The following is a 72,089-nucleotide window of genomic DNA, read 5'->3' as shown; positions in this document are numbered from 1 at the left end:
ACTGCTCAGGAAGGCAGGGCTGGATAAGGTATACATGAGCCTGGGAGCAGGCTTCATCCACAGAGGCAGAAGGAAGTGGATTTGGTGCATTGCAGAAAGCAAGGACACTTTTAGCTAAAATGTGATGGGCGTCTACTGTGCTATATACATTATCTCATTAAAGACTCACCCTTTCATCTGGGATGAAAAGCATTATCCCATGTTTATGAAAGAGGAAACCAGTGTCAGCTCCACCTCCAGAATCCGTAAAGGCAATATTCGAAATAAGCCAGGGAAATAATTTCTGAAAATTAGTAATATTGAATCATATATACCAAGTAGCAGGTTGGAATAAATTTGGTGAAAAGATTTTTGTTGAACAGACTGCAAAAGGAGCACAGCAGAAGAAAAGAGCAGGAGCATAGTGGGAGCTGCAAAGCAGCTGCAGATGCAGGAGTGTTCACTGGCCCATGGGTGCCCCATCTGACTCCCATAAGCAGTCCATAAAAGCCACATTGGCACTCTCTCCCACATTGGTGCACTCCTCCACACTGATGCACTCTTCCACATGCTTTCAGTTATTTTTTCCTCTTCTTGCTCTTCTCTTTTCTTATTCTTTAATCCAGCAAATCTGAATTATAAAGGAAATATATTTTCTGTCTAGTCCCAAGCGACGATATTTATCAAAATTTTAGTTCCCATTACAAAAAAAAAAAAAAATTCATATGGCAACAATGGACATTGGGGACTGCTAGGAGGGGGAGGGGTAAGCATTGAAAAACTGTTAAGTACTATGCTCACTACTGGGGTGACAGGATCATCCATATCCCAAACCTCAGCATCATGTAATATACCCATATAACAAACCTGCACATGTACTCACTGAATCTAAAATAAAAGTTAAAATTATTTAAAATATCAGTAGATAACATGATTTATCCTATAGACCTAAAGTCTTTGTTTCCTTTAGGCTTTGTTTAACAAAGCCTAAAGCTATTGTATAAAGCCCGTAGCTAACTCTAAGCCATATTTAAATGAACTAATAAAATAAGCACAACATTTAGCTCTTATTTTATATCTATCACCTATCTATCAATCAATCATCTGTCAATCATCCACTAAGCTAGGGATTCATGAGGCTTCAGATGACCCCTTCCATCTGAAAGTGAATGTTTTCTATAAAATATTGGTTATCTAGGTCACCGTTTTTACACTGTGGAGTCATGCCTCATAACTCATTAGTGAGTGATAAAATCAATATAATGGGTAGCAAACAGCATGCACACACAAGTAGGGCAGAATATAAAATATTGTGCTTTCTCTTTTAACAACACATGTCAAAAGAGAAAATGCAATTTTATAAAACTCTTGCTTCAGTTTTTTATGTCTGCTAATGTAGTAAGTGCTAAACCAAAAATGTTTAAATGTCCCCATTCTACAGTAAGGATCATATATTTTCTGAGCTAATAAAATAACTTTTAAAAATGTGCATGCATGCATATGCCTTGTAACTGTAAGTAAATTATTTAACTTATCTCAAAATGTTTACTCATAAGTAAATATCAATGATACAAAGTCATCATAAAGGACTGTTATAGAGAATAAAATGAGAACATGTTGCAAAAGTCCCTCAAATGGCATCCAGCAAATAGCAGATAAATTGTACCTATTGTTCTTATTATAAAATTACACAGAGCATAAGATTAGAATCAAAAAGTTGTGACAAGATAAAAAAAAATATCCTTTAGTTATCTGCATTGGAGAGCACTCGTGTGCAAGCTTAAATTCTCTGGGCCTCACCTCTTCACTATTCTCTGCTGCAGGGATTTGCTTAGCACAGGTTTGTGTCAGCTGTACCATGGCCGCCCACTCCTGCCCCATGGTCTCTCACATGCTATAGTAGGAGATGTCTGTACAAACGGCAGGAAAATTAATCCCTATGTGTTCAACCTTGTCCACTGGGGTCTGGGAACTAATAAATAATTTGTGGGAGCTCAGAACATGATACCTCAAAACATGGCCCTTAGCAATTGAAAAAGCTACAGGAGCTAGAAGGTCACTCTGACCACCCCCACTTTTCTGTATAAAGCGTAGTTATAAAACATTATTTTGATCTCCCTTGCCTGAAAGTAAGTCATCAGACCCTCATTCCAGAGGAGTACTGCACCAAACCTGGAGAGAAGGAATGACACATGGAGAAGACAAGAAGAATCTGAACGTTTCAGGGCCTTTCTGGGTTCCCTCCCCACACCTTTGGTTTATTATCATGAAGTTACACCCTGTCTTTTATACACTGACATTTCTACGGGACTGTCCATTCTTCATTGAACCTAAGTATAAAAATGCAGTTTTTGGGGGGATCTTTGTGTCTTCATTTCCAAAGGCTCTCATGTCACATAAAACATTGTTAAATAAATTGGCTGTGCTTTTCTCTTATGAGTCTGTCTATTGTTATAGCATTGTAAGTAATGACTTATAGTGAGTGAGGAAAATATTTCCTTTTTCATTCCTACAAATTTATTCCCCCTTTGTCCCTTAGGTGGCCAGTTCTGAGATTCATGTCACCAGTTTCCTTAAAAGTTCTCTCTGAATCAAGCTTTTTTGCCCGTCACAGTAGACAGTGTGATCATATATCTTTGGATTGCCTTTCTCTCCTTCCTGCTTCTCTCCCCTCACCCCCTGTAAGGGCAATAAGGTAATAACTTTTTCTCATCTTTCATAAGGGTCACGGATGACAGTCCTGTAACAAAAGATAGATTAACAGGAAAAAAAAACATAACAAGTTTATTTAACCAGGGTTTTATGTGACCCCCAATACCCAGGGAAAACTGTGTGCTTTTATTCTAAGTCTGATGAAAAAAGTGAAGAGTTGTGGAGAAGCATGATTGGACAAAGAAAGTAGGATCTAATAGTAATCAACTGTGGGGAGACCAAGCAAGGCCTGTTTGTTCAGATGATTCTTGGGTTCTCTATGTGGCATTCTTTTCTCAGGATGTGGGGCAGGAACTCTCTAGAACAAGACCCTCATGACCTACTTTCAGGCAAGGTAGGTCAGAGAGTGATGTTTCTAGGTTTTATGGTTCACTTTGAGGGAGAGGAGTTCTAGTTTCTATAATCTGAGGTGGGGAGAGAAATTCTTGACCCATCTTGGGGGAGTGTGGGGAAAGGAAGAAGGGAGAGCATGAGAAGGTCAGAGTGACCTTTCTTCTAAGGCCTTCCAATCTCCTTCCGTTCAAAATACTCAGCATGCCATGACACCACATTTTGGAATATTGTGTTCTGATCGTTTCTCTTCGCTAGAATGACTTTCCAAATAAAGCACACGTGGTCCCAGACTTACAATGATTCAACTTATGATTTTTGACTTTATGATGGTTTGAAAGCCATATGCATTCTATAAAAACTGTACTTCAAATTTTGAATTTTGATCTCTTCCCAGGCTAGCAATATACTGTACTATACTCTTTCTCACTGGGAGCCACTGCCCCCAGTCAGTCATGCTATTATGAGGGCAAACAACCGGCACTCTACGGGGCTCTATGTTGTTAGATGATTTTGCCCAGCTGTAGGCCAATGTAAATGCTGTGAGCATATATAAGTAGTCTCGGCTAAGCTACAATGTCCTATAGGTTAGGTGTATAAGATGCATTTCTTAGTTACATATTTTCAACCTATGATGGGTTTATCTAGACATAACCCCAGTTAAGAAGCTTCTATACCTTCATGCAAGCCTCTGTCTCAGTCTCTGCTCCTAAGGAGGTCCAAGCTAAGAAAGTCTCCAACCTCCTTTTTTCATACCTATTTTCTTCTTCCCACTGCTAGTGTTGTTCTTAGTAATTAGAGGAAATGAACCCCAGGAAGCGAAGCTGTTAGAAATGTTATGATACACCTAAAATACTGTGGTCTCCATTTTCAGCTTCTAATGTCTTTTGTAAGGGAAGGAAGTAGACAGCAAGGAACCTAAAAATGTCTTTGACCTTACTAATTTGGAGATTTCAGGAAACATGTTTTTTCTAAAAGAGAAAACTTGACAAATAAGTATCACAAAGAATTTTTGATGTCAAGACAAATAGGACTAGCTCCAATAAGGAGCACTATTCTTGAACAGGACATACGTTTGCCTTGTTTGTAAACACATGGCTGCATTTCAGCTCCACCAGAGTAAGGGACATATGCAAATCCTGTTTAATACTCCCTTTTCAAGGAGGCTGCTTATTTGCTTTTTATGTTTGTTTCTGTAAATTGATTAGAGATGAATTTGTTTATACCCCAAATAAGACAATAGAGAATTGTAATTATATTTCACCACAGGCCTCCAATTTCTGCCCTAGAGAATATAATGAAATGATGGAAACACCTCCTCCTTCTTTGGAACTGAAAGCTGTGCTCTAGGCTGTTGGCTTAATTTCTGCCATGCACACCCCACCAATCATCAAATGGGCCCTAGGATTAAGATCCCTACCATCAGGCTGAGGGCCCATAGCTGCACAGTAATTGCAGAATGCTGCTTGCAGTTGTGTTTGATAAGGAATTAATGACATGTGAAACATTCCAACACATTTAGGATATCTCCTGCCTCATTGTAATTAAGGGAATCAAATTGCATTCTGATCTAGAATTGGAGGTAGCCTAAACCCTCCATCATTCTAAAACCCACACAGTAAGCTACGACTATTATCTTATGTAACTTCTACTTTAGAAAATAAGGACATTGAATCTCAAAGAAGAAATAATCTTCTCAAAGTCAAATACTAAGTAGGTATGAGAATGCATATTCATACTCATGTCTATCTGACTCTTCAAGACCACACTATTCCATCTCACATTAGCATTTGTGGAATACTTGCTATGTGCTGAGCATTGTACTATGTGTTTCTATGATGCTATTTTACTAGCATCAGAATACCAATAGCTCCTGAATTTGTCTAAGGTAGCTGGCCAGCCCGCTCATGGACACATTCTCCAGCCTCCCACTAGTTAGAGCCAAATACCCAGGTTCTCACCAAGGGAATATGAGCAGAAGTAATATGAGCAACTTTTGCATCACTTCTTTAAAATAAAATTACTTGTTTTCCTTTCTCTCTCTTTCTCTTTTCCCTCAGGCAAGAAGCTTGACATAGCATTGATGAGCCCAAGTCAACTATATGAACAAAATAATGTCTCAAGAGAGGGCAGAGTATCAAGTCAGAAAAATCCTGGGTCCTTAGATGACCTTGTAGAAAAGAGCCACAAACTTACTCTGGGCTACCTTTGTATCTCTGAACTACTATGCAGAGAGAAATAAATGTATTCAAATCTCTGTTTTTTGGGTTTCTTCATTCATGTAGCTTAGCCTATAACCTAAATAATAAAACTCCAGAGGATGCTATGCACATTACAAAAGAAAATCTAGAGTCAATTTGCCAAAGTTTACGTAGCCCATCAGTGTCAGAGCTAGGATATGAACCCAAATCTTGCCTCCATTTTCAGAGTTTTTAAATCAAACAGTGTAATTGACTTAGAAAAGTGCTTCTCAAAGTTTAGCAAGCATTAGAACCACCTGGAAAGCTTATTACAGTGCAGATTCCTGAGCCCCTTCCCTAGAGATTCTGATCAAGGAGTTCTTGGGCCAAACCTAAGAACTGGCAGTTCTAACAAGCCCCCATATGGTGCCGAGATTGCCTGTCTAGCGACCACATTTTGAGTATCACCGACAGTAACTCCTTACACAGAGATGGAAGACAAAAAAAAAAAAATGAGAGAAATATGACTTCATATTTCATAAAGGAGTGCCTGAAAGATATTCAAAGGACATTCAAAGGACAGAAGCATGACTGAAGCAAAGAAAGAACTGAATCATGACAATGCTGATAAAAATGATGATAAGAGCCAGCATTTATTGTGTGTCATGCACTGTTTAAAGTGTTCCATGCATTATCAAATTTGATCCCCACACTCTATGAGGTAAACATTGCTTCTCATCTGTGAGGAAACTGAGGTTTAAAGAGATTAGTTCCTGTTCTCATTCTCCTGGTTCCCTACTTTCTACTTAGTCCTTTACCTTTAGAAATGCAAATATAGCTTTTTTACCTCCCCTTCACTAGACACTGCCTACAGGGCAAGTACAAGTAAGTAAATGCTTAGGAGCTCCAGAAAGGGAGACTCACCCACCAGGAGGCTGCCTCAAGAGATAGCCAATTTCCTTAATCCAGTCTGTCACTGATGCACATTTGGGTTGATTCCAAGTCTTTGCTATTGTGAATAGTGCCGCAATGAACATACGTGTGCATGTGTCTTTATAGCAGCATGATTTATAATCCTTTGGGTATATCCCCAGTAATGGGATGGCTGGGTCATATGGTACATCTAGTTCTAGATCCTTGAGGAATCGCCATACTGTTTTCCATAATGGTTGAACTAGTTTACAATCCCACCAACAGTGTAAAAGTGTTCCTATTTCTCCACATCCTCTCCAGCACCTGTTGTTTCCTGACTTTTTAATGATTGCCATTCTAACTGGTGTGAGATGGTATCTCATTGTGGTTTTGATTTGCATTTCTCTGATGGCCAGTGATGCTGAGCATTTTTTCATGTGTCTGTTAGCTGTATGAATGTCTTCTTTGAGAAATGTCTGTTCATATCCTTTGCCCACTTTTTGATGGGGTTGTTTGTTTTTTTCTTGTAAATTTGTGTGAGTTCTTTGTAGGTTCTGGATATTAGCCCTTTGTCAGATGAGTAGATTACAAAAATTTTCTCTCATTCTGTAGGTTGCCTGTTCACTCTGATGGTAGTTTCTTTTGCTGTGCAGAAGCTTTTTAGTTTAATTAGATCCCATTTGTCAATTTTGGTTTTTGCTGCCATTGCTTTTGGTGTTTTAGACATGAAGTCTTTGCCCATGCCTATGTCCTGAATGGTACTACCTAGGTTTTCCTCTAGGGTTTTTATGGTATGAGGTCTAACATTTAAGTCTCTAATCCATCTTGAATTAATTTTCGTATAAGGAGTAAGGAAAGGATCCAGTTTCAGCTTTCTACTTATGGCTAGCCAATTTTCCCAGCACCATTTATTAAATAGGGAATCCTTTCCCCATTTCTTGTTTCTCTCAGGTTTGTCAAAGATCAGATGGCTGTAGATGTGTGGTATTATTTCTGAGGACTCTGTTCTGTTCCATTGGTCTATATCTCTGTTTTGGTACCAGTACCATGCTGTTTTGGTTACTGTAGCCTTGTAGTATAGTTTGAAGTCAGGTAGCGTGATGCCTCCAGCTTTGTTCTTTTGACTTAGGATTGTCCTGGAGATGCGGGCTCTTTTTTGGTTCCATATGAACTTTAAAGCAGTTTTTCCCAATTCTGTGAAGAAACTCATTGGTAGCTTGATGCGGATGGTATTGAATCTATAAATAACCTTGGGGAGTATGGCCATTTTCACGATATTGATTCTTCCTATCCATGAGCATGGTATGTTCTTCCATTTGTTTGTGTCCTCTTTTATTTCACTGAGCAGTGGTTTGTAGTTCTCCTTGAAGAGGTCCTTTACATCCCTTGTAAGTTGGATTCCTAGGTATTTTATTGTCTTTGAAGCAATTGTGAATGGAAGTTTAAGAAAATGTGGCACATATACACCATGGAATACTATGCAGCCATAAAAAAGGATGAGTTTGTGTCCTTTGTAGGGACATGGATGCAGCTGGAAACCATCATTCTTAGCAAACTATCACAAGAACAGAAAACCAAACACCGCATGTTCTCACTCATAGGTGGGAACTGAACAATGAGATCACTTGGACTCGGGAAGGGGGACATCACACACTGGGGCCTATTATGGGGAGGGGAGAGGGGGGAGGGATTGCATTGGGAGTTATACCTGATGTAAATGACGAGTAGTTGGGTGCTGACGAGTTGATGGTTGCAGCACAGCAACATGGCACAAGTATACATATGTTACAAACCTGCACATTATGCACATGTACCCTAGAACTTAAAGTATAATAATAATAAAAAAAAAAAGAAGAAGAAAAAAAAAAGAGATAGCCAATTTCTATGAAACCCTCTCCCGTCAGGAGACTGCATCCAGAGATACAAGACTTTCTCCTTCCTGAGGAGATTTTGGCCTAGCTTAGTCCTGCCCACGAAGGTGCCAGTGGTCACCAGCTTGACCGCCCAGTAGATAAGGCACCAGAGCCCTCTCCTTGCTCACCTCTTCCCCTGTCTTTTAAAAGCCCCTCTGTTCTGTTCCAAAAGCAAACTGGTACCCTTAAAGCAGGAAATCTATACTCTTTTCATTACCTAGCTTTGGAATAAATGACTTTCTTTATACCAGACTTCATTTTTGTTACTTGTACTCTGCACAAGGTGAGCGACTAACCTGCATTTCGGTTACATAACCTCAGAATAATAGCTCTTTGATACTTTCATAAAGTAAACACTCTTCATAAAGGAGTGCCTGAAAGATATTCACTAACTCCTTTCCCTAGATATGCTAAAATGTAACCTCCTATTGAGCTAGACCAGCCAAAATCTACCCAGACGTCTCTAAGCCTGTTTTACCCATTTGTAGCATAGTAACGCCTTCCAGACACATTGTAAAAACTAAAGATGTCGAGTGGAGATGGATTCAGTAAAAAGGAGAGATTACTCATGTTAAGAAAGAAAGGCCTAAGGAAGGGAATGAAGACAAATCATTCCTGAACAGAGAATTCACAGCATATTGAAGGGAAGTAAAAGGCAACTTTAAACCTAGCATTTTTAATTGTCTCTTTTCATGCTGTGCCTATTAGAATAAAATAAAATTTTCAAGTCTTTCTGGCCCCCTTCTGCCTGCTCCAAAACCTAATGGCACTTGTGGCATTGGACCTCCTTTCAGCTAGTATGCTGGGCTGAAGCAGTTGTGGAGAACACTTTGATCCCAGCCAGAGTAAAAGCTGAGGACATTCAATAATAATTTGTCTTAGCTAATAATTTGAAAGTGCCTAAGGACTAACCTCAGAACATCATGACCCCAATGAATGCTTAAAAATAACAAGTTTAAGGAGAGATTGTGTGATCCATGTAATGCTGCGATGAAGTATTGACATCAGTGTCCTGAGCTGGCTTGGGGGACATGTGGAGGTGCCAGAGTATTTTCTACAAAGTATCACAGCTGTGCAAGTGGCCAACCATGGCATTGTGCATGTTGGAACAACCCAATGTGCTGACAGTATTCATCTCCCAACATCAGGATCTCAATAAACCCATCTGAGGCCGAAATCTAAAAATCAAAGACAACTCCAACTAGACTTGATTTTCTCCCCGAAAGTCAATCCCTCCTTTTTACATTAAAGCTGATTCTGGCATATCCTGAAGAGAGGAATGGTTCTGTACCCAGGAACTAAAGTCCTGGAAACTAAGCCTGGATGCCAGCAGTAGCAGAGACATCATCCATGAGCTGAAGAATCACTGTCAGGTAGCCACAGACCAAATATTACACTCTTGGGAATTGTCTGTAGCTCTAAGAGAAAATGTGTCATGGGCTATCTAAACAGTGGGGCTGCAGTATTTATGTCAGATTTCTGCCTTGAATTTTTTCCAAGAAGACTTGAGGTTTACTAAAATATTGTGCAAAATGAGACACTGAGGATAAAAGAGTATCAAGGCTTTAGTGAGAAAGAACCAACTCCCCATTCAGAAAGCTTTCATATTGGTCCTAGTTGTTTGATCTTAGGACTGTTACCTGTGTCTATTTCCTTACCTATAAAAAAAGTTGCCTAATTACCAATTTTACGTTTGTTAGTAGGACTGCATTATAAAGTAAGAATGGAAGTTCTCTATAAATTGATTTATCCTCCCTTCCTCTCTCAGAAAACGAATGCCTTAAGATTTCCAGTCTTGTCCTTTTCCGAAAGAAGTCATCTTGGTATGAAGGAGTAGGAAAAAAAGCATCTTTCTAAAAAAAATCCCTGATTTGACCTATACTACCTGGAGCACTAACCCCAGTCTACATTTCCTTTTCTTCATCTGTACAATGGAATTCAAAGAGGGAAACTTTGTCATGTGTGACTGCATGAATGAACCTGCAGGACATTATGCTAAGTAAAATTAGCCAGGCACAAAAGGACAAATGCCACATGATCTCACTTATATGAAGTGGAATCTAAAAAAACTGAAGTGAACCTGACCTCAGGCAAGGAGTGGAGTGGTGGTTACCAGGGACTGGAAGCGGGGAAGAAGGCTATGCTGGTCAAAGGATATGAAGATGGAAGTTCACTATAAATTGATATATCATCAGTTTCTCTCTTAGAAAAAAAAATGCCTTAAGATTTCAACTAATATACAGTAATCCAAGTCAAGGAAACATATTGAAATACAAGTGAATTGGAACGCTGTTAATATATGGATAGCATTGAAACTTCCCTGAAAAATTCTTCAGATGGGGGAAATAAATGTTTTGAGATTTATTGCAAAGCGTGCTGACTATTGTACTGTATATTTCAAAATCTCTAAGAGAGTAAATTTTAGATGTTTTCACCACAGAAAATGGTAAGTATTTGAAGTGATGGACGTATTAAATAGCTTGATTTAAACATTCTACATTATATACATATAACATCACTTTGTTCCCCCAAAATGTGTACAATTATTTGTTGATTTACAATCAAATTTTTAAAAATTAAAAAATAGTACCTGTTTCTCAGGGGCTCCATGAGAACTAAAGATGAGACTATTGATATAAAAGTCCTAGATAAAATTCAGGGCTACTTATGAGCCACAGTGTTTATTATTTTAACTATTTATAATAATTCAATATAAGTTGCATTAAACATCCTGGGAATATATTAGTGTTATAAAAACTGTAACAGTATATTAATTCTCAGAATTTTCTATCAGCTCACACATTTAATACACACATACATACAAACACTCATATGTTGACACACACCTAAAACAGAAATAAACATATCCACAGTTCTCTCTGTTTAGGTACTTCTTTGATCCCCCAGAGTGGCCTGACCAATATTCCCAACCTTATGTCTTGATACACAAGTGATTCAGAATCAGTTGTGAGTAAGGCACAAATAATATGACTCTCAAAAAATGTGGGCATTTCTGTTGCCTATAATGCAACATATACATACAGTTCTAAGAAACCTTAAATTCTACAAAATCACAAATTAAAATAATAAGACTATAGAAAACCTAAGAGTGGGACAGACCGCTGAAAGACTATGCAACATTTTAACCACAGCACTAACAAAAGTAATAATGAAATATGTAATAAAAATACAAACAGAGTTAAAACATGATGTTAAATTCCTAATACGTAAACAGATAGTTAAATATGGCCATATTTTTTTTTTATCTTTCTTTCTTTCCTTTTTTTTTTTTTTTTTGAGATGGAGTCTCACTCTGTTGCCCAGGCTGGAGTGCAGTGGTGCGATCTCGGCTCACTGCAACCTCCACCTCCCAGGTTCAAGTGATTCTCCTGACTCAGCCTCCCAAGTAGCTGGGATTATAGGCACCTGTCACTAAGCCTGGCTAATTTTTTTGTATTTTTAGTAGAGACAGGGTTTTACCATGTTGGCCAGGCTGGTCTCAAACTCCTGACCTCGTGATCCACCCACATCAGCCTCCCAAAGCACTGGGATTACAGGCATAAGCCACCGCACACCAAAGGAGATCTGATGGAATAAAGTGGAAGTAATGACAGATTCTACTAAGTTTGGAGATAAGGGAAAAACATAAAAATCAAAGGTAACTGTGCAATAAGTCCTCCAAAAATGGAGCATGTGGCAAAAATAAGCCAAGAAGAAATTATGGCTTTTATAGCAGTTATCTATTGCTGCATATCAAACCTCCCCCAAAACACCACCATTTATTTAAGTAACTTAAAACACCACCATTTATTAGTGTGTCTGTAGGTCAGCTGACTGGTTTTTTTGACCTGGCTTGACTGATCTCAGCAGGAGATACAAGGACCCTTGCATCTGTGATTAGTTAGCAGGTCAGCAGTAGCCTGGCTAATCAAGAAAGAACTCAGGTGTGATATTCTCTGCTTGAAAGAATTTTAAAATCTTCAGCAGGTTAGTCTGGACTTATTCACGTAATGGTCATACAGTTGCAATTGAACAAATGAAGTTGTGGAAGGTCTCTTGAGGCCTGGGCTTGAAACCGGTGGGCCATTAATTCTGCCCCTGTTGATTGTCCAGAACAAGTCACAAAGCCATTTCATATTCAAGGGGTGTGGAAATAGACTTCATGATAGGAGCTACGAAGTCCAAAAACGACATTGTAAATAGGTATAAATAGAGCACGGGAGAAGAGAATTGAGCCCATTTAACAACCAATTAATCAATGAGAAATACATCTTGCATATGGTATTATCTTCTTCCTCCTTCTGGGTTCTGCTGTGGCCACTTGGTGGTATAAAACATTAACGGGCTAGGAAAAAAAAATATTTAAAAAAATTGCTTCCACATTTTCCTGGCATTATTCCTCTATTTACAATCACACATGGACTAATTCAGATTACAAAAACATATGTTGTAGCAGAACAGACCACCATAATTTATAAATTATTTATTTCACTAAAAATATTTTCAGGAGAGTTTCAATGTTATCTATATATTAACAGCTTTCTCGCTCACTTGCATCCCAATATGTTTCCTTGACTTGGAAACAAACAAGTGAAGTTATATCTACAGCAGAGTTTCTCAGCCTTAGTTAGCACTGTTAACATAATGCGGCCAGATAATTCTTTGTTGTATGGGATTGTTTTGTGCATTATAGGATGTTTAGCAGCATCTTTGCCCTCTACCTGCTAGCATGGCCCTCAGGTCGTAACAACCAAAAATGTCTCCAGATGCATCCAATGTCCTCTAGAAGGAGGCACAATCACCCTCAGTTGAGAACCACCATACTAGAGAATCAGCAGTGTGCATAACCTACAGCCTATTACAACTAAGTCACAACTATTAGTCAATTTCAAGATCTCAGGTAAACATCATCTGTTAATGTGTCTCAACAAAAAAAAAAAAAAAAAGAAAGAAAGAGGATTACTGCACTTGGGAAGGGCAGACTGTTTTTAGAGGAGAATGATGATTCTCCACTCTGGAGATTGCCTTTTATAAAAAGGAACATTTCTGACATCCTCGGCCTTTTTTCACGCTATCGCTCTTCTATGATGACAGAATTTGAGAGAGGAATCATGTACATGTTCCCAGTTCATGTTCATTTACTTTTCCCTCAGGAGAAAACTGCTCACACACTCCGCTCAACTCCTTCACTCTTTAGGGTTTATAGGGTCAGGCTTTATTCCTGTGAGGTATGGAGGGGTGAAAGAAAGTTTTTACAAAGAAGTATTATAATATGCTACATTGATCAGGACAATTGGGACACAGATGGTGAAATTTGGTTTGGGGCAAAACACATGTGAACTACCTAAGCATTTTGATATGCCCAAGGTAAAGATTTCAGTGGCCTGCAGGAAACAATGCAGCCAGTTTTTATAGGTATTAGTTTAACTTTTAACTGTTTTAACCATGGAGTTAGTCCTAAGGTAAATAGAAGTGGGAATTTGTACATTATGGGTTGAGACAGTTTAAGGAAGCTTTGACCTCAAGCAAGTGGTTTATGCTTTTATAGAGGGAACTAACTATGCTCTGCCTTAAGGAAACAATGTATCTATCTGCCTATTTTAAGGAAAAGCAAGTGCCCAGAGAAGGTGTGTGTTGTGGGCCTCAGTAACTCACGAAATGGATAGACCTCAAGTCCAGGAAAGGTACGGGCAAAGGACCCAAGAAAAAGCTTTAGGTCTCAGGTTCAGCAAAGACAGAAGATAAGGAAACTCAGACATCCACAAAGGCACCAGCCACAATTACCACAGATATAGGCCGGAGGAGCCTCAACCAGATGATAGTAGCCAGAGAAAATGTGGATCAGGATAGGTTAATTTCATATAAAGAACACCTCCCCTTCATAGGGGGAGGGCTTTTAAGCCTAAGAAATTCTGTGCCACAAGAACATTGGATCAAGTCTGAAAATATTATGTTTACAAATAGAGGAGTATTGGTGGTACATAACTAGACACAACCCATACCCATTTTGGCACTAGGAGATGGAAACACTGGGCTCCAAGGGAAGAGAGAAATGGCAATAAAGAGGTTTTCCAATATACTCAGATGGTAGGGAAAATGCATCTCCATTATGACAGGTGATATAAATATATATTTCTAAATTTGCAAGAAAGCAGCAATGTCTGAAACGCAACATGTAAGAGAGGAGAATATCTCGGTGATTTCCTCCTGCCCTATACAGTAAATCAATAATGCTAAAATTAACCTCATTTTTGAGTTTACAAAGCACAGGTCATAGATTTTGGACAAGGTACCAAATGACTGGCATCATCTCTAGCCCAAAACAAAAAACCTTTTCTCCATTTTTCCTCCTTTATATAGACGCCATCAAGTCCCTGCTGTAATTCTCGGCAACTTTAAGTACATAATTTTATGTGGGATAGTTTCTCTAGGGTCTGGGAATTGGATCATTTTCAAAATTTATTGGGTGTGAGCCAGTGCTGTGATGATCATGTATGTTCTGTTACCTCTTTGGATTTCTCAAAAGAGAGGCTTATAAGAGCTTTGCATTGAAGAAATAAAGCTTCTAAGGTCCCAAAGGACTCACAATCATTCCTGTGGAAGCCTGCCTGGCTTCAGCTACTGAAGGAATCCTAACTCCAGCCAGGCATGGATAATCCCTCTGGCTGAGATTAAGCTGAATATTAACTTGGAGAGGAAATAATGAAGGCAGTCAAATAATTTGATTTTCAAATTTAATTCCTTTGAACTTTAATGTCATTGGACTTCAACCTACAAAGAGATTTATATTTTCACCTTTATTTGTCACCCTATTTTGAGAAGCATTTGTATCTAAATTTGCAGCACTTCTATCTCGGCATTTTATTATTAAATTATTGTAATATTGTTATTTTATCTCTTTAAATAACCCATGAATTGACTATGCTAAGCAAAATAGCTGAATACATTTGAGTGGAAAATAATTGCTTTGAAATGAAATCAATTAATGTGTGGTTTGGACCAATTTCAGAGCCTTCTGGGGTCAATAGCTATAACTGCCCACTGGTGGGTCTAGGATAATACATTTTTTTTTAAATAGTGGTTAATAATTTTAAAATATCTTCATAACAATGAAAAAACAAGACTATCCTTAGAGATGGTGGATCTGCATGCATGAAGGAGATAGTGATCCCACAGATTGGTCATGAGCTTAATGGTTAAGCCCAGTGCAATACATTAAGAGAATGAAAAGTTGGGCAATGTGAAGGGTGAGGAATGCCTCTTCTCCACTTCCAGGGTCTCCTTCCAGGTGGAGGAAGTTGTTAATGTAACACTACTGACCTTTCTGCCTATCAAGCAATCCTCTCCAAAGAGGAAGTGACCAATTTCACTGGAAAACTGAGAAGGAATAAAATGAGTGAGCTCATCTCAGTTTCTTCTTTTCTCTTTCGAAAATAACGTTGTCTTCAGAGATCATGTGCTGAAGTCTGCTCAGTCTTTCAATAGGTATAACAGGAAATGCCCTGTGGTGGGTAGGAGGGTTGAGGATGGCATGGGGGATGTGTTGGATGTGTATGGGACACTACCTTTAGCAGCCCAACTACGCCTCTCACTGGATTGATATGTCTTCTTATTCTGAGGTTCTTCATTGAAAGTACATTTGCCTGCAAATAAAGCCACATTCTCCAATATATTCTTTTTCAGTAATAAAGTTGATATATGGTCTCTTGTTTGTATTATTTGGCATATTTTCAAATGGTTTATAACTTTAGAAAAATAAAGAGATGTTATTTATTGTACCTTCTTAATTTCCCCAAAACATACATTTTTTTCTATTGTACATTTTAATTTTACTTTTTATGTTATAAATTTGGTTTCCAGGTCCTTACTGGTTGCAGCCATTTCATGACCCAACAGTAGGGGTGTAAAACATGGTGTCTCAGAGGTTGTTAATTGTCCTCCCATCCATTTTTGTTTATTGCTTTTGGTATTAGGACTCAGGGTTTGGCTGGGCACATAGCACCTAGCTAGAGACTACATTTTCCAGCTTCCCTTGCTTCTAGGTGTTGCAGTGTGACTAAATTGCCGTCAAAGAGAAGTGATCAGAAGTAATATGGACACTTCTGGGGCTCTCAGAAGGAAGTTGTATGCCATAAACATCTTCTTTCCATAGACTGGAACACAGAAATAGCGGTGGTGAGTCAGCTTCAAGTGTACAGATCCAGACAACAATTCTAGAAGTATTACTTAAAGTTGCAGTACACAAGGAGCTTGCACCATGGTGCAGTTCAAAATACTGCTTTCTTCACTGAGAAAGTCTGGCTAAGAAAAATAACCATCTGGACAAAGCAGTGTGCTTAGAAATGTTATTGACTTACATACTAACACAAGTTTCTTATTTTATTGCAGACTTGTAACAAAGAGTTGATATTTTGAGCAGAATTGCTTAAGAAAATGGCATGGTAATTTAACCAAAAAATATGGGCCCCCTAAGCTAAATAATGTGTACACCTGGACAGAGTGTGGAGTAATAAGACATTGGAGATTCGGAACAGTAGGAGGGTGGGGGCAGGTGAGGAATGGGAAATTAATTAATGGGTACAATGCACATTATTTAGGTGATGGTTACACTAAAAGATTAGACTTCATCACTATGCAATATATCCTGTGTACCCTTGTCTTTAGGCTCTGATTAATCAGTATCTAAGGATATGTGTTAAACAGGCTCTTTGACTCACTCTTGATCTTTTTCCTATGGTCTTTGACATGAGTCTTTGGGGACAAGGGAGAAGACAAAAAGTTACATTACATCCAAATTACATTAACAATAAAAAATATGATGTAAAGGCCTTTTCCAACTTGATATTACTCAATTCCAATAGAAGATCCTCATCCTACACAACCATCATTATCCTTTGGCACAGTTGGCCAATCCTTCCCCAAATAACCACACACATCCCCCCACCGACAGAGTATGTGAATGAAAACTTCCATATCCAAACATATCCTTAATTCCTAAAGTAAATATTTGTTAACAACATAAATTATCACGATGAAGTTGGCAGTAGGTTGACCATTTAAAAAATGTTTTCTTCAAACGCTACATGGTATATTGCTGTATTACCTAAACGAATGTCAGATGTGAAGAATGAAGTCTAGGGCATTGAACAAAAATGATTTCAAAAGCTTCTTAATTTATAATTTAACTGCCATTATTCAATTGTCAAAATTTTGGAACATCCAAAGAGGCAAGTCAAAATAATGCAACTTGAAGATCAAGGATCCTGGAAATAAACCTCAGAGCTACAATGTATCACGTCTGTGTTGGGAAATTACATTTATCTAAAATAATCTAGAATTTAATATAGAACAGATGCATTTCTAACAGATATCTTACTTTCCATGTTTAGTTTTCTGTTTCTTTACCCCATTCCATTAATTAGCATAGCCTAGCAGAAAGGTAACAGCTTTTAGAATTGGCAATTTTGTTTTTCTTTCTGTGGTGACACAACAATGGATTCTGGAGATTTTAAGCTCCTATATATACAGCAGTGACCAGAGAAGCAGAAAGAGCCCCATATTTGAGGAGAGGTAGGGTTCAGTAAGCAGGTAGCCAAGCCATATAGAAACATGTATAACCCAGGTCCAAATAAACAGGTAAGTCCTGTTCAGTGGGAAGAGTAAAAGTTGTGAGACCAATGACCGCAGAGTCAAGAGATTCAAAGTGAGAAGACTGACACAGAAAAGTCAGGCAAAATGGGCCCAGAAGTAGAACTAGTTTGAGAATCAGAAACAGAGCTGGGGCTAACGTAAAGCAAGTAAGCACTCAACTGGGGAACAAAGTTGAAGGAGACACAATCTCAGTAATCTGGAAAATAGTATTTTAATGTGGTATTTTAAAAATTAAAATGCAAAATAAATCCATAAAGAACAAAATATCAAAATTTTAAGTAAAATCAGGGTCCAGTCCTAACCTGTACTTGTGCAGGCCTGCCTCACTCACCTCCCCCCAATCTTAGCCCTATTAGATTCTGTATTTATTTTATATTATAATATTTTGTTTTTCAAGGAGAGTTTTGTACTAATTTTGCTTTTAAAAAAATATTGCATTAAAATATTAGTTATCTTAATTTTTGGGTTCATTTGTTCTCTCTTACATTTTGTGCCCGAGTGCCTCACATACCTCACCCAAGTTCCTTCCCCAGACAGGGAGTGTATATTCCTACCTTAGCCAGAGCATAGATTTTCTCTGTTATCCTAGAAAAGTCATTTCTTGTGTTTTCTCTAATTCTTTAAAAGAATTAAAGAAAGGATCTCTGATAGCTGAGGATCTCCAATATCCGCTCCACCTCTGACATTCTCCAGGTAGTTGGAGAAGGGCGCTAGGGTGAAGGAGTGATGGTTGGGGCATTGTATAAATATGAAATTATAATTAAGCTGGGACTTGCAGAGGAAGCAGAGCTGATGGGTGAACAGTTAGGGAGCTTCAAGCTGACAGCTGACTTCAGATGTTACCACTGAGCCTTTCATTTGGGGCTTTTGTTACTCCTTTTCCTCTTGGATGTTGAGACAAACATTTACACAATGCTGGTGTGAGATGGCAAGGGACAAAAGGAGTCCCTGAGAAGTAGCTAAATGTCACTCTAGAGCCCTGGGATTTAAAAAACAAACAGAGCACCCGAGGATAGGAAGTCATGACTGCTCTCAGATGGGTACTGAAAAGGCTCATTTTACATCTCGGGCCATGTTCCAATGGGGCAGTCTTCAGCATTGCACAGTTCTTCAATAATTTCTCACTCCAGTGATGATTCCTGCCTGATTATCAGCTTGGTTTTTCAGCTGAGTAGATTTCAAGCTATTGAAAAGCAATACGGGAGCAAAGACTAGGCCTCAGAGCTGAGCTACAGTGGATTTAATTGGCTGTGAGACGTTCTGGCAGAGAAGGGTGAGGCAGGCAGCACAGTCCCAGAATGCTGAAGTGTTCATGTAGCTGTAATGAGGCAGGAAGAACATTGCTTCAAGGGTGTTTCCAGATGGGTTTATTTTGTTGAAATAAAGTCAGTAAAGACAAGAGAGAGCCCTGCAAATTGTGTTTTAATGTTTGGAAATGGCAAGGCTGCCACTAATATGTCTGCAAATTGGAGGGAGCCTGGACTAACGTGCAGCTCAGAATGTACAGGGAAAATGGCCTTGCTTCTCGTCACTTTTTCCTCTCTTTGCCGCTCCCACTGTTGCCTTTATAACCAGGTAACAGGGATACAAAGTGTTTGTTTAAGGCCATTGGAAGCTAATAGCTTTTTTCGCTATATTTCTATAGATACAGAGTGAAAGGCAAGAGATGCTGATGATAGACAGAGGCATAACCAGGTTCTAACATATGGAGGAGTGAGTGTGGGCACAAGATATCGTTGGAAAAATAAGTTTAAAAATTTTAGAGAACCACCTTTGATTACAACCTTCTATGTCTATGCCTCACAGTCTTACCTTCACTCTACTCTAAAACAATAATATTTTTGCTGAATGTGGTAGACAGAATGTCCATGTTCATTGCTATGCCCTCTTGAAATCTCACTAACATATACGTAAAAGGGTTTTTTTTTTTAAAGCTATTAAAAAGGAGGCAACAATCCACCTGAAATGACTCCACTATTCTGGTAGAGGGAGTGTAGACACATGAATAGTTGTTAATGTAGCTGTACACAGAAGACAGAAACTTTCCTTCAGAGAAAGTTCAGTAAGAAAGATGATTCACCGCTCTGCATTACAGAGTGCCATGGAAATAGGAAGAGCCAGTTATGTCTTAAGGCTTGAAAATAGTATGGAGCCAAAAATAAAAGAAATGATTGAAAATATTTATAAGGTGCCCCACACCTCAGGACACCTTCCTCAGCCCACATAGCAAGGTGATTACACCTCCTCTACCTTCGCCAAAAATAGAGTTTGTTATCTAAAAAATTTGAACACAAGACTATCTATCAGTTATAGCTAATTGCAGAAGTGAAACACAGTATTGAAGATGGGGAGAAATAAGTGAAATCTTTTAGTCAAACGGTGGGGAGAATCAGAATATACTCACTCACTTTACAGAGCACTGATATCCAAGCTTATAAACCCTGGTATTAGGTATGATAGAGACTATGCTGATTGAATAGAGATATAAAACATATGCTTGCTCCAATTGGATAGCAGTTCATGTTTTTTTCCACATTAACAGATTTAAAGGAATCCTCTCTGAGGTATGATAGACCCACACCTACTCACCTCTGGAAGTTCCTCAATAAGCAACTAATTCCCCTAGTCCATCACTTTATGGTGAGTTATATCACTGAACAACTCTCTCTTTGCAAAGAAGTTTCCAAACAGATTTTTGAATATTTTTTACCTATATATTTGAGGTAACCTCTTAAGTCAGAGACCAAAATAATATATTTTTTAAAGAAGTAAAAGAAAATACTAACATAATATGGTTTGGACTTGTGTCTCCACTCAAACCTCATGTCAAATTGTAGTCCCCAGTGTTGGAGAAGGGCCTGGTAGGCAGTGATTGGATCATGGGGTAAGGTTTCCCCTTGCTGTTATGATAATGAGTGAATTCTTATGAGATCTGGTTTTTCAAAAGTATGTAGCACCTCCGCCTTTACTCTTTTCCTCCTGCTCTGCCCATGTAAGACCTGTCTGTTTCCCTTCCATCATGACTGTAAGTTTCCTGAGGCCTCCCCCGCCATGCTTCCTGTACAGCCCGCAGAACCATGAGTCAATTAAACTTCTTTTCTTTATAAATTGCCCAGTCTCAGGTATTTCCTTATAGCAGTGTGAGAATGGACTAATACAAAAGGAAAGAAAGAAAATGTGGGGAGCTAAATAAACAAGCAAATGATCATTTATACCTCCACAGAAATAAGATAACATATTTTGTCAATTAAATAAAAGACTACTATAATAATTATCAGAGAAAAAAATAAGAATTTTAGTTCTCTCGATTCTTGCCATGAAGGAATAGCTGTGTAAGACTTGCCCACCTAAGGCAAATAACTCTGAAGTGGACACAACGCATGAAGCTGTTGTCTTCAGAAATCAGACCATAGGTGGCTCAGTATTGTGAGCTTTGAAATGAGCGAAGCACAGAGAGAGAGCGCATGTGCCAATGTTCTAGGCCTGGAGGTACACCCCTGTCTATGGTGCTGGAGACCAGGCAGAGTATGGCAATCTTGCTGAGCCAAAGAATCAGTTAGTGAAGAGAGCTTCTGAAATGGTTGAAATTTGGGGTACGTTACCAGACAGGACGAAACTGCAGTGTGGAGGGTACTCAGAAGCCTGTCTGTTTTCCCCATGAAACCTTATCAAAGACTGGCTACACACGTGAAAAATGAGAACCTGTGAATCCCAAAAGAGAGAAGCTGATGCAGGGCAGAAACCTAAATGAAAATGCCATAGGTCATTCAATGCCAGAATATATTGGAGGGCCAATCCAGGTTAGAGTGAAGAAGTCTTGGTGAACACCTTGCTCATTCATTTGAGATCTCAGAAGGCTCCACATTAAGAGTAACCCCATGCCCTATTTTGAGGGATTTTCCCTATGTCTAAAATTAAAACAGATTACCCAAACAAAGAATAAACCCAAGCCTGACATGATCAATAAAATCCATCATTATTTAACTGTATTTTAAAAGAAAATAAGTACTTTTTAAAAACATAACTCAATACCCCTACAATGTATCATCAACAATTGTCCAAAATAAAATAAAAATTTGTGAGATAGTCAAAGAAGTAGGCAAATGAGATCCATAATTAAGCAAAAGAAGTCAGTGGACACAGATATCAAAATGATCCAGTTATTAGAATTTGCAGAAAATGAAACAAGCTGACGTAAATATGTTCTCCAGTACTTAAGGAGGCTACAATGAGAGAACATATGACAAAGCTCCCCAGAAAAATAGAAACTAAAATAACAAAAGAACCAAATGAAAATTAAAACTATGAAAGAATTGAAAACCATAACCTTGAAAGGAAAAAAATCATAGGTTGGGCTTAACAGCAGATTTGATATTGAAAAATAAAGGATCATGAATTGGAAGTATCCAGTCTCAAGAAGAGGCAAAATAAGACTTTTTAGAAAACAAAAACCTCAGTGACTTGTGAGGTGTTAAAATAGTCTAATATATTGCAATAAAACCTCAGGAAAAATAAGACAGAATAGTTCAGGAGAAGAAGTATTTGAGAAATAATTTCTGAATTTTCTCTCAAATTTAGCAAAAATTGTAAACCTACACACCCAAGAAGCTCAGAAAATACCTAAAAATATAAACTCAAAAAATCATAGTAGGATTTTTTTTTAATCTGCTGAAAACTAAGCCTGCTGAAAAGCAGCCAACAGGAAATGATACTTTATATACAGAGGGATTATTATATAAATTACAGCTGTCTTTAAATAAGAAACAATGGTGATCATAAAAGAAAGGTTTAACCATTTAAAAGCACTCAGAGACAAAACAGACAAACAAACAAAACTCTTTAGAGCAACGAATTCATTTCCTAGGCTACCATAACAAACTACCACAAACTGGGTGGCTTAACACAACAGATGGCCACAGTTCTGGAAGCAGAAGTCTCAAACCAAGGTGTTGGCAGGGTTGACTCCTTTTGGAAGGAATGAAGGAAAAGCCGTTCTATGCCTCTCTCCTAGCTTCAGGTGATTGCCAGCAATCCTTGGCATTCCTTAGCTTATAGATACATCACTCCAATGTCTGCCTCCATCTTCACATGGTGTTCTCTGTGTATTTCTCTGTATCCCCTCCTCTTCTGATAAGGAAGTCATTCATGGGATTTGGGGTTCATCTTAAATCCAAATTGATTTTATCTGCAAATCCCCAGTTAGTTGCATCTGCAAAGAAACTATTCCCAAAGAAAGTCACATTCTGAGGTTCCAGGTCACGTGAATTTTGGGAGGATACAACTCAGCCCACTACAATCCAGAATTCTATATTCAGCCAAAATGTTTTTCAAAGATGAGACAAAATTAAAGACATTTTCAGGTAATGAAGCTGAAATAATTCTTTGCCAGCAAACTTGTACTATGAGAAATAAGGAAACTTTTCAGATAGAATGAAAATAATACCAGATACAAAATCAGAACTACAACAAGAAATGGAGATGACTAACATGGTAAATATGTGGGTAACTATGTAAGACTATGTATGTTTTTTTCTTCTCCTAATAATCTTTAATAGACAACTGACTGCTTAGTAGCATTTTATTGTGAAGTTAATAACATATGCAGAAATAAAATACATGACAAAAAGTGTGAATTAAATTATCAAGAGATTCTTTCATTTTCTATAAATCCTTAATTCTAAATATACTGTTAGAGTAGCCACTAAATATGTAATAAGAGGTATAACAAAAAAGCCAATAACTCCTCAAAAGAATAATAAATTGATACATCCATATCAAGACTGATCAAAGAAAAAAAGAGAAACAACACAAATTAGCAATGTCATAAATAAAATAGGGTATCTCAATAGAGATTAAAATGGCATTTAGACTCCAAGTAACCCCATTGCTGTGAAAGAAATAGAATTAACAAAATAATTTCCCCCCCAAAAGTCTGGTATATGTATATATTTACCTTCTCTTATGTATATATAAAATATATATGGAAAGTATATATATACCTTCTCAGAAAATAAAATCAGTTTTTTTACTAATTTTATGAAACCTTGTTTTATCAATTATTAAAATACTGATAAACTATTACTTATAGAACAATTGCCTCATAATTAGAGACACATATCCTTCATGAATACAGATGAAAAGACATACATTCTTCGTGAATACAGATTTTAAAAGTCTTTATTAAAATAGCAAATTGATTACAGCAATTTGCAAAAAGAATGATATATTTCGACCAAGTGAGATTTATCCTAGGAATGCAAGTTTGATATAATTTGAAGTTTGATGATTTAAAAATCAATCAATGTAATTTACCACAATAACAAAACCAAGAGCAACACGATCACCACACACACAAAAAAGCATTTTACAAATTCAGTACCAATTCATGAAAAAAAAAAAACTATCAAAAAACTAGAAATATAAGGAAAGTTCCTCAATATCATAAAGGACAACTGTGAAAGACCTACAAGAAATGTTACATTTATATCACACTTAATGGTGAAGGATCAAATGCTATCCATCTATGAGCTGGGCAAGCATTGTCGGTACTCACTCCTAGAAAACATGGTTGAAGGTCCTAGTTAGTCATTGCATAAAAGAAGAAGAAAAATATGTAAAAAGTACAGAGATTGAACACAAAGAAACAAAATTATCTTTATTTACATATGACATGATTATTCACATAAAAATTTTGAAGTAAACTCAAAGGAAATAAAACCACTAAAACTAGTAAGTGAATTTAGTCAGGTCTCAGGACAAGGGTTAATATATAAAAATCGATTTCATTTCTATATTCCTGTACCAAACAATTGGAAAAATAAATTTTATAAACTTTTGAGTATGATAAAAAATACTAAACCTACAGGGATAGATTGAATAAAAATGTTCAAGACCTTTGCAGACAAAACAAAATATTCCAGAGAAATTAAAGTATACCTTAATAAAAAGGGATTCATACAATTTTCATGAATTAGGAGGGATAATTTTATGAAATGTAAATTTTCCCCAAAGCAATTGACGAATCTAATGTAATCCTAAACAGGATTCAATAAGCTTTTTTTTTTTTTTTTTTTTTGGTACAAATTAACAACTTACTCATAACACTTCTATGGAAAAATCAAGAAAATAAAAACTCAGAATAACAAAACATTCTTGGAAAATAAGAATAAATTCAGAGAATTCACACTACCAGATTACATAGACTACTGTAAAGCCAATGAAGACAGTGGGAATTTGGTACAAGGTAGACATACAGATTAGTGGAAAGAAACAGAATAGACTCCAGAAATAAAGTCATATATATGTGATCAATAGTGTTTCAACAAAAGTTACAAGGCAATTCAATGAAGGAAATAAAAACCATTTAAAAAATGTTCCTACAACTGGAAACCCATTTTAAAAATAAATGAGCAATGATCCTCCCTCGTACGTCAAACTACATATAGAAATTGATTTTATTAATTAAAATTACATCATAATTTGTGCATATATTCACCTATTTTGTAGGTTGTCTCTTTGCTTTGTTCATTGCTATCTTTGCTGTGCAGAAGTTTTTTTTTTTAAATTTGATATGATACCGTTTGTCTGTATTTCCTTCACTTGCCCATGTTTTTGAGGTTTAATTTTTAAAATCCTTGCCCAGAGCAATGTCTTGGAGCTTTTCCCTGTTTTCTGCAAGTAGTTTTGTAGTTTGAAGTCTTACATTTAAGTCTTTAATACATTTTTAGTAGTTAATTTCTATATATGGTGAGATAAGGGTCTAGTTTTGTTCTTCTGTATGTGAATATCCAGTTTTCCTAGCACTGTTTATTGAGGAAACTGTCCTTTCCCCATCGCATGTACTTGACATCTTTGTTGTATATCAGTTGTCTATGGATGCTTGGGTTTATTTCTGGGTTTCATATTCTGTTCCATTGGCCTATGTTTCTGTTTTTATGACACAGCCATGTTCTTTTGGAGACAACTGACAGCATAGGAGAATATATTTGCAAACTATACATCTGATAAGAGGTTAACATCTAAAATATATAAAAAACTCAAACAGCTCAACAACAAAATATTCAACAAAAAATGTGCAAAGGACCTGAATAGACATTTTTCCAGAGAAGACATACAGATGACCAATAGAAATAAAAAAAATTCTTGACATTACTAATCTCCAGGAAAATGCAAATCAAAACTACAATGAAATGTCACCTCACTCCAGTCAGAATGACAATTATTTAAAAATCGAAAGATGACAAGTGTTAGCAAGAATGTGGTGAAAAGGGAATCCTTACACACTGATGGTGAAAATGTAAATTAGCACAGCCATTATGAAAAACACTATGCAGTTTCTTCAAAAAATTAAAAATGGAACCACCATATGATCCAGAAATCTCATTACATTTGGATATATATTCAAAGAAAATGAATATACATATTATATATAATGTATTCTTTATAAATTATATATATTTATACATTATAAATAATACATTATATATAATATATATACACACACACAATGGAATACTATTCAGCTATAAAAAATGAAATCCTGTCATTTGTGGCAACATGGATAAACCTGAATAACATTATGTTAAGTTAAACAAACCAGTTACAGAAAGACAAATATCACATGATCTCACTAATATGTGGAATCTAAAAAGTTGTTCTCACAGAAGTAGAGAGTAGAATAGTGGTTATTAGAGGATGGGGAGAGTTAGGGTGAGGGTGGGTGATGGTTAGATATTGGTCAATGGGTAAAAAGGTACAATTAGATAGGAAAAATAAGTTCTGTCAGTCTATTGCATAGTCTGATGTATCGTATATTTCAAAATACCTAAAGGAGAGGTTTTTTAATGGTCTCACAAATAAATAATAAATTTCTCACAAAGAAATAATAAATGTTTAATGTGCTGGATATGCTAATTACCCTGATGTGATGAGAACACAATTTATACATGTATCAAAACACTTCTATGGAAAAATCAAGAAAATAAAAACTCAGAATAACAAAACATTCTCGGTAAATAAGAATAAATTCAGAGAATTCACACTACCAGATTACATAGACTACTGTAAAGCCAATGAAGACAGTGGGAATATGTACAATTATTATGTAAAAATTATAAATATGTACAATTATTATGTAAATATGTACAATTAATTTTGTACAATTATTATGTAAAAATCATAAATAAAAAGATAAAATTACACTATAGAACTAAATATAAGGACTGAAATTATAAACCATCCAGATAAAAATTTAGGAGAATGTCTACAATTTGGGTGCAAAGATTTCTTAGTATACAAAAAGCAATACACATAAGAATTAATTTTTCTCATTCTGTCACAACTTAAAACTTTCATGAAAGACACTGTTAACAATTAAAAGACAATTCATAGTCTGAGAAAAAGTACATGCAATACTTATATTTGAAAGATAATTTGTATCCTAAATAGCTAAATAATTTCTACAAAGTAATAATAAGTTGCCACAAGTTTTGACAGATACTTCATCAAACAAGATATTTAAATGATCAAAAATTACATGAGAAAATCTTTAAATTATAAGTTATTAGTCAAATGCAAATTAGAACAATGCAATACCACTTCACAATAACTAGAAATACGAAAAATAAAAATAATGAAAACATCAAGTGTCAGATACATAACAACAAGAATTCCTATAGATTTCTGGTGAAAGCATAAGGTGATAAAACTATTTTAGGAAACTCTTTGGCAGTTTCTTATAAGTTTGATTATACTCCTAACTCCAAAAGCCTGAAATTCTACTCTAAGTAGAAATAAAAACATATGTCCACAACATATATGTACAATATTGCTTATAAAAGCCCTATTTACAATAGTCAAAAACTAGGGTTAGGGTAAGATCTCAAATGCATCAAGTGGAAAAATAGATAAGTTGTATTGTATTTAAATAATGGAATATTACTCAGCAATACAAAAGAATGAACCACTGTAAATGAAACAATATGGATGAACCTCAAAAATATGTTGAGTAAAGAAGTCAGACACAAAAGAGATCATAACGTATGTTTCCATGTATATGAAATTCACACACAAACTAGTCTATGGTTATGTAAATCAGGAGAGTTGTGACATGTGGGCATGAAGAATGACTGGAAGTGGGCACAGAAACTTTCAGGAGAAAGAAAAAAATTCTATGTTGTGATCAGCATGTTGGTTAGATGTATACAAATCATCAGATCTCATGAAATTATACATTTGAGATCTATATTTACTGTATGTAAATTGTACTTCTATTTTTTAAAATATTATATCCTTAACCATAAAACATACAAGAAAGAGCTTTAGAAAATTAAATATATGATAGGTTAAAATTAAAATCTGACCAAAAATTGAGACAATAATGAGTAGGTATTAATTCCAAGAGGGGAACAAAAAGAAAATGATGTGAAAAACAGAAGATACCAGAAGAAGAGAATTAGAACAGTGGTTCTCCAAGGATATCTAGCAGCAGTTAAGCCATAAACTTGTTAGAAAAGGAAATTCTCAACCATCATCCCAACTTAATCAGTGACTGGAAGTGAAGCCAGCAATCTGTGTATAAAGAAGCCTCCGGGAGATTTTAATGCATGATATAATTTGAAAAGCACTGAATTTGAGGTTCAATCTATGAAATCTATCATCTGACTAATACACTTTCCTGAAAGAAAAGAGAGAGATTATTGGGAAGGAAAGTGTCAAGGAATAACGTAACAGTTTCTTTTCTTTTTTTTTTTTTCTGAGACAGAGTCTCCCTCTATCCCCCAGGCTGGAGTGCAGTGGCGCGATCTCAGCCTACTGCAAGTTCCGCCTCCCGGGTTCACTCCATTCTCCTGCCTCAGCCTCCAGAGTAGCTGGGATTACAGGCGCCCGCCACCATGCCCAGCTAATTTTTGTATTTTTAGTAAAGACGGGGTTTCACCTTGTTGGCCAGGATGGTCTCAAACTCTTGACCTCGTGATCCGCCCGCCTGGGTCTCCCAAAGTGCTGGGATTATAGGCGTGAGCCACCATGCCTGGCCAAAATAACAGTTTCTGAGTAAACAAACATTGTCTCTAACAAAAATGCAAAACAATAAAAATATAAAAACAAAAACCCGAGTCAAGACATATCATCATGAAAATTTTGAATATCAAATATTAAGAAAATATGTACAACTTGCCAGAGAGAAAAATCAGCACTGAAACTGAAATTAGATAATTTTAAATGCTAAATATTAACACCAAAAGCTTGACAGAAATGGAACAATACTATGAAATTCTAAGGAAAAATAATTTCTTATCTATGATTCTATATCTCAACCCCTAAAAAATCAAGCACAAGGATGTAACAGAGGCATTGCCATTCAAGCAGTCTCAGAAGTGTCATTCCTTCATCTCTCTTTCTCAATACGTTATTAGAAGGTATGCTTCTCATGAAGGAAAACATAAGCTGGCAGAAAGGAAAATATTCCATCTATAAGCAAAAGATATAAAAAGAAAGGGACAGATAATCCTCAGGATGATTCTGGAGAGAAGTTTCAGGGTAAATCTTCCACTTATCCTGCATAGAAGCTGTGTGAAAGGCATAGATTGCAACCACTTAAGATTGTAATATGACGATAGAGGATTCCAGAAGGAGTGATGCAGTGAGTTTACCAATATGATAAATAGTACTGAGAGGTTTTGATGATTCTGTTGAAGTGCCTGGGAAAAATTAATAAAGGAGATCAAAATACTAAAGGAATAAATAGGCAATTGTCAACTCTAGGAAAATAATCAAAATTTGTAAGAGAAAGGAGATGAGAAGTGAATATAGAGCTATCTAATTCAGCCCCCACACTGATACATAAGACTAATGTCTTGAGAGGAGTAGCCACCTAAGGTTTTAAAGCAAGGTAGTTTCGGATCAGGACCAGAATTCAAATATCTTGTCTTTTTGTCTGGTTATTACACAACACTAGCTTTGCGGGTGCCACAGTGCCAGTGAGATCAGCTCTTTGGGGTTTCGTTGTGGCTGACACATTTTGGTAGAGCATTTTATCTGTGCTCTTTATACATATTCAGGTTGACTATCCCTTATTAGAAATGCATAGAACCAGTAGCTTGGATTTCAAATCTTTTTGGACTTTGGAATATTTACATATACATAAGTGAGATATCTTTGAAATGAGACCCAAATCTAAACATGGGATTCATTTATGTTTCAAATACACCTCATACAGACAGCCTGAAGGTAATTTTATATAATATTTTTGATAATTTTGTGTATGAAACAAGGTTCTGTGTTTTGACTGTAACTCATTGCATAAGGTTAGGTGTGAAATTATCCACTTGTGGCATTATGTCGCCATCAAAGAGTTTTGAATTTTGGTGCAGTATGGATTTTGAATTTTTAGACTAGGGATGCTTTATATGTAGTACACACTTCACTTATGCTGTATGTTATCTACCAAATAATTGGCAACATATTTCATTCTCAGTTCAAAATATTTATTTGTTCTTTCAACAGTCATTCAATGACGGTTTCTTAAAGCACTAGAATTCCAGCTCAAGTTCTGCAAGAGATGACAAGTAACAAATGTAATCAAGAGGAAAGAGAAGTTCAAGGTGATGTGGTTGCCAGATGTATGAAAAACTGACTGCCAGGGTGGTCAGGGAGGGTTTCAGAGAATTTAAAATGCATTTTGTTCAAAACAGATAAAATTAATATTTACTGTATTGATATGAATTCAATTTTTTCCCATAAAATCCAGAGAATACTAATGATATGATAAGATGGAAACCTAACTAGGTTTGGTCAACTTGGACTCAATCAGGATTTTGAGTTAAATAGAATCATGGAGTAAGCAAAGTTCCATCCTTGAGGGATAACTCCTTGTTTTGGTTTAGTATTTTACAAATTACTTTTATACCCACTCTCTCATTTAATGCTCATGATAATCCTGCAGAGTACTGTTATTCCTATTTTATAAATGGGGCAGTTGAGACCAAAACTATGTGATTTTTCCACGTTTCAAGGCAGGATTTAATGCCAGGTACTTATAATCTCAACCCTTTTACTTTCCTCATAGTCACCTGTTTTATGCAAGCTCCCATCCTTCAGTATCATCCCTTCCCGCCTACCCACCTAGCATTTCCAAATGTCAGAACTTATTCTGCCTGTCTGCAGGTCTCTACAAGAGAGCCCAGAATCAGCTTTTAACCCCTTCTGCCTCTACTTTCTCTCAAATTTGTCTCCCTGGCATTTATTTATTAAGAAAAAAGTAGTCAGAGTCATTTCCGGAGACATGTTGGTAGTCCGAGAGGCTATTCCAGATGGGTATCTACTGACAGAAATATTAAATGACCCTGCATTTCTGTTTCTCCCTCATATATTTTAACTGGTATAAGACAGATATAGTTCCCACTTAATATGTGCAAGACACTGTATTAAAAGCTTATATTCATGCATTATTAATTGTTTCCTTTAACAGCTATTTACTGAGCACTAATGATATGCAAGGCACATTGCCAGATGCAAGGAACACCATGTTGTACAAGATAGGGTCCTTGTTTTTATTAAAATTTATAGTCTCATTTAATCTAATTTAATCTTTTAACTAGGCCCATCTCTATCAAGATGTATGCATATTATTTCTATTTTACAAGTCCAAAAACTGAGCTGTGTAAAGGTAGATTGACCTGCATAGAGTAACATAAATAGTAAATAAATGTTGTAGTCCAAACGCAAATCTAGCTGCATCTGATACAAAGCCATGTGCTCTTAAGAGCCAATCCTTGATAAGCATCTCAAAAAGATGACTGAAATAGCAAGATTTCCAGAAAACTAAAAAGGGTAAATAAGGGTGAGAATGCAGCAGGGCTCATCTTGATAGTAATAATTACCATCTTCGCCTGTGCATATTAGATATTCACCTAAGTCTTTTACATACGTTATGTCATCTAGTTCTTCAAGACAACCTCATGGTGTAAGTATCAAAGATTTCATCCACAGGTTAGAAAATTAAGGTTCAGTGGGGTTAAACAATGTTTCCAAGTCAGACAGTTGGTAAGCAGCACATCTGGGACTTAGGTATAGGCCTCCGTAACTCCAAATCCTTTTGTTCTTAATTACTAAGGCACACTGTCTTTTGAGTAAGAGATTTTGCTTTGAGACTTTTGCTCCATTCGTGTTGTTATGCTTGGCCAGATTAAAGCTATCATGGGGCACACTCACTTTCTCTACTTCCCTTCCTTAAGTTGTCTCAAACAGTGTGACGTTCACCTGAGAGATGGGAGAGGAGATTCTCACCTCAATCCTGGCCTGCCATAAGTGGGGTCCCGTCACTGGTAGAGTCACTTTTGCTCTATGGGCCTCATCAGATTTTCATTCTGGTCACCAAGACTTATGGCACCGGTGAGGAGAAATGTTTAGACTGTGACCTACTGATTAATGAAGCTGACAATCACACAGCCACCAGAAGCTTCTCACTCTTCAATTGAAGCAGGTAAAGGCAGAGTCATCATACTGTTCAGATACTTGTAAGGACACTGGAGGAGGTAACTTTCAGCATTTGTGTCAGGAGATAAGGCCAGTACAGGAGAAAACACCACACTGAAAGGGAAGATACTGGGACCAGTGTGTCTGGAATTGGTGGGTTCTTGGTCTCACTGACTTCAAGAATGAAGCCGCCTACGCTCGCGGTGTTATAGTTGGTAAAGACAGTGTGTCCGGAGTTTGTTCCTTCAGACGTTCAGATGTGTCTGGAGCTTCTTCCTTCTGGTGGATTCGTGGTCTCACTGTCAGGAGTGAAGCTGCAGACCTTCGTGGTGAGTGTTACAGCTTCCCAGCGGGTTCGTGATCTCGCTGGCTTCAGGAGTGAAGCTGGAGACCTTCCTGGTCAGTGTTACAGTTCATAAAGGCAGGGTGGACCCAAAGAGTGAGCAGCAGCAAGATTTATTGCAAACAGCCAAAGGACAAACCCTCCACAGTGTGCAACGGGACCCCAGTTGGTTGCCACTGCTGGTTCCGGCAGCCTACTTTTATTCCCTTATCTGACCCCATCCACATCCTGATGACTGGTCCATTTTTCAGAGAGCTGACTAGTCTATTTTACAGAGAGCAGATTGGTCCATTCTACAGAGAGCTGATTGGTCTATTTTACAGAGAGTTGATTGGTCCGTTTTGACAGAGTGCTGATTGGTGTGTTTACAATCCTTGAGCTAGACACAGAGTGCTAAACAGAAAAGTTCTCCAAGTCCCCACTAGGTTAGCTAGATACAGAGTACCAATTGGTGTATTTACAAACCTTCACTAAGTTAGCTAGATACAGAGTACCAATTGGTATATTTACAAACCCTGAGCTAGACACAGAGTGCTGATTGGTGTATTTACAACCCCTTAGCTAGACATAAAGGTTCTCCAAGTCCCCACTAGGTTAGCTAGATACAGAGTACCGATTGGTGTATTTACAATCATTGAGCTGGACACAGAGTACTGATTAGTGTGTTTATTATCCTCTAGCTAGACATAAAAGTTCTCCAAGTCCCCACCAGATTAGCTAGATACAGAGTACTGATTGGTGCACATACAATCCTCCAGCTAGATATAAAAGTTCTCCAAGTCCCCATCCGGCTCAGCAGTCCAGCTGGCTTCACCTAGTGGATCCTGCACTAGGGCTGCAGGCGGAGCTGCCCGCCAGTCCCCAGCGGCGCCTGAACTCTTCAGCCCTTGGGCAGTTGATGGGACCTGGCGCCAGGGAGCAGGGGGCGGTGCTCCTCGGGAAGCCCACCATGGAGGGGGCGGGCTTGGACATGGTGGGCTGCCGGTCCCGAGCCCTGGCCCAGGGGAGGCAGCTAAGGCCCGGTGAGAATTCAAGCGTGGTACATGCAGACCGGCCCTGTCTGGGAGACCCGGCGCAACCTCCGCAGCTGCTGGCCCTGGTGTTAAGCCCCTCACCGCCCTGGGCCCGCGGCGGCGCCGGCCTGCCGGCCGCTCCAGGTGCAGGGCAGCCGGGCGGCGCCCGGAGCCCGCCGGAACTCGCACTCGCCCGTGAGCACCGCGCACAGCCCCGGTTCCGGTTCCCGCCCAGGCCTCGCCCTCCACACCTCGCCGCAAGCAGAGGGAGGCGGCTCCGGCCTCAGCAGCCCAGAGAGGGGCTCCCAGGGTGAAGTGGCGGGCTTGAAGGGCTCCTCAAGTGCCGCCAGAGTGGACGCCCAGGCCGAGGAGGCGCTGAGAGTGAGGGCTGCTAGCACATTGTCACCTCTCATCAGGATCGTTGGTAAGTAAAAGGGAGGAAGACGGTGGGAACCAAGCATGGAAGGAGTATATGGAACTTACCTGATTATTTTTCCTAGTAAAGTTTCTATTAAAAAATAGTTTTAAGCTTGAATAGCTAGCATATCTGGTAGCATATTTTTCTAGCTTCTGGGTGGGGACTACAGTGAAGAAGAATTATTAACAATTAACAAGGCTCCCAAAAGCAGTCTGTGCCCTTTGTCTTGTGAACAGCTCCTGACACAGAAATTACATGCCCAGCAAATTACAACCATCCAGGTAGGACAGCAATAAGGCTCTGAAAAGCTCCTTTGTACTGAGAAAAGAGGATTATTCCTCAATTATTTTTAGTCAAACTCCTCCACTTATACATCCTGTCCTTCCTCAATGTCCCAATGGGTGCTGGAACAAACAAGCCGAATTTGATAATAGTAGTGTTCCTTTACTACACTGGTGGAAAAAATTGATTTTTAAAAAAGCTCAAAGGGGACTTCTTACTCAGCATATACAATTTAAAAAGAATTTCAAAGGACTATGTGTCCAGAAGGTATTGTGTTACAAAGAGGGTCCCTTTTGAACTCCCAAAGCACACACATCTCAGGGTGCTCTGGGCCTGTTTTCTCAGGTGCAAAATGAGATGGTTGTCCCAGAAAAATCTCATCCTTATGGTTCTTTCCAGTTCTGACATTCTGTAGGAATAGTAATACATTAAAGTTTATTTACCTCAAAAGGCCTGTAGGTAATAAACTTTCATTAAATACCAAAAATAATCCAGAATGAAACTTTAATAGTTATCTAATCTCAGGTACCTTGGAGAATATCAATTAGGAACAGGGATAGAAAATTGGAAAAAAGAAATAACAGCCTTGATATTAATTGTCCTTGCTTATCTGTCTAAAGCAGGGCTGAGGAACATATTTTGTTTTATTTCATCAATTTCTTTTGTTTAGAGTAAGTACATGTTCAATAGAATAGAAGTGAATGTCGTTTTATTTTCTACAAATAACATCCAAAGATGTGACTTCATGATTGCTTTTTTGTTTCTGTTGTTTTTTGCCATTTAGAATGACTAGAACAAAGGGAAAAGAACCAATTGAGAATGACTAACAGCATAAAAAGCAATGCTGAGATTTTGTTCTAGCTGATTCAAAATTTGAAGATTTGGAGATTTATGCTTGCCTGAAAAATGCTGCAGTGAAACACTAAGAGCCCAGAACAGTTAGGATGACGAACTGTGAAATCACTCAAAGAGGGACTCATCAGCAGGTGCTAGGGCTAAGATGGATAAAAGGAAAAGATACATAGGCCAAGTCCTATTATTCACATCTTCTAGAGTTTATGGTTTACTAATGAAAGCTTATTGCATTAACCCTGGCCTGCAAAAACCCAGGACTGGAATGAAATGGCTATTTTTCAAGGCCATGCAATAAAACCCTGATTGAAAGCAGACAAACTGAGACTAAAATCAATAACACAGTGAAGAGTACATCACAGTACCTTTTACATATTGCTACATAGTTCGTGCTCAATAAATAATACCAGAATAGCAGCAGCAGCAGCAGCAGCAGCAGCAGTAGTGGTAAAAGCAGTCATATTAGAAGTGGTGACCATAGCAGTAGCTATTATTGTTATGTTATTAAGTGGGAGATAGAAGACAAGTGCACTACTGGGGACAATCTCCTCTTCCCCTCTTGCTCTCCAGTATCAAATAGTCAAGAATAATGGGAACTTTAGTAGGAGAAACAAAGGGATTTAGAATCTGCATGCCAGGTCTTACTGCATTTACTTATATATACTGTCTTATTTATATACTCCATATGGTAGGTAGTTTCAATTGCATGTTATGGATGAGGAAACAGGGTCAGGGAGTTGAAAATATTTCTGCAGATTCGCACAGTTGCTAAGTGGAGCAAATTAGGATGCAAAGCCTGATATGCCTGGTCTCAACCCATCATAGTGTCCCATATCTGTATATCCTAAAATTTCAAGGACAGAATGACCCCTGTCTGTTACTTGTTTTACAATACAACAAGGCTATTAGGTAGATATTATTATCCTAATGTAAGAGACCAGAAAAATGAAGTTCTGATTGGCAAAATGACTTTCTCAAAGTCACACAGTTCAAAAGTGGCAGAGTTGAGATTGGAAGACAGATCTATCCTCCATGATTGTTACAACAGCCACACTTTGGTTGTAACACGCCATATTAATGGTGGTGGTCATTGCCAATTTCTCCCATCGCCCATACCTACCCTGCTGGCAAGGCCTGCTTTGTACCCTGACAGCCATGTGTTTTAGGGAGGATCCTTCCTCAATCCTTTTTACTGATGGGCCTTATTACATGCATATTGATGGGGATAAGAATGAGTGGGGACAAATTTGAGCCTCTCTTGATGTGCAATAAGGCCAGGTGGCAGAGACCAGGGAAACGAGGTACAACCCTCAGAGCAACACTGGAAATGTTATTAGAAGTAGTACTGAGCAGTAAAGGACGGCAGGGCTTCTGTGGGAAACAAGACAGATGTGGATGTGGCAACCTCTGGAAAGTTGTGGAGATACAACATCCAGGAATTTCTGAAAGTGAAATTGACAAAGCAAATTAGTAATCAGTAATAGATCAACTTTAAAATCAAAGTACCAAACACACCCAGTTGCCTGTATTTTTTTTTTTTTTTTTTTACAATTTTTTTCAGTTATAAAATCTTTCTACAATGTTGAGTCTTGGTGATAATTTTAATTGCTATTATTTTTCTTAAGAAGTACATGGCTGGCTAGATCATGGGGTAGTACTCATCTATCTAACCAGCTTTACAGTGAGGGAAAGGAGAAGCTTTAGCTTTTCTGTTCTGTGGTTCTCAAATGTGCTGAGTAAACTAAGTGAGGAGTCTTATAGATAGAGACTTAGTTCCTCAGACACTCTTTTTTAGTTCACTAGGTAATGTAGTGTGGAGTCAGATTGCTTACTTTTAGTCTCAGATCCACTGACTACTCATTGTCACCTTGGGCAAGTTTTCTGAACCTGTCTTGGTCACTACAATATGGTTTGCTATAAGGATTGAATGAGATAATCATGAAGGTAAAGCACCTATCACATAATAAGTGATCGATAGTTGTCAGCTTACTATTTTGATCATTGCCCTGCAGAGGTTCTGGGTATGGAAATGTGTTAATCATGCTCTTGTGGTGATTTAGATGTTTGTTAGATCTACTAAGGGGGATGAGACTCTAGGAAAGGAAAGTGAGTTATGAAAACATTACAAATCAAAGCTAATATTTGCCTCTGCCAGTAAAGACAGCACCCAGTCATCCTAAAAGGTCCGTGTCGGCTGCTTCGTGTTCCTAAACTCTTGGCTTGGTTAAAAAAATGTCTTGAGTCTTAGAGAAGAAAAATGTTTCAGGCTGGGCTTTGGAGCCTTTGAGTGAGGACAATCTGAATGCTTTTCCTTTCTCCTCCAATCTCTGTTCCAAGTAAAATGTTAAGACTTTAACACTGGCCACTTGGGAGGTCTGGGCTTGCGCATCAGAGATAGAAATCCTTGTGCTTTCAGCCATCCTTCCACCGTATCCACCACCTCCCAATGGGGTAGTCCTTGTCTTCAGCTAATATTTTGACAACTTGCAATCTCCATACAGAAAAACGCAGCAGGGGAAAGGCAGCTTTGATTTCTGCACCTGAGCTGTCCAATGAAAACCAGCTTCCTTTGCCTACTTGGTAGCTAACAGAATTCTGGCAACAAGAATAGCTAGCTTGTTTTACAGCAATCTAAACTTTTATTGTCTGAACAGTCAGAGTATGGTAGAAAGTATGCTACATAGAAGACTTTAAAGACAAGTGTTCCAGGCTGTCCACCCTTGCAATGATTACTTTAACATCCTGAACCTCAGTTGTCTCACCTGGTAACATTAGAATGAGACAACCTATTTCAACAGGTTATACTGAGGACTTATATTCTCAATAATGTAAGTTAGAATATCTGCCTAAAGAACCTATTCAGATGCCTATGGAATCTAATGAAAATGATTGAAGACTTGAAATAAAGATAATTTTTCCTTGTGGTGAAAGGAAACATCTTCTGATTAACTTCTTCTTGGGGGAACACAGGCTGGGGCATAGATGGTCTCTCCCAGCTAAAGATCCATCTTGCTTCCTAACAGACCTTGATGAGTCCATGGTCACTTTCACCTCCACCTTCCTGAGATGCCACAAGGGGGAGCACTAATACTTATAGATGACCTCTCAATGTGCACTTTAGTCCATTTTTGCCCCACCAGCTATTTCCTGGTGTAAAAATGTTTTCTTCTTTAAGGAAGATGGAAGCAGGTAGATGGAAGAGGAATAAAAAGAAACTTAAACTGAGCGAGGAAAACATCATAGTTTTGGCTTTGTTCTGACACTGACTTGCATAAGTCCCCTAACCCCTTTTAGGACTCACTTTTCTTTATTTGCAAAATTTATTCAAAACTTGCCAGGCACTAATATAGGTAATAGCGATTCAGAAATGAAGAGATTTAGTTCTGCCTTCAAAGAATCCACAGCAGGATGGATTAAGCAGACTTGCAAACCAACAGTTACAAAGCAAAGTGATAAATGTTAATAGAGAATGATCAGACACTTGGAAGAAGGTGCCCCTAGGGTTTCTTAAGAATCATAAAAAGCTTCACAGACAAGGAAAAGCTTCAATTCAAACTTGAAGGAGGAGCAGCAGCTTGGTAGGTGAGAAAATGAAGATAAGTACTGCAAGCAGAGAGGATGAAATACACAACCATGGACATGAGAAAGGAAAGGTTAGTTGACTCAGAATACATTTAGGGGTAGGATCAGAATACTTATCCATTGGTCTGTAAATACTTCTTCCAATATGATATTGTACATATATGCATATATGCGCTTTTCAGTGGAGAAAATCCATTTAGTGGTCTCATCAGATTCTCAAATTTATAAGGGATAAATAATATATAGACACACACACACATACACACACACACAGAGAGAGAGAGAAAGAGGAGTTATATAATTTCTAATGTCATATAATCCAGTTCATCATTATATTTATTCACAATTTTTAAAATGTGCATATAAAGCTACTATTCATGTGTCTCAAGGACATCTGTCTCCAGTTCTTTTCTTATTATGCTATGATTCATATTTTGCTGATTAATTATTATGTACCCTAGTCTTACACTGGCTCCTTTATAAACTCCCTTGAAATCTGCATTTGTTTTAAGACCCCTGCTTTCAACAACCTTGGACAATTTCAGCTCTGTCTCTATATGTTACCCAGATCTTTGAAAAAATTTTAATATATATATATTTATACATATCTTTTTATATATATACACACACACTAAATTGTCCAGTGATTTAATAAATAGATCTAAACAGCAGAGAGGAAGGTCACCACAATTCCATGAGATTTCCTCTTTTTCAGACTGATATGGTTTGGCTATGTCCCCATCCAAATCTTATCTTGAATTGTAGCCCTCGTAATTCCCACTTGTGGGAGGGACCTGGTGGGAGGTAATTGAACCATGGGGGCATGTCTTTCCCATGCTATTCTTGTCATAGTGAATAAGCCTCATGAGATCTGATGGTTTTGTAAAGGGGAGTTTCCCTGCACAAGTTCTCTTCTCTTGTCTGCTGCCATATGAGACATGCCTTTCACCTTTCTCCATGATTGTGAGGCCTCCCCAGCCACATAAAACTGTGAGTCCATTACACCTCTTTCTTTTGTAAATTGCCCAGTCTTGGGTATATCTTTACCAGCAGCGTAAAAACGGACTAATGCACAGACTTTCACCTTCCCCTATCAACTTTTTTCTGCCAGCTAATAACCCTGCTTCTTATTTCACTGAGCCAGTCTGTACCTGTATACACTTACTCTGCTAGCCCTCCTGTTATTATCAAAAGTCAACTCTTAAATTTAGTACTGCAGCACCCACTTCTCATTTAAGGATATTTCTTTAGCATTGTCCACTCTTTTCCCACATCATCTTTTCTCTCTACTGAATTCCTCCCATTACCATTCAAACATAGTGAAATATCTCTGATTTTAAAAGAAAATCCTCCCTTTATCCTTCCATCTCTCTTCTAGAGTAACCCCATTTATCTATTTTCCTTTATGGCAAAACTCCTCAAAAGAGTTGTCTGTATCCATTGTCCCCATTTCTCATTTTGAATCTACTCCTGACATGTTTCTGTCTCTAGCAGAAACCAGGGACAATAGCAAATTCTCAGTTCTCATATTAGAGCCATCCCTTGGTATCCATGGGGGATTGGTTCCAGGACCCCTGCAGCTACCAAAATCTATCATGTTCAAGTTTCTTATATAAAGTGGTGTAATATTTGCACATAACCTCCCACATACATACTTTAAATCATCTCTAGATCACTTATAATATCTAATACAATGTACATGCTAAATAAATAGTTGTTACATCTTTAGAATTTGTATTTTGATTGTTAAATTGTTATTGTTTATTTAAATATTTCAATCAGAGATTGGTTGGTGGTTGAATCTGAGGATGAGGAACTCCCACAGATGAAGAACTGACTGCATTTCACTCAACAGCAACATTAATATACTCAATTATTCTCATTTTTAAAACAGTTTTTTATTTTTGGGAGGACATTTCATTTCTCCCATTTCCCTCCTACCTCACTGACCACTTCTTTTCTGTTTTCTTTGATGAATTATTTTTATCTTCACCTCTAAAAGATGAAGTACTCTGCAATTCATAATTTTTTCCTCTTCTGTTTTCGTAAGTGATTTCTATAAATTGGAAATACACTATACTCTTTTCCTAAGTGATTTCTATAAATTGGAAATATACCTTCACTTGGATAATTGACAGGTAACTCAGTTTTTAAAATTTTCCCACCTATACTACAAACCCACTCCATCCCTAGTTTCTCTTTGTAAATGGTACCATAGTTGACCAAGTTCCATAGATCAAATATCTTAGAGTCATCTATGACTTCTTTTTTTCTTTCATAAAAATACACATCCAATCTGTCAGCACATCCTCTCAGCTTTCTCTTTGAAATACACGTAGAGTCCAATTCATTCTCACCATTTCTGCTGCCACCACACTGCTCTAAGGCAAAATGGTCGCCAGGACCCCTGCAACTTGCAATAGCCTTCTAGCTGTTCTGTTTCCATCCTTTTCTCCTTAATCCCAAGCAATAAATGGAATCCATTAAAATGTAAATCATATAATATAATTCCCTGCTATCAACACTCAAAATGCCTCCCATCCCAAGTTCTTACAATGACTCACAGGGAAAGATACAGCCCCTATGTACTTCTCTGAACTCATATTCTATCAGCCTCCCTGTTTCTCCTATTCTTTGAATACCTCACAAATGCACTCCTACTTCAGTCTCTTTATGTTACAGCCTTCTCTACTAAGATGATTTTTAACAGAAAATTTATGACACTCACTTTCACTTCATTCAGTCTCTGACCAAATATAACCTTCCCTATGAGTCTTGTATGACCTATCTAAAATAGCACCTCAGTTTTCTCTTTTTTCAGTCCTATAATTATCCATATGATAGTACTTAATATAAATGTTTGTGGTCTATCTCCTCCAAACACACAGGTCTTTGAAGCATGAACTTCTCTCTAATTCAGCTCTGTAGACATACACATAGACCAGTGCCTGGTATATGGCTATCATTTAGTGAGTATATATGAAATGGGTTAGAGAGAGCAGAGGTGAATGAGTCTTTGAGACAACTTGGATTTAGGTCTTACCCTCAAAGGGTCTCTAACTGAAGATATTGACAAGTAACTTTGGCCATCTGTATCAGGGTATATAAAATGAAAAGACATAGAGGAGCTGAATAGATCAAAAAAATAAAACCCAATGATCTCTTGTCTACAAGAAATACACTTCACCAATAGAGACACACATAGACGGAAAATAAAGAGATAAAAAAGAGCCAATGAAAACCAAAAAAGAGCAGGAGTAGCTATACATATATCGGACAAAATAGATTTCAAGACAAAAACTGTAAGAAGAGACAAAGAAGGTCATTATATAATGATAAAGGTGTCAATTCAGCAAGATGATACAATAATTATAAACATATATGCTCCCAACACTGGAGCACCCAGATATGTAAAGCATTTATTATTAGAGCTAAAGAGAAATAGACTCGAATACAATAATACCTGGAGACTTCAGCACTCCAATTTCATCACCAGACAGGTCTCCCAGACAGAAACTCAAAAAAGAAACATCGGACTTAATCTGCACTATAGACCAGATGGACCTAGTAGATATTTTACAGAACATTTCATCCAATGGCCGCAGAACACACATTTTTCTCCTCAGCACATGGATTATTCCCTTGGACAGACCATATATTAGGTCACAAAATGCATTAAAACATTAAAGAATTGAAATAATGTAAAGCATCTTCTCTGAACATAATGGAATAAAACTAGAAATCAATAACAAGAGGACTTTTGGAAATGATAAAAACATAAGGAAATTAAACAACAAACTCCCAAACCACCAGTGGGCCAATGAAGAAATTAAGAAGGAAATTGACAAAAATTTATTGAAACAAATGATAATGAAAACAGAACATATGAAAACCTAAGAGATACAACAAAAGCTGTATTAACAAGGAAATTTATAGCAATAAGTGCCCACATCAAAAAAGAGGAAAAATTTCAAAGAAATAACCTAATGATGCGTCTTAAAGAACTAGAAACCCAAGAGCAAACCAAACCCAAAATTAGTAGAAGGAAATAAATAATAAAGATCGGAGTAGAAATAAATCATTTTGAAATGAAGAAAGTAATACAAAAGATCAACAAAACAAAAAGTTGGTTTGTTGAAAAGATAAAATTGACAAAACTTTAGCCACACTAAGAAGAAAGAGTGAAGACCCAAATAAGTAAAGTCAGATGAAAATGGAGACATTACAACTGTTACCACAGAAATTCAAAGGATCATTAGTGGCTGCTGTGAGCAACTATATGCCAATAAATTGAAAAGTCTAGAAAAAAATAGATAAATTCCTAGACACATACAGTCTACCACAATTGAACCATAAAGAAATTAAAAACAAAAACAGACCAATAATACGTAGTAAAATCTAGTCCATAATAAAAAGTCTTCCAGTAAAAAACTTCATTGCTGAATTTTACAAAACATTTAAAGAACTAACACTAATCCTACTCAAACTGTTCCTAAAAATAGAGAAAGATTATTTATTTATTTATTTAGAGACAGAGTTTTGCTCTGTCACTCAGGCTGAGGTGCAGTGGCACAATCTTGGCTCACTGCAACCTCTGCCTCTTGGGTTCAAGCGATTCTCGTTCCTCAGCCTTTCAAGAGCTGAGACTACAGACCTATGCTCAGCTAATTTTTGTATTTTTAGTAGAGGCAGAGTTTCACCATATTGGCTGAGGTTACAGCAAGCTGAGATCATGCCACTGCACTCCAGCCTGGGTGACAGAGCAAAACTCCATCTCAAAAAAAAAAAAAAAGTATTCTATGTTTTTCTATGTTTTTTTATTTTCAAATTCCTGACTTGAAGTGATCCACCCACCTCAGGCTCTCAAAGTACTGAGATTACAGGCATGAGCCACAGCCTGGCCAAGAAAGAGAGAATACTTTCAAACTCATTTTATAAAGCCATTATTAAATGGATATCAAAACCAGATAAAGACACATCAAAAAAGAAACTACAGGCCAATATCTCTGATGAATAATGGTGCAAAAATCGTTAACAAATACTAGCAAACTGAACTCAACAACACATTGAAAAGATCATTCGCCATGACCAAGTGATATCCCAGGGATGTAAGGATGGCTCAACATGCAAATCAATCATATCAACAGAATGAAGGATAAAAATCACATGATTGTTTCAATATATGCTGAAAAAGCATTTGAACTAATTTAACACCACTTTATGATAAAAACCCTCAAAACAAACAAACAAACAAACAAACAAAAAACCAGAGTCCAGAAGGAACATATCTGAATGTAATAAAAACTGTATATGACAGACCCACAGCTAGTATTGTACGGAATGGAGAAAAACTGAACATCTTTCCTCTTAGATCTGGAACACAAGATGCCCACTTTCACCACTGTTTTTCAATATAGTATTGGAAATTCTACCTAGAGCAATCACACAAGAAAAAGAAATAAAGGACATTCAAACTGGAAAGGAGGAAGCCAAACTATTCTTGTTTGCAGATCACATGATCCTATATTTGGAAAAGCCTAAAGACACCACAAAAAAACTATTAGAACTGATAACCAAATTCAGTAAAGTTTGGCCAAGGATAATGGCCTCCAGCTCCATTCATCTACCTGCCAAGAACATGATATCACTCTTTTTTTGTGGCCATATAGTATTCCATGGTGTATGTGTACCACATTTTCTTTTTATTATTATTATTATTATTATTATTATTATACTTTAAGTTCTAGGGCACATGTGCATAACGTGCAGGTTTGTTACATATGTATACTTGTGCCATGTTGCTGTGCTGCACCCATCAACTCGTCAGCACCCATCAATTCATCATTTACATCAGGTATAACTCCCAATGCAATCCCTCCCGCCTCCCCCCTCCCCCCTCCCCATGATAGGCCCCTGTGTGTGATGTTCCCCTTCCCGAGTCCAAGTGATCTCATTGCATGTAATAAAGAATTATTACACATAACCAGAATGAATGAGAAAATAATGGTGCCTGTTAATCTGGGAAAACTGAACAATAATTCAATGTAACTGAACAAATAAATATTGGTATTGCTCTTATCAAATAAATAAATAATATCCATCAATGGAGACAAAGATGTTTTACCATCAAATTCATATAAATTAAAATATTTTGTTACATACTTATATGTAAATAACTGTCTTTTTTAAACAATATAACGAAAACCGCCCCTTTGTTTAGGGGTCTTTTATATTTATGCATAATTTTGCTTTTATTAAAGATGACTGTTACAATCAGGTATATAACCACTTAGTTATATCTATGTTCTGCCTCTTAAAACATGTTCTTAGATAAACCATTTAATCATCTTATTCTTTTCTTCAATTTTCTCCGAACAGTGGTAGAAGTATTATTTGATGGACAGAATAAAGGAAACTGTTTTTGACCACACCAAGATCATACTGATGTCTACGGTATAGTCCTGCCTACAAGGAAGCCCAACTCTAACTTTGTGAGATGGGCCTAGTTTAGGAAGTAACAATGAGGTGGTAACTAAGGATAGTGCTAGTTGTTACCAAAAATTAACAACTTTAGGTATTTCTGTTTTGGGTTTCTGCAGTTTAGGTGCATCCAAAATTTCTTCATAGTCTGCACTCATTCCCTTTGCCCAGCAACTGACTGTGACCGTTCGATCTGAATTCTGACTTTAAGGGCAATCTTTCTTTAAATGTTTCACAGAGCCACAAAGTTTGCAACCACCACCCTCAGCATAGAGTCCTTTGGGATTATCAGGACAAGATCTAGACAGGCTCCCCATTTCTCCACAAACAAAACATGTTGCAAAAAGAAATTCACCAAGACCCGGGTGTACTTTAGCCTTACATTTGGTTGTTTCATGCTCTGTGGACCTACACCTGTAACATTCCAGTGCCCATATCTTGATTTTCAAGAGCAGCAGGGCAATCTGCAATTCCATGATGTGATTTTCTACAATGGAAACACACCATTGCGTTTTTCTTTGCCACTTGTCTTTTTAATCCTCTTCCTTCCCATCGACTGTCTTTTTTTTTTTTTTTTAAATTATACTTTAAGTTCTAGGGTACATGTGCACAATATGCAGGTTTGTTACGTATTTATACATGTGCCATGTTGGTGTACTGCACTCATTAACTCGTCATTTACATTAGGTATATCTCCTAATGCTATCCCTCCCGACCCCCCCGCCACAATAGGACCCGGTGTGTGATGATCCCCTTCCTGCGTCCAAGTGATCTCATTGTTCAATTCCCACCTATGAGTGAGAACATGTGGTGTTTGGTTTTCTGTTCTTGCGATAGTTTGCTGAGAATGATGGTTTCCAGCTGCATCCATGTCCCTACAAAGGACATTAACTCATCCTTTTCTATGGTTGCATAGTATTCCATGGTGTATATGTGCCACATTTTCTTAATCCAGTCTGTCACTGATGGACATTCGGGTTGATTCCAAGTCTTTGCTATTGTGAATAGTGCCACAATAAACATACGTGTGCATGTGTCTTTATAGCAGCATGATTTATAATCCTTTGGGTATATACCCAGTAATGGGATGGCTGGGTCATATGGTACATCTAGTTCTAGATCTTTGAGGAATCGCCATACTGTTTTCCATAATGGTTGAACTAGTTTACAGTCCCACCAACAGTGTAAAAGTGTTCCTATTTCTCCACATCCTCTCCAGCATCTGTTGTTTCCTGACTTTTTAATGATCGCCATTCTAACTGGTGTGAGATGGTATCTCATTGTGGTTTTGATTTGCATTTCTCTGATGGCCAGTGATGCTGAGCATTTTTTCATGTGTTTGTTGGCTGTATGAATGTCTTCTTTTAAGAAATGTCTGTTCATATCCTTTGCCCACTTTTTGATGGGGCTGTTTGTTTTTTTCTTGTAAATTTGTTTGAGTTCTTTGTAGGTTCTGGATATTAGCCCTTTGTCAGATAAGTAGATTGCAAAAATTTTCTCCCATTCTGTAGATTGCCTGTTCACTCTGATGGTAATTTCTTTGGCTGTGCAGAAGCTCTTTAGTTTAATGAGATCCCATTTGTCAATTTTGGCTTTTGCTGCCGTTGCTTTTGGTGTTTTAGACATGAAGTCTTTGTCCATGCCTATGTCCTGAATGGTACTACCTAGGTTTTCGTCTAGGGTTTTTATGGTATTAGGTCTAACATTTAAGTCTCTAATCCATCTTGAGTTAATTTTCGTATAAGGAGTAAGGAAAGGATCCAGTTTCAGCTTTCTACTTATGGCTAGCCAATTTTCCCAGCACCATTTATTAAATAGGGAATCCTTTCCCCATTTCTTGTTTCTCTCAGGTTTGTCAAAGATCAGATGGCTGTAGATGTGTGGTATTATTTCTGAGGACTCTGTTCTGTTCCATTGGTCTATATCTCTATTTTGGTACCAGTACCATGCTGTTTTGGTTACTGTAGCCTTGTAGTATAGTTTGAAGTCAGGTAGCGTGATGCCTCCAGCTTTGTTCTTTTGACTTAGGATTGTCTTGGAGATGCGGGCTCTTTTTTGGTTCCATATGAACTTTAAAGCAGTTTTTTCCAATTCTGTGAAGAAACTCATTGGTAGCTTGATGGGGATGGCATTGAATCTATAAATTACCTTGGGCAGTATGGCCATTTTCACGATATTGATTCTTCCTATCCATGAGCATGGTATGTTCTTCCATTTGTTTGTGTCCTCTTTTATTTCACTGAGCAGTGGTTTGTAGTTCTCCTTGAAGAGGTCCTTTACATCCCTTGTAAGTTGGATTCCTAGGTATTTTATTCTCTTTGAAGCAATTGTGAATGGAAGTTCATTCATGATTTGGCTCTGTGTTTGTCTGTTATTGGTGTATAAGAATGCTTGTGATTTTTGCACATTAATTTTGTATCCTGAGACTTTGCTGAAGTTGCTTATCAGCTTAAGGAGATTTTGGGCTGAGACAATGGGGTTTTCTAAATATACAATCATGTCATCTGCAAACAGGGACAATTTGACTTCTTCTTTTCCTAACTGAATACCCCTGATTTCTTTCTCTTGCCTAATTGCCCTAGCCAGAACTTCCAACACTATGTTGAATAGGAGTGGTGAGAGAGGGCATCCCTGTCTTGTGCCAGTTTTCAAAGGGAATTTTTCCAGTTTTTGCCCATTCAGTATGATATTGGCTGTGGGTTTGTCATAAATAGCTCTTATTATTTTGAGGTACGTTCCATCAATACCGAATTTATTGAGCGTTTTTAGCATGAAGGGCTGTTGAATTTTGTCAAAAGCCTTTTCTGCATCTATTGAGATAATCATGTGGTTCTTGTCTTTGGTTCTGTTTATATGCTGGATTATGTTTATTGATTTGCGAATGTTGAACTAGCCTTGCATCCCAGGGATGAAGCCCACTTGATCATGGTGGATAAGCTTTTTGATGTGCTGCTGAATCCGGTTTGCCAGAATTTTATTGAGGATTTTTGCATCGATGTTCATCAGGGATATTGGTCTAAAATTCTCTTTTTTTGTTGTATCTCTGCCAGGCTTTGGTATCAGGATGATGTTGGCCTCATAAAATGAGTTAGGGAGGATTCCCTCTTTTTCTATTGATTGGAATAGTTTCAGAAGGAATGGTACCAGCTCCTCCTTGTACCTCTGGTAGAATTCGGCTGTGAATCCATCTGGTCCTGGACTTTTTTTGGTTGGTAGGCTATTAATTATTGCCTCAATTTCAGAGCCTGCTGTTGGTCTATTCAGGGATTCAACTTCTTCCTGGTTTAGTCTTGGAAGAGTGTAAGTGTCCAGGAAATTATCCATTTCTTCTAGATTTTCCAGTTTATTTGCATAGAGGTGTTTGTAGTATTCTCTGATGGTAGTTTGTATTTCTGTGGGGTCGGTGGTGATATCCCCTTTATCATTTTATATTGCGTCAATTTGATTCTTCTCTCTTTTCTTCTTTATTAGTCTTGCTAGCGGTCTGTCAATTTTGTTGATCTTTTCAAAAAACCAACTCCTGGATTCATTGATTTTTTGGAGGGTTTTTTGTGTTTCTATCTCCTTGAGTTCTGCTCTGATCTTAGTTATTTCTTGCCTTCTGCTAGCTTTAGAATGTGTTTGCTCTTGCTTCTCTAGTTCTTTTAATTGCGATGTTAGAGTGTCAATTTTGGATCTTTCCTGCTTTCTCTTGTGGTTATTTAGTGCTGTAAATTTCCCTCTACACACTGCTTTAAATGTGTCCCAGAGATTCTGGTATGTTGTATCTTTGTTCTCATTGGTTTCAAAGAACATCTTTATTTCTGCCTTCATTTTGTTATGTACCCAGTAGTCATTCAGGAGCAGGTTGTTCAGTTTCCATGTAGTTGGGCGGTTTTGATTGAGTTTCTTAGTCCTGAGTTCTAGTTTGATTGCACTGTGGTCTGAGAGACAGTTTGTTATAATTTCTGTTCTTGTACATTTGCTGAGGAGTGCTTTACTTCCAATTATGTGGTCAATTTTGGAATAAGTGCGATGTGGTGCTGAGAAGAATGTATATTCTGTTGATTTGCGGTGGAGAGTTCTATTGATGTCTATTAGGTCTGCTTGCTGCAGAGATGAATTCAATTCCTGGATATCCTTGTTAACTTTCTGTCTCGTTGATCTGTCTAATGTTGACAGTGGAGTGTTGAAGTCCCCCATTGTTATTGTATGGGAGTCTAAGTCTCTTTGTAAGTCTCTAAGGACTTGCTTTATGACCACATTTTCTTTATCCAGGCTATAGTTGATGGGCATTTAGGTTGATTCTATATGTTTACTATTGTGAATAGTGCTGCAATGAACATATGCATGCATGTGTCTTTATAATACAATGATTTATATTTTGGGGGGAACAGAAAAATAATTCATGTCCTCACTTTTAAGTGGGAGTTAAATGATGAGAACACAGGGACACACAGAGGGGCACAACACACACTGGGCCTTTTGGAGGGTATAGAGTGGGAGGAGGAAGAGGATCAGGAAAAATAATTAATGGGTGTCAGGCTTAATAACTGAGTGATGAAATAATCTGTACAACAAACCCCATGACATAAGCCTACCTATGTAATAAACCATACCTTGTACCCTTAAACATAAAATAAAAGTTAAAAAAGAGAGAAAAATGTTAGTTAATATTTTAAAAAATTAAGTAAAGTTGTAAGGATACAAAATCAACATACAAAATCAGTAATATTTCTAAATCCCAATGGAAAAAATCTGAAAAGTAATAAAAAATATTTTTCCATTTATGGTAATGACAAATAAAATTAAATATCTAAGAATTAATGAAAGAAGTGAAAGATCTCTACAAAAAAAACAATAAAACACTGATAAAAATGGAAAAGAATACAAAAAAATGGAAAGATATTCCATGTTAATGGATTGGAAGAATCAATATTGTTAAACTGTCCATATTACCCGTAGCAATATACAGGTTCAATTAAATCCCTATCAAAATACTAATGACATTCTTCACAGAAATAGAAAAACAATCCTGAAATTTCCATAGAATCACAAAAGGCCCAGAATAGCCAAAACTATCCTAAGCAAACAGAACAAAACTGGAGGAATTATATTACCTGACTTCAAATTATGCTACAGAGCTATACCAAAACAGCATGATCCTGGCTTAAAAACAGACACATAGACCAAAGGAACAGAATAGAGAACCCAGAAACAAATCTACACACCTACAGTAAACTCATTTTTGACAAAGATGCCAAGAAAATACATCAGAGAAAATACAATCTCTTCAATAAATGATGCTGGGAAAACTGGATATCCCTATATAAAAGAAGGAAACTTGATCCATATCTCTCACCTTATACAAAAATCAAATTAAAATGAATGAAATACTGAAATCTAAGACCTCAAACTATGAAATTACTGTGAGAAAACATTAAGGAAACTCTCCAGGACATTGATCTGGGCAAAAATTTCTTGGGCAGCACCCCACAAGCACAGGCTACTAAAGCAAACATGAACAAATGGATCACATCAACCTAAAAACTTTTACATAGCGAAGGAAACACTCAAAAAAGTGAAGAGACAAACAACAGAATGAGAGAAAATATTTACCTACTACCCATCTGACAAGGGATTAATAACCAGAATATAAAGGAGCTCAAACCACTCTAATAATCTGATTAAAATAATGGTCAAAAGATTTGAGTAGACATTTCTCAAAAGAAGATATACAAATTGCAAACAGGCATATGAAAAGGTGCTCAACATCATTAATTATCAGAGAAATGGAAATCAAAACTATAATGAGCTGTCACCTCACCCCAGTTAAAATAGCTTTTATTCAAAAGTCAGGCAGTAACAAATGCTGGGGCAGATATGGAGACAAAGGAGCCCTCATATACTTCTGATGAAAATGTATATTAGTTCAACCACTATGGAGAACAATTTAGAGGTTCCTCATAAAACTGAAAATAGGGCTACCATGTGATCCAGCAATTCCATTGCTGGATATATACCCAAAAGGAAGGAAATCATTTTATAAAAGAGATACCTACATTTCCATGTTTGTTGTAGCTCTATTCACAGTAGCCAAGATTTGGCAGCAACCTAAGAGTCCATTAGCAGATGAATGGATAAAGAAAAAGTGGTACCTATACACAATGGAGTACTATTCAGCTATAAAAAAGAATGAAATCCTGTCATTTACAACAACATGGAAAGAACTGGAGGTCATTATGTAAAATGAAATAAACCATTATGTAAAATGAAATAAATGAAAGACAAACATCTCATGTTCTCACTTAACTTGTGGGACCTAAAAATTAAAAAGATTGAACTCATGGAGATATAGAATAGAAGGATGGTTGGCAGAGGCTGGGAAAGGTAGTGTGGGGTGGGGTGGAGGTGGAGATGGTTAATGGGCACAAAAAAATAGAATGAATAAAACCTAGTATTTGACAACACAATGGAGAGACTAGAATCAATAATGATTTAATCGTACATTTATAAATAACTAAAGGAGTATAAATGGATTGTTTATAACACAAAGTATAAATGCTTGAGGGGATGAATATCCAATTTTCCATGATGTGGTTATTACACATTGTATGCCTCAACAAAAATATCGCATATACCTCATAAATATTTACACCTACTGTGTAGGTGGCTGTGTAGTATTCCATCATATATGTGATATATGTGATATGAGATATATATTATATATACTTATGTATATAATTATACATATAATATGTAATCACTTTTTTAATCCAATCCACCATTGTTGGCCACTTAGCTTGATTGCATGTCTTCGCTACTGTGAATAGCACAGCGATGAACAAGTGAGTGCACGGGTTTTTTTGCTAGAATGATGTAGTTTCCTTTGGGTATATACCCAGTAACGGGATTGCTAGGTCAAATAGTAGCTCTGTTTTACGTTCTTTGAGAAATCTCTAACCTGCTTTCCACGGTGGCTGAACTCATTTATATTATATATATATACCAACAGTGCATGTGTTCTCTTTTCTCTGTAGCCTTGCCAACATCTGTGTTTTTTTTTTTTTTTTTTGACTTTTTCATAATAGCCATTCTGACTGGTGTGAGATACCTCATTGTGGTATTGATTTGGATTTTTCTGAAAATAAGTGTCGTGGAGCATTTTTTTTTCATATGTATGTTGGCTACTTATATGTCTTCTTTTGAAAAGTGTTCAGTCTGTTGCCCACTTTTTAATGGGGTTATGTGTTTTTTGCTTGTTCAGTTATTTAAATTCCTTACAGACTCTGGATATTAGACATTTGTCAGATGCCTAGTTTACTAATATTTTTTCCCATTCTCTAGGTTGTCTGTTTACTCTGTTGATAGTTTATTTTGCTGTGCGGAAGCTCTCTCATTTAATTGGGTCCCATCTGTCAATTTTTTTCTTGAAGGTGATTTTGAGGACTTAGCCATAAATGATTTCCAAAGGCCAATCTACAGAATGGTGTTTCCTATGTTTTCTTCTAAAGACGGAGTCTCGCTCTATCGCCCATGCTGGAGTGCAATGGTGCGATTTCTGCTCACTGCAGCCTCTGCCTCCTGGGTTCAAGCAATTCTCCTGCCTCAGCCTCTTGAGTAGCTGGGATTACAGGCGCGCACCACCATGTCCGGCTAATTTTTGTATTTTTAGTGGAGACGAGGTTTCACCATGTTGGTCAGGCTGGTCTTAAACTCCTGACCTCGGCCGGGTGCAGTGGCTAACGCCTGTAATCCCAGCACTTTGGGAGGCCGAGGTGGGCGGATCACGAGGTTAGGAGTTCAAGACCATCCTGGCTAACACGGTGAAACCCCATCTCCACTAAAAATACAAAAAAAAAAAAAAAAAAAAAAAAAAAATTAGGCATGGTGGTGGGCGCCTGTAGTTCCAGCTGCTAGGGAAGCTGAGGCAGGAGAATGACGTGAACCCGGGAGGCGGAGCTTGCAGTGAGCCGAGATCGCGCCACTGCACTCCAGCCTGGGCGACAGAGGGAGACTCCGTTTAAAAAACAAACAAACAAACAAAAAAACCACTGCGGCCCGCCGTTTTCTTCTAAAATTCTTATGGGAAAACCGTTCTTTACAGAAGAATAACTCGTAAATGTAGAAGTTTTCAAAAGCCATTTTACAACTACCACAATAATAAGTGAGTCGGAGAAATCATTAATTGGTACTAAAATCAGCAGGTGAAAGTTAATTGGGGAATAGGATATTCAGGTGATTGTTGAAAATACATAATGTGAATCAAATCTCGGGATAACAAATCTGGCAAATCTAAATTGGGAGACATTTTACATAATTGGCTTGGATACTCATTTTTCAGTTCAATGTTTATGTATAAAAATACAATTGATTTTTGTGCAATGACCTTACACTTTTTAATTTGACATTGAGTTTGCTAAATTCATGCATTGTTTCAAAAATATTTTTGATCAGAATCAGACAATTAAGTAAAATAAAATAGATGAAGATTTTATAGATATTCTTTACTAGTTTGAGAAAATTTGCCTTTTATTTCTAGTTTTCTGAGTTTTAAATCGTGGTGCATGTTAACTTTTGTCAATTTTTTTTCTGTATCCATTAAGAAGGTATTTGATTAACATGGTGAAACACATTGATGAACCTTTGATTCCTGGTATAAAACCCAATTTTTCATGATTCATTATCTATTTTATATATCATTGGCTTTGATTTGCACTTGTAAAAAGTAATACAGAGATAACCTGTGTACCTTTTACCGGGTTTCTCCATTGACATTGAAATAATCCACCAAGCTTGCTTAGCATTTCCAGTTGTGCTTGTATGTGTGTGTGTGTCTTTAGTTCTTGCAATTTTACTATGTCGAGTTTGTGTATCCATCATTATAGTGAAGAACATTTCTTTCACCTCAAGGATCTGTTGTGTTGCTGTTTTTATTTTTTCTTTTCTTTTCTTCTTTTTTTGAGATGGAGTCTTGCTGTGTCACCCAGGCTGGAGTGCAGTGGTGAGATCTCGGCTTGCTGCAAGCTCGGCCTTCCAGGTTCACCCTATTCTCTTGCCTCAGCCTCCCTAGTAGCTGGGACTACAGGTGGGCACCACCACGCCTGGCTAATTGTATTTTTAGTAGAGACAGGGTTTCACTGTGTCAGCCAGGATGGTCTTGATCTCCTGACCTCGTGATCCACCCACATCAGCCTCCCAAAGTGCTGGGATTACAGGCGTGAACCTCCGCACCTAGCCGTTGTGTTGCATTTTTATAGCCACATCTACCTTCCACATCCCCAACACCTGGCAACCACTAATCTGTTTTCCATATCTTAAATTTTGTCAGTTCAGTAATGTTACATAATGGAATTATACAGTATGTAACCATTTGGAATTGGCTTTTTGTCACTCAGTATATTTCCCTTTTAATTGCTGAGTAATATTCCATGCTAAGGATATATCACTGTCTGTTAACCATTTGCCCACTGACAATTTTCAGTTTGTTTACAGTTTTGGGTTATTACATGTAAGTGTTATGAATATTTATGTATAAGTTTTTGTGTGAGCATAAGCTTTTATTCTATGGCATAAATGCCCAAGAACACAAATGCTGGGTTTACAGTGGTTGCATGTTTAATTTTATAAGAAACTGCCTACTATTTTCAAGAGTGGCTGTAACAGTTTACATTCCCAACATCAATGTTTAGATTCCAGTTTTTCTGAATTCTTGTCAGTATCTGACAACATCATAAACAAATTTTAGCCATTATGACAGATATCTTACGACATCTTATTGTAGTTTAAATTTGCTTGTCACTAGTGGCTACTGATGTTGAACGTATTATCATGTGCTTATTTGCCATCTGTACATCCTCTTCGGTGGAATGCCTCTATTCATGCCTTCTGTTCATTTTCTAATTGGAATTTTTTTCTTTTACATTGAGTTTCAACAGTTCTTTGAACTTCCACCTTTTCTGTGATTGGATACCTATGATATTTCTGGTGTGAGGCAATATTGCCTTGTTCTTTTATGAACACTCTTATTCATGTCTTTGTTGTGTATAAATTTGCATTTATGTTAGTATACACATAAGAGTAGAATTGTGAGTCACAGATCTGCATGTGTTTAGCATTAGTAAATATTGACAAATAATTTCAAAGTGGTTGCACCGACTTTATACTTTCATCGGCTGTGTATGAGAGCTCCTTGGCAACATTTGTTAATGTCATTTTTTAACACGTTCTTTGGATGTGTAGTGGTATCTCATAGGTTTTAATTTTCATTTCTCTGCTGATTAACAATGTTGAGGACATTTCTCTTTTTTTTGTTCAGATGGATTGTCATCTTGTACTCTCTCAAAGACATTTGCTCATTTACTTTTTAAAAAAGTGATATCTTCTCTACTCTATCAATTTTTTCATCCTTTTAATAATGTCTTGAATAATGTTTTTAAATTTTAATGAAGTAACTTTTATTAATCTGTTTATATAGTTAATGCTTTTTCTTCACAGCCAGTCTTGTACTTGCTTCTTTGAAAGTAATGTGTTTTTATTCTCTAACAACATTTAAGATTTTTTCTCAGAATCATTGACTAATACCAAAATCTATATTAGTCAGAGTTCTCTAGAGGGACAGAACTAATAGGATAAATGTATACATAAAGGGGAGTTTATTAAGGAGTACTGACTCACACAATCACAAGGCGAGGTCCCACAATAGGCCATATGCAAGCTGAAGAGCAAGGAAGCCAATCTGAGTCTCAAAGCTGACAAACTTGGAATCCAATATTCGAGGGCAAGAAGAGTCCAGCATGGGAGAAAGATATAGGCCAGAAGTCTAAACCAGTCTAAATGACTTTAGACATTTTCTTGTGTTTTCTTTCTGCAATTTTCTTTATGCAAGGATCTGAATACCTCAAATTTGGTTGACAAAGTGTCTTGAACTCCAGTTTTTGGGGGCATCCCATTCGAGCAAGAGTACTGCAGTTTCTCCTCCTGCTTTATCCCCTGAAGCAAATTGACAAATTGCAGGCAGAAAAATAGCTGTTCTGATCTACGACTAACCTCAATGCCTTTTTTTTTTTCTTTTGGGATAATGGCTCCTTAAATCCTGTTTGCCTTGATTTCTCTCTAATGATTTCAAAACACTATTTTTAAAAATCCAGGTTTTATAGTTGTCAGTACCCATATGAACAAAAAATAGTAATAAAATAAAATAAAATTAAAATTAAAATCCAGGTTTTATAGTTGTTCTTAGTTGTAATACTAGTCAGATACAAACTACTCCTTCATAGCTAGAAGCAAGATTATGATTATTAATGTTAATAATCAAATCATCTCAAATTTTGATAATGGGAGTCCTTTGGATTCTGGATCATTTTGATATGTACCCTCAATTCGTGATACTCCTTTACTCTCTGTCACAACAAAATGTTTCAAGGTCACTTTGTACTTACTCTGCCAAAGACATAGATTCAGTTATATCTCTAAGGATTCCAGTTATTTGTAGTGAATAATGATGTTTAGAAGCCAAGATCTGGGGAAAAAGTATACTTATGGCTACCAGGGTAACATTGCTTCTGAATCTTTCCATGGCTTAATTGCATGTATTTAATCATTAATGCTAACAAAAATTCAAATACAATACCATAGCATTTGTCCTTGCCTTTTCCTATTCCATATTTACCCTTTCATCCTACAGTACATAAACCAGTGTTAAAATGTCTATACCAATGCCATCACTGATACAACTTAATAAAGCTCACAATTTCTGTTCATTTCTTTTTATTCTTAGCACATTTTATTAAGAGTGTACATTCAAAATATGATTTTCTTAGATTAATTTTTTCTATATAAATATGTTATCAATCAACATAGAGTTAGGGTCACTTGTTTCTCTTTTGTGTTGAATTTTGTTGAACATATCAATGGAATCAAATGATTATTTACTTGAGAACTATTAATATAAGGATTTATATTAATAGATTTACTAATATAAGGATTTATATTAATAGATTTACTAATATTGATATAAGGATTTATATTAATAGATTTCTTAATAGTGAGTCTTTCTTTAATCTCCAGAACAAATATGATTTGGTGATGATGTATTATTTTCTTGACACCTTGTTGGCGGGTTTCATTTGCAAATACTTAGGATTCTTGAATCAATATTCATAAGGAAACATGATTTCCTTGTTTTTTGTGTGTGTCTTTGTCAGGTTTAGTTATCAACATTACATTTGTTTCAAACTTTTTCTCATTCTATTTTATTTCTATGCTTTGGAACAATTTAAAAAAGAATGATTTTTAAAGAATTGGTCAAATTTCCCATATAATCATCTAGTTTGAGTGATTTTTGAGCAGGCAGTTCTTTGAATTCTTTATCATTTTTTATGTCAGTTTGTTGAAGCATTCTATTACAACCAGGGTCAATTATGACAAATAGTATTTTTGCATAGTATTTTCAATACATTTCCATAGATTTCCCTGTAACAGTCTCATAATTTTGTACATTTCATTGTTATTTTCCCTCTGCAGTATTTCATTTTGTAGATAATTCAATACTTTCACCTTTTATTCTTTGAATAATTACATAATAGTGGTTTGTTCATTTGGTAGCTTTACTCAAAGAGCCATAATTGCATTACCTTGACTTTTAATATATTTTATTAATTTATAATTTGAGTACAGTAAAGTGTACCCATTCTAAGCATATAGTTTGAGCACTCTTGGAAGTGCACTTTTGTAAACACATCATAATCAAGACATAGAACATTCTCACCTCCAGAAAAACTCGTTTAGGCACATTTGTAATAAATCTCCACTACCATTTCCGTCATTAATCTAAAGAAAACCACTAATCTGCTTTCTATCACAACAGGTTTGTTTTGCTATTCTAGAATGTCATATAAATAAAGTGATACAGTATGTGGTCTTTTGTGTCTGCCTTCTTTCACTTAATATAATGCTTTTGACATTCATCAAGTTGCTCTATCAGTTCATATCTTATTATTAATATTATTGTAGAGGTATAATAACTTGTATATACTTTTACTGTGTAGTTTATATATCTTCTTTGGGAAGTATCTGTTTCAATCTTCTGTTATTGCTATTTGGGGTATTTGCCTTCTTATTAATAAATTGTAAGAATACTCATTCCAAAAGGTATAAACAATCACAAAGATACATAAATATATGGTAACAGTGTAGATAAATTGTTTTATAGTTATATAATATACTATTGTGTGTGCATTGTATATGTATATAGAGAAAATATGAAATACTTTCTGCTAGTCTGTGAGTTGTCTTTTTATTATATTAGTGGCATTTTTTGAAGAGTCTTGCCTGATCCTCTACCTCTGCATCCCGTTATCTCTAGCCTTTTCAGTTACATGACCCAAGATATTTCCCTGTAAAATCTAGCATGAGCTGGGGTTTTGCCCAGCAGAAAGAATCCTGAGCAATGCCTAGTGAGCTTAAGGCAATTTTTCTACAGCTTTCCTAGTGTCCGGATGTTAAATCAACAAATGTATTAATTACCATTTCAGAACCCAAGCTCAGAGCAGTGGAGCAGTTGGTTCCAGACCACATAGCAATTGCAATGCTGATTTTTATTTTCCTCTGGGAGGTAGATGGTATATTTTTCTCCATAATGTTTGCTTCTCGTCATTTATCAATTTGATATTTTTCTAAGCCATTTAACAGTTTTATTTATCAATTTTGATGCATGCCTTCACTTCCAACTAGACTGAGTTCTTTAATAGCAATGTGTTTCCTCACAATTAGTAAGTACTAAAAGTAGTCTGAGCACACTAAACTTACTGGTTCTCTTATGTTCTATCAGAATAAAACAAACAACTTTACCTCAATTTTCTGTAAACTCATTTGGTGATCATTTTATCTTCTTCATACTACCTTTTACCCAGTCAAATACCACATACTAATTATGTATCTGCAAAATCTAATTCTTCATCTTCACTATTATTTCCTTAGTCCAGACACATCATTTCTTGCTTAAGTGGCTTATCATTTCTACTTTGATTCTCTGCTTTTTGGCAGGTAAAACTTTAAAGACACATCTAAGATATAATCCACATTGCAATCAGCAATGCTTTACAAATATCTATTCAATTTACTTATTTATTTGCTATGCGCCAGTACTCTGCTGTGCTTTGTGGTTGTTAAGATGAAAAAAGAAGAGCTCCTGGCCTTCCTTTTATAAGTAGAGTAGACAAACTTCAGAAAAATAATTAGGAATCAAAGAAGCAAGTATGAGTCAATTTATTTGGGAGCATATAAATGGCACTAAATACTTGAGCTGAACCTTGAAAGCGGAGTAGAAATTTGTTTGTTGTGTTCCTTTGTTTTTAGATGGAGTCAAGTTGAGAAATAATTTAGATTGTGTCCTGTAAGCAATGAAAAAGAAAATTGGTCATTATTTTTATTTTTAAAAGATAATGTTAGTGGCAATTTAGAGACTGCTTGGAATTCAGAAGTTTTGATCATGTGACTCTTTTTTGTATGACTATACTGAGTATTTGGAATTTAATCAAGAAAATTTGCCATTTTAAAAAAACTTCAGCCGCTGTTTTTTTTTTTTTTTTTTTTTTTTTTTAAATAATAGAGCAGCAAAGCACCATAAATCAGACCTATTTATGCTGCAGAGATTTGCTTAACAGGTTCCTTAGGCCAGTGTAAAGAAGCTAGGCACGTAATACCCTGGATAAGCAGAACTGTGGTATGGGGATAAATGCAGAAAACTTAGGAACCTATCGAGAGGGAGGGTCTCCTTTCTTCTTGATGTTCAGGTTTTACTCAAGAATTGATTCGTTTCCACAAAAGATCCACTGATCCAGCAAGGACTGAAAGGGAGTGTACCAAGAGGGGAAGGAGAGCCTGACTGGCGAGGTAGGCTCAACGGTAGGACCTAAATAGACATGAGAATGGACATGTGGCTGACATTATCAACTCCTCCTTAGCCTAGAGGAGAACTTTAGGCACAGTGACTGGGCCTTAAATGTAAACTAAAGAACCTTGACCTTTTAAGTCCAATCTAGAGCATCTTTAAATGAAGGGAATGCTCGTGGGAGTGGGATCCAGACCAGTAAAGGTGTCTTTGCTGCAACTGATCAGGAAATGTTCACTGGTGCAGCACCAGCCCTCAGCTGCACCACTGATAGTAAAAGAAACAAGGTAAACAAAACACTGGCATTTGCTTGTGGCCAGATCTGATTCTTAAGTTCTTGTTTAGCCTAGAAGCAGTTGCAGCTGTTTTCAACTGAATCATTCCCAGGGGTTCTTAGACAACTGCTGTGTATTGAGAAAGCCCCGAGAGACACTCTACAACCTTTGCTGTGTTAATTTTCTTGGGCTGCCATAACAAAGTACAACAGACTAGGTGGCTTAAACAATAGAAATTAAGTTCTCACAGTTCTGGGGGTTAGAAGTTAGAGATCTGAGTATCAGCTGGACTGGATCACTCTGCATTCTCTCTCCTTCACTTGTAGATGGCCATCCTCTCCCTGGGTCCTCACATGGCCTCTGCAGATATCTGTGTCCTCATATCCTCCTCTTATAAAGTCACCAGTCATATTGGATTACAGTTCACCCTACTGACCTCATTCTACCTTAATTACCCCTTTAAACAGCGTATCTCCAGGCCAGGTGAGGTGGCTCACACCTGTAATCCCAGCACTTTGGGAGGCCCAGGCAGGCAGATCACTTGAGCCCAGGAATTTGAGACCAGCCTGGGCAACATGGTGAAAACCCATCTCTATAGAAAATACAAAAATTAGCTGGGTATGGTGGCTCATGCCTATAGTCCCGCATAGTCTGAGCTACTTGGGAGGATCACCTGAACTCTGGGATGCTGAGGCTTCAGTGAGCCATGACCACACCACTGCACTCCAGCTTGGGCAACAGAGGGAAACCCTGTCTACAACAACAACAACAACAACAACAACAACAACAACGAGCCTGTCTCCAAATACAGTCACATTTTTAGGTACCAGGCATTAGGGCTTCAATACATGAATTTTGGCGAGATGATAAAACTCAGCCTATAACACTTACCATGTTGCACGAATGGAGACTCGAGTGAATTTGAATGTTAAAAGGATATAGCCCCTTAAAAATTATTTTCTTGTCAGATCTTTACTCATCACCATTTTAATCAAATCTAATGCTGTAGTAACTTACTTCAGAACTTTGTGTTAAACAACCAAATCACTATAGAAGACACAGCTGGGTTCCCTGTGTGTTCCTCTCCATTCCCATTCATGTCTGTCCCTCCAGAGAGGTTTCCAGTATGTATCCTAAAACATTGCTAGGATATTTTTATTCTTTTGTTGTAAGCTTATCTGTACTCCAAGATGGTGAAGTAGATCATACCAGTTACATCTGCTTACTATTCTTATATAAATGTTAACTTCAGAATAAATCCATACTCTGTAGCATGGCATGTTCCTTAAATATCTGTCCTCTGCGCGCCGGTCGAACGCGCTATGCCAGTGAACTTTGCTGTATCTCCGGTGCCGTGTCTCTTTTGACGGAAGATGTTTGGTGTGTAGACCGTGGCCTTTGTTGCCGTTACCATCGATTGCAATAGTTTGTTTTTGTTTTGTTTGCTGGCTGTTCTGTTCTTTGTTTTCGTGCCAGCAGGTTCGGTTGCCATGGTGGTTTGTTTACTTGCGTATTCGCAACATCAACCGATGGCACCCATCATTCATTCTTTACCATCGGTCATAACTCCCAGGCCGTCCTCACCGCCCTCACGATGGGCCGGTTATACATGAAAGTACGCTTCCGGTCCGGTAGATGGCTGGTTTCCCACTGCCGGTGGTATGCGTTGTTTGGTTTCCCATTCTTATTGATGATTTTACTTCAGGAATGATGGTTTCCAGCTGCATCCAGGTCCTACAAAGGACCTATTCAATGCTTTTTATGGCTGCTACCAATTATTCCATGGTGTATATGTGCCACATTTTTCTTAATCCAGTCTGTCACTGATGGACATTTGGTTGATTCCAAGTCTTTGCTATTGTGAATAGTGCATAATAAACATATGTGTGCATGTGTCTTTATAGCAGCATAGGTTATAATCGCTTGTGTATATACCCAGTAATGGGATGGCTGGGTCATATGGTACATCTAGTTCTAGATCCTTGAGAAATATGGCCATACTGTTTTCCATAATGGTTGAACTAGTTTACAATCCCATAACAGTGTAAAGTGTTCCCTCTTCTCCACATCCTCTCCAGCACCTGTTGTTTCCTGACTTTTAATGATTGCCATTCTAACTGGTGTGAGATGGTATCATAATTTAATGGTTTTGATTTGCATTTCCTCCTGAAGTGGCCAGTGATGAAGAGCATTTTTCATGTCTGTTGGCTGTATGAATGTCTTCTTTTGAGAAATGTCTGTTCATATCCTTTGCCCACTTTTGATGGGGTTGTTTTTTGTTTTCTTGCGAGATTTATTGTGAGTTCTTTGTAGGTTCTGGATATTAGCCCTTTGTCAGATGAGTAGATTGCAGGCACCTCTCCCATTCCATCCGTTGCCTGTTCACTCTGATGGTAGTTTCTTTGTGCAGAAGCTCTTTAGTTTAATGAGATCCCATTTGTCAATTTTGGCTTTTGCTGCCATTGCTTTTTGGTGTTTTAGACATGAAGTCTTTGCCCATGCACCCTATGTCCTGAATGGTACTACCTAGGTTTTTCCTCTAGGATTTTTTATGGTATTAGGTCTAACATTTAAGTCTCTAATCCATCTTGAATTAATTTTAGTATAAGGAGGAGTAAGGAAAGGATCCAGTTTCAGCTTTCTACTTATGGCTAGCCAATTTTCCCAGCACCATTTTATTAAAATAGAGAATCCTTTCCCCATTTCGCCCCATTTCCTCTCAGGTTTGTCAAAGATCAGATGGCTATAGATGTGTGGTATTATTTCTGAGACTCTGTTCTGTTCCATTGGTCTATATCTCTGTTTGGTACCAGTACCCAATACTGTTTTTGGGTTACTGTAGCCTTGTGAATAGTTGAAGTCGAGTGCGTGATGCCTCCAGCTTTGTTCTTTTGACTTAGGGTTGTCTTTAGGAGATCTTGAGGCTCTTTTTTGGGGTTCCATATAGAACTTTAAACGAAGTTTCCCAATTCTGTGAAAGAAGCATTGGTAGCTTGATGGGGATGGCATTGAATCTATAAATAACCTTGGGAATTATGGCGTTTCACGATATTGATTCTTCCTATCCATGAGCATGGTATGTTCTTCCATTTGTTTTGTGTCCTCTTTATTTCACTGAGCAGTGGTTTGTAGTTTTCCCTTGAGAAAGAGGTCAACTACATCCCCTTGTAAGTTGGATTCCTAGGTATTTATTGTCTTTGAAGCAATTGTGAATGGGATTTCATTCATGATTTGGCTCTGTGTTTGTCTGTTACTGGCATTATAAGAATGCTTGTGATTTTGCACATTAATTTGTATCTACAGACTTTGCTGAAGTTGCTTATCAACAAGGAGATTTTTGGGCTGAGACAATGGGATTTTCTAAATATACAATCATGTCATCTGCAAATAGGGACAATTTGACTTCTTCTTTTCCTAACTGGAATACCCTTGATTTCTTTCTCTTGCCCTGATTGCCCTAGCCAGAACTTCCAACACTATGTTGAATAGGAGTGGTGAGAGGGCATCCCTGTCTTGTGCCAGTTTTCAAGGAATTTTTGGTTTTGCCCTTCAGTATGATATTGTCTGTGGGTTTGTCATAAAATAGCTCTTATTATTTTGAAGTGCGTTCATAATACCCGGTTTATTGGCGTTTTAGCGAATGGCTGTTGAATTTTGTCAAAAGCCTTTTCTGCATCTAGTAAAGAGATAATCAATGGCCGAAGTTTTCTTTGTCTTTGAAGTTCTGTTTTATATGCTGGATTATGTTTATTGATTTCACGAATGTTAGACTAGCTGCCCATCCCAGGGATGAAGCCCCTTGATCATAGTGGATAAGCTTTTGATGTGCTGCTGAATCGGTTTAGCAGAATTTTATTGAGGATTTTGCATCGTGTTCATCAGGGATATTGGTGCAAAATTTCTCTTTTTCGATAATATCTCTGCCAGGCTTTGGTATCAGGATGATGTTGGCCTCATAAAATGAGTTGAGGAGGATTCCCTCTTTTTCTATTAAGTTGGAATAGTTTCAGAAGGAATGAGTACCAGCTCCTCCTTGTACCTCTGGTAGAATTAGGCTGTGAATCCATCTGGTCCTGGACTTTTTTGTGGTTGGTAAGGCTGTTATTAATTATTGCCTCAATTTCCAGAGCCTGCTGTTGGTCTATTCGGGATTCAACTTCTTCCTGGTTTAGTCTTGGAGAGTGTAAGTGTCAGGAAATTATCCATTTTCTTCTAAGATTTTCACCAGTTTATTTACATAGAGGTGTTTGTAGTATTCTCTGATGGTAGTTTGTAGCGTATTTCTGTGGGGTCGGTGTTGATATCCCTTTATCATTTTATATTCGTCAATTTGATTCTTCTCTCTTTTTCTTCTTACAGTAGGTCTTGCTGGCGGTCTGTCAATTTTGTTGATCTTAAAAACCAACTCCTGGTCAGTATTGATTTTTGGAGGGTTTTACATGTTTCTATCTCCTTGAGTTCTGCTCTGATCTTAGTTGTTTGCCTTGCCTTCTGCTAGCTTTAGATGTGTTTGCTCTGGCTGCCTAGTTCCTTTTTAATTGCGATGTTAGAGTGTCAATTTTGGATCTTTCCTGCTTTCTCTTGTGGTTATTTAGTGCTGTAAATTTCCCTCTACACACTGCTTTAAATGTGTCCCAGAGATTCTGTGGTATGTTGTATCTTTGTTCTCATTGGTTTCCAAAGAACATCTTTATTTCTGCCTTCATTTTGTTATGTACCCAGTAGTCATTCAGAACCCAGGTTGTTCCAGTTTCCATGTAGTTGGCGGTTTTGATTGAGTTTCTTGATTTTCAGGTTCTAGTTTGATTGCACTTTGGTGAGAGACGGTTGTTATAATTTCTGTTCTTGTACATTTGCTGAGAGTGCTTTACTTTGAATTATGTGGTCAATTTTGGAGTAAGTCGCGATGTGATTGTGAAGAATGTATATTCTGTTGATTTGGGATGGAAGTTAGATGTCTATTACGTCCGCTTTGCAGAGATGAGTTAAATTCCTGGATATGCCTTGTTAACTTTCTGTCGTTGATCTGTCACAATGTTGTTGACGGTGGGGGTGTTGAAGTCTCCCATTATTATTATTGTATGGAGTCTAAGTCTCTTGTAAGTCTCTAAGGACTTGCTATGAATCTAGGTGCTCCTGTATTGGGTGCATATGCTATTTAGGATAGTTAGCTCTTCCTGTTGAATTGATCCTTTACCATTATGTAATGGCCTTCTTTGTCTCTTTTTGATCTTTGATGGTTTTAAAGTCTGTTTTATCAGAGACTAGTATTGCAACCCCTGCTTTTTTGTTCTCCCTTTGCTTGATGGAAATCTTCCTCCATCCCTTTGTTTGAGCCTATGTAATGCTCTGGGTGTGAGATGGGTCTCCTACTGGCAGACTAATGGGTCTTGACTCTTTTATCCAGTTTGGCAGTCTGTGTCTTTTAATTGGAGCATTTAGTCCATTTACATTTAAGGTTAATATTGTTATGTGTAGACTTGATCTGCCATTTATGATATTAACTGGTTATTTTGCTTTCGTTCGTTGATGCAGTTTCTTCCTAGCCTTGATGGTCTTTACATTTTGGCATGTTTTGCAATGGCTGGTACGGTTGTTCTTTCCATGTTGAGTGCTTCCTTCAGGGTCTCATGAGGCAGGGCTTCATTAGTGACAAAATCTCTGCAGCATTTGCTTATCTGTAAAGGGATTGTATTTCTCCTTCACTGATGAAACTTAGTTTGGCTGGATATGAAATTCTGGGTTTAAAATTCTTTTCTTTAAGAGTATTTGGAATATTGGCCCCATTCTCTTCTGGCTTGGAGAGTTTCTGCCGAGAGATCTGCTGTGAGTCTGATGGGCTTCCCTTTGTGGGTAACCGACCTTTCTCTCTAGCTGTATAAGATTTTTTCCTTCATTTTACTCAACTTTGGTGAATCTGGCAATGTGTGTCTTGGAGTTGCTCTTCGAGGAGTATCTTTGTGGCGTTCTCTGTATTTCCTGGTTGAATGTTGGCCTGCCCTACTAGGTTGGAAGTTCTCCTGGATGATATCCCTGGTGTTTTCCAACTTGGTTCCATTTCCCCCTCACTTTCAGGCACCCAATCCACCGCGTAGATTTGGTCTTTTACATAATCCATACTTCTTGCAGGCTTTGTTCATTTCTTTTTCTTCTTTTTCTTTTTGGTTTCTCTTCTCACTTCATTTCATTCATTTGATCCTCAATCGCTGATACTCTTTCTTCCAGTTGATGAGTTGATTTACTGAAGCTTATTGCGTTTGTCAGTATTTCTCGTCATCATGTTTCATCTCTTTCATTTAGTTTATGATTCTCTGCATTAATTACTCTGGCCATCAGTTCTATTCCACTTTTTTCAAGATTTTTAGTTTCTTTCGCTAGATACGTAATTCCTCCTTTAGCTCTGAAGTTTGATGGACTGAAGCCTTCTTCTCTCATCTTCGTCAGAATGCATTCTCGATCCAGCTTTTGATCGTTGCTGGGCGATGAGCTAAGCTCCTTTGCCGGGGAGAATCGCTCTTATTTTAGAATTTCCAGCTTTTCTGCCCTGCTTTTTCCCCACCATCTTTGTGGGTTTTGTCTGCCTCTGGTCTTTGATGATGGTGATGTACTGATGGGGTTTTGGTATGGAGTAATCCTTCCTGTTTGATAGTTTTCCTTCTAACAGTCCCAGGACCCTCAGCTGTAGGTCATTGGAGATGGTGCTTGAGGTCCACTCCAGACCCTGTTTGCCTGAATTGTCAGCAGCAGAGGCTGCAGAAGATAGAATATTGCTGAACAGCGAGTGTACCTGTCTGTTGATTCTTGCTTTGGAAGCTTCCTCTCCAGGGGTACTCCACCCTGTGAGTGTGGGGTGTCAGACTGCCCTAGTGGGAGATGTCTCCCAGTTAGGCTACTCAGGGGTCAGGGACCCACTTGAGTGAACAGTCTGTCCTTCTCAGATCTCAACCTCCCGTGTTGGAAGTCCACTGCTCTCTTCAAAGCTGTCAGACAGAATGGTTTTGCGTCTGCAGGGTTTCTGCTGCGTTTGTTGTGTTTGCTGTGCCTGTCCCCAGAGGTGGGAGTGCAGAGACAGGCAGGTTTCCTTGAGCTGCTGTGAGCTCCACGGTTGGAGGCTTCCAGGGACTTTGTTTACCTGCTTAAGCCTCAGCAGTAGGCAGGCCCCTCCCCAGTCTGGCTGCTGCCCTTGCGGTAGATCACAGACTGCTGTACTTTGCTTAATGAGGGAGGCTCATTGGGCGTGGGACCCTCCTGACCAGGTGTGGGATATAATCTCCTGGTGTGCCCGTTTCTGTAAAGCAGTGGGGTGGGAGTTACCCGATTTTCCAAGTGTTGTGTGTCTCAGTTCCCTGGCTGGGAAATGGGATTCCCTTCCTCCTTGCGCTTCCCAGGTGAGCAATGCCACCGCCCTCACTTCAGCTCGCTGAACCGAGGGCTGCAACAGCTGACCAGCACCGATCGTCGGCCTCCCTGAGTGAGATGAACGAATTACCTCAGTTGAAAATGCAGAAATCACTGGTCTTCTGTGTAGAAACTGGCTGGTAGTTGGAGACTGGGCTACTGTTTCTATTAGAGCCCATCTTCTACAATAAGTTTTGTTATAGTATTGTTTTAAATGATTCGAGTATGGATATAGCAGTAAACTTTTTATAGGTCAATGTCTAGAGTTTGGCATATAGAATGTTATTAGCTCAGCTAGAGCTAGTGAAGAAAAATGATTAATGAATAGATCAGTTGGTTGCTGATGATGAGGCTTGGCAGCACATACCTATGCCATGAAATTGAAAAAAATTTTAATTATTTACTAAATCTGTAAATCATGTGTCTCTGAGTCTCTGCTTCAACAACAGAAGAAGCACCTAGATAAGGGGAAAATATAAATATATTTTCTAAAAGTTGTTTCTTCCACTGAGACTTGCATACCACTGCTGCCTTTGCTCTGTGATTGTGGTATGTATGACTGACAGGCTTCAGGATACCTAAGTGCAGCCCACATTTGAAACCCGGCAGCTCAGCCTCCCCTCATCCTGCTGGGAGCTGTTACAAGCTATGAGGTGCCAGTGGGTTTTATTCTTGCCTTATTAAAATGGAGAACGAGACCCCAAAAATTAAAGCTGCCAAAACCCACAACTCAGAAAAGGAAATTGGGGTTTAGAGAGGCATATAATAGATTTCTTCACACAAATTCTAAAATTTGAAGGCCGTTTTATTACAACCATATTCAAAATCTACTGTAAACTAAACTCCTTCCTCTGAATAAAAAAAAAAAATACCATTTCTAACAAATCATAGGTCATTGACTTCCCAGGAAAAGGCAGAAGTCTGCTTCTCTCCAGGTAACAATTCTCCCAAATACATCTATCTCTTCACAGGAGATAGCCCCCACCTCTCATTTGCTAAATTGGGCAGCCAGTTCCTGCACACAGCCTTGCTCCTCCACCACCTCCCAGTGCTAATTGCTTCTCTAGGATGTGTTGAGAAGCTGGAGTGGGAGGAGCTGGGTAGCATCCTGAAGTAATTCCTGAGGACTCTCTTCCTGTACTCATTATTCCTGTCTGACACTGTCAGCCTCCAGGTTTCCTCAGAGCACCTCAGGTCAGTCGTGCTAGAAGACGGCATCATGAGCCACCTCCTTTCTGAATGATATGGGAGGTTAATTCCCAAGCACAGTGCCTGGGGAAGCCAGGGAGTGTGCAAGGGAGACTGGTAATTCCCAGATAGATCTGTGTCAGCTATCTTGCCCTAATTACCGAAAGCAGACAGAAGCCCTCTAGGTGAGTAGACCCAGTGGTATGCAGGCTGCCTAGGAAGTTTCCACTAGGGATCAAGCCGGAGTAGAGTGCAGAGACCTCATGGGAAGCTTTGCCTGGACTGAATCAAGGGTTCATAAAATAGGCCACTGGGTAGGTTTTCTTTTGTGATGCTCAGAATGCCTGACCCAGGGCTCAAGGCTTATTCAGCAATCAGTCAGTGTCACATGACTTGACTCATAGGCTGAGAACAGAAATGTCTTTACAGAGGGTGATACAAGAAAATTTGACTTGCTAAAGCAGTAGCTAAGTTAAGGGTAGCAACATGTACCTGAAACACATATATGCATTTTTAATAAAAGATCTCTCACCCGCCCCCAACACACAGAACAATAAACTAAATTCTTTTTTCACTGGAAAATAGAAAGCCTATGCAGACGTAATGAGTATGAGACACACTGACTCTCTAAAGAGATCAGAAATAATCTAGAAGGACCATCTCTGTGAGACATTTCTACACTGGAATGCACATTGTTCCAAGACTCTTTTAACTCTTCCATGTGATCATGTCTGTTCCCTTGAATAAATGGCAATGCTCCCAGCTAGATCATTATTTGTCTCATCTACTTTTGCATAGTCCACAGCGTCTAGTAAAGCGACAGGCAAAATAAGGTGCTAAGTCAGCATTCCTGGAGAGGAAGGAAATAAAGGGGTGAAGAAAACAAAGGCAGGATGGAGGCAGGGAAGGAGATAGGGAGGAAAATTAGGGGATATTTTAGAGTTTTCCAGATTTATAGAAAAATTCACTGTCAAAAAATTCACTGGGCCAAATGTAGGTTAAAATTTGGTTTTTACTGCAGTGAAGTCAAAGGTCCAGAGACCGCAAAGTTAAAAAGCAGTGAACAGCTTTTGTACACGGTTCTTTTTCTACAGTGAAATTCAAATAATATTTAAATACATTCTGCCCTGCGTTTTACAGCCTTCCATCTAACACTGGCCGTATTCACTGAACAAAACAGTTCTGGGTCCAGGAGCAAACAAGCAAAAATCCTGAGCTGCATTCTTCAAATAGTACATTTGAATATGTTTTTCATATTTTTAATGTACTTATGCAGATAGCTAAAGGAAAGCCAGTGCTGAACTTGACCTACCTTGCTTAAAACAATGAATTACCCTTTATGTAAGTATCGTTTTTTGATAAATAGAAAAAACTGTGACATTGTCAATGGTAGCAAATACTGTACCCACGAGAGAGGTTTGTCCCTCTGATGATTTCCTCAAAATAGGAATGAAGAAGAAAATCCATATAGCACCTTATAAGTTCTTTATCCGAACATTTTAATCTTTCCCTAATAGTAAAGGGAACACAGGAGAAACTCAACCTAAATCTACAGGATCCTTATCTAAGTCCCTCCTACTTTGTTTCTATTTCTGTTTCTGTGTTTCTCTGGGGCATGATTGTACACATGCCTACTCATGCATGCATGCACCTACATACACATGCACTTTCCCCTGGAAGATGAAGGAAAGGAAAAGAGTGTATTGTATAATTCCTAGAAAGCTAATTTTATTTTTAAGGATAAAAAGTTTTACTAGAAAGAATAAGGTGACAGAATTGCTTTTTGAAATGTTTATTGCTTTTTCCCCTAGAATTTACTTTTTTGTCAATTTTTCATCTAGCTCCTTGTAGCAATCTAAGCATATTCTTCTCTGGTTCTTGTTCCAGTTAAGATGAAATAACCACCCTCTACTCTGTTTCTCTCATTGAGTATAGCTGCAAAACCTGGAAAGAATGCGTAGATCAACTAGTTGAAGGCTCTGAAATATAATTAGTAACAGGAAGGTTGAGCAAGAAGGCCAGAATTCAAAGTACCACCAAATTGGTTACTTTTTTTTTTTTTGGCCTGTCTTCCTGCTCTCTGGCTCCAGATGGAGGTGCAGTTGTAGAAATATACAGCAAAAGAGGGCTGAAATTAGGTTGAGGAAGTGAGGCTGAGTAGTAAAGTGCAGAGCTGGATCCTGTCTTTACTTAAATTGCAACATTTTGTTCATTATAAATTTTCACATTAATTTTGATTTTTTAAAATATTGCATTAAAATTTTATTTATTGAATTTGTTGGTGCTTTCTTAATTTTTGTAACCAAGAAATGTGCCTCACTTATTTCACCCTGGTCTTGGCCCTGCAATGCAGTGGGTTAACTAAAGCCCCAGCTTTCCTGCTGGAGGGCCAAAAAAGTGATCCCAAGGGAACTGGAAACTGACAAGGAGATTAAGGATAAAGAGTAGCTGAGGAATGTGAGCCCATGCAAATTGTACATGAAGTGCTAGGCAGCACATGCATAGATCTGATTCTAATCAGCACCTCCAAATCTTTGACAACTGAGTGGTGACATATACATCACCACCTAGGTCCACCATAGTAGGTGGAGCACAAGCAGAATGTATAGAAGCAAAGGCTTTGAAACCACAACTGACATTGGAACCATAGACAACCCCCACAGAAGGTAAAACTGAACTTGCAGCCAGAACCCAACTAAACAAAATGTCAACATTTTCTATGCTGTTTAAGCAGGATACAATCCAAAATTTGTCATCATGTGAAAAACAAGGAGAAGCTCAACATACATGAGAAAAAGAAATCAACAGACGCTGAGATGAGATGGCACAGATGTTGAAATTATCTGACAAAATCTATAAAGCAGGCATTATAAAACTGTCCCAATATGGAATTTTGAAACCTTTTGAAACAAATAAAAAATAGAAAGTTTCAGCAAAGTATTAGAACCGCAGGAATAACTAAATGAGTTTAGAGCTAAAAAGAATAATAATAACTAAAGGGCTGGGCGCAGTGGCTCATGCCTGTAATCTCAGCACTTTGGGAGGCTGAGGGGGGTAGATCACCTGAGGTCAGGAGTTTGAGACCAGAATGACCCACATGGTGAAACCCCGTTTCTACTAAATACAAAAAATTAGCCAGGCGTGGTGACCCATGCCTGTAATCCCAGCTGCTTGGGAGACTGAGGCAGGAGAATCACTTGAACTAGGGAGGTGGAGGTTGCAGTGAGCTGAGAT

The 72,089-nt window shown here is 37.7% G+C and overlaps 1 pseudogene; it reads right to left on the bottom strand.

The window, feature by feature from the left end:
* Positions 1 to 44,631: 44,631 nt before the first annotated feature.
* On the bottom strand, positions 44,632 to 61,683 carry LOC101019115 (annotated as a pseudogene).
* Positions 61,684 to 72,089: the final 10,406 nt, after the last annotated feature.

This window comes from Papio anubis, chromosome 12 (genome assembly GCF_008728515.1).
Source record: "Papio anubis isolate 15944 chromosome 12, Panubis1.0, whole genome shotgun sequence".
Lineage (NCBI taxonomy): Eukaryota > Metazoa > Chordata > Mammalia > Primates > Cercopithecidae > Papio > Papio anubis.
This window is presented reverse-complemented; position numbering and strand designations above follow the sequence as displayed.